This window comes from Martes martes, assembly GCF_963455335.1.
Source record: "Martes martes genome assembly, chromosome: 14".
In the NCBI taxonomy this organism is placed as follows: domain Eukaryota; kingdom Metazoa; phylum Chordata; class Mammalia; order Carnivora; family Mustelidae; genus Martes; species Martes martes.
In genome coordinates this window covers 11,764,486-11,836,574 of record NC_137902.1, presented here as the reverse complement: position 1 = coordinate 11,836,574, position 72,089 = coordinate 11,764,486, and the positions used below count along the sequence as shown (strand labels likewise).

At 43.5% G+C, this 72,089-nt stretch overlaps 2 protein-coding genes across 2 annotated transcripts; one reads left to right on the top strand and one right to left on the bottom strand.

Annotated features, from left to right (window-relative positions):
* Positions 1 to 13,010: 13,010 nt before the first annotated feature.
* On the top strand, positions 13,011 to 15,686 carry NANOS1 (nanos C2HC-type zinc finger 1; the record flags this gene model as incomplete). The annotated part of the gene is made up of 1 exon (XM_080823044.1): positions 13,011 to 15,686. The coding sequence occupies one exon, from the start codon at positions 13,011 to 13,013 to the stop codon at positions 13,890 to 13,892; it is 882 nt and encodes a 293-aa protein (XP_080679170.1). The 3' UTR covers positions 13,893 to 15,686.
* Positions 15,687 to 17,962: 2,276 nt separating this feature from the next.
* Positions 17,963 to 56,218, bottom strand: EIF3A (eukaryotic translation initiation factor 3 subunit A). Its single transcript, XM_080823240.1, has 22 exons — positions 56,029 to 56,218; positions 47,924 to 48,114; positions 47,603 to 47,739; positions 47,049 to 47,212; positions 45,134 to 45,333; positions 42,335 to 42,543; positions 40,535 to 40,706; positions 38,303 to 38,407; positions 37,827 to 37,925; positions 36,351 to 36,467; positions 35,698 to 35,883; positions 34,820 to 35,167; positions 34,295 to 34,399; positions 34,093 to 34,206; positions 32,534 to 32,656; positions 31,705 to 31,858; positions 30,559 to 30,743; positions 25,747 to 25,835; positions 24,437 to 25,098; positions 21,318 to 21,543; positions 20,455 to 20,636; positions 17,963 to 19,189 (listed from the first exon to the last, which is right to left on the bottom strand). The coding sequence occupies exons 1-22, from the start codon at positions 56,075 to 56,077 to the stop codon at positions 18,960 to 18,962; spliced, it is 4,047 nt and encodes a 1,348-aa protein (XP_080679366.1). The 5' UTR covers positions 56,078 to 56,218; the 3' UTR covers positions 17,963 to 18,959.
* Between the last annotated feature and the right edge of the window lie 15,871 nt (positions 56,219 to 72,089).

The window sequence follows — 72,089 nt, the reverse complement described above, 5'->3', positions numbered from 1 at the left end:
AAGAAGAAAAAAAAAAGTGAGCTACAGATCTATACCACGTGGGAAGACCTTGCTAGGCACGTGCCACTCTATTAATCTTTTATATATACCATCTAGTCTGACAGCCACAGCTACACTCATACCATCTAGTCTGACACTCACGGCTACACTAAGAGATGAGAACAGCTATTGTAAAGACCATTCCTCAACAAGGGGCAATTTTGCCCATAAGGGACATGTGGCAAAGTTTGGAGACGTATGTGGTTCTCACATTGTGGGGAGGAGGACGGTTGCTATGGTATCTAATGGATAGAGCCCACGGAGGCTGCTAGACATCTTATTGTGTGCAGGACAGCCCTTACAATGAAGACTTATCTGTCCCAATACGTCGATAGGACTGAGGTTAAGAAACACCACTGGGAGAAGAAAAAAAAAAAAAAAAAGAAACCCCACTGGAGACAAAACTGAGGTTCAAGAGAATAACTTGCTCAGGGTCACACAGCTGGTGTGGCAGGCAGAATAATGGCCACCCAGACTCGTGAGTGCGTTACCCTACATCGCAGAGGCTAATGAACGCTGTCGATGAAATCAAGGTTGTTAATCAGCTGACCTTAACAGAAGGAGATTAGCCTTGATTTCCCAGGTGGGCCCCATGTAAACCCAAGAGTCCTTGTCTAGGAAAGGTGGAGGCAGGAACCTCAGTATCGGAGAGACTTGAATTAAGAGACTCAACTGGCCATTGCTGGCTTTGACAGTGGAAGGTCTGTATGACTCCAAAGCCCAGCTCTTAAGACGACCCTATGTATATGGACCTTAAAAATTGTGACCCTGCATTTTCATATGACAAATATGTTCTGGAAAATACGTGCCATACTCTTTTGTTTGGGGGAAATATTTGCCATGAATAGTTGTTTGTTGTTGCCATTTAGCATTTGTTGTTGTTACTTTTTTACACATTTTCATGTTGTCTGATCTGGTGCTTTTGCCTTTGGCATCCATCATCTAAGTTTTTAGAAAGACCCTTCCAGGTCAGAGATGGGGAAATGTTTACATGCATTTCATTCTCAGTTGTCTGTGTGTGTCATTTCATTTCTTAAATTTAACTCTTTGATTTATAACTTCATTATGATCAAGAGTTGCTGACCATGAGAGCAAAGTTCCCTGCAACTTTTTAAAGCCGTAAACAGAGCCAAATAGCTACCCAGGAGACATTCAAGTTGGGCCAAAAGCAATCCCAAATGCGGCACACCTAAATTACAAGCATTCTTGCTGTGCCCAGCAGGGCTCCTCACACAAGCAGACCCAGGTTCAAATTTCCTCATCTTCCTGTTTTTATCATCAGAGTAGACGCTGGTGTTTTCCTGGACCACCTCATTCCACCACACCACCTTCAACTTCACTAAGGACCAAGGGTCCGACGCTGGGGCTCCCGCCACTTCCTTTCCCTATCCATCATCTGCCGCCACCAGAAGGAAGACTGGAAACTCCTCGAAGCCGCCTGAAGTCCTAACTGGTGTCTGCCTTGGTGGAGAAGCCCAGTCATCAGAGTGACACATCAGGGCATGTATGCGTACACCACCAGACTGGCAGGATCAGATATTCCGTTACTGTTAAAGGTTGACCAGAATGTGGTGGAACTAGAACTGGCGGGCACCTGGCTGGCTCAGTGAGGTAGAGCGTGCCACTCTTGATCTCAGGATTGTAGGTTCGAGCCCCACATGGGGCACAGAGATTACTTTAAAATAAAACCTCTTTGGGGCGCCCGGGTGGCTCAGTGGGTTAAAGCCTCTGCCTTCAGCTCAGGTCATGATCCCAGGGTCCTGGGATCGAGCCCCGCATCGGGCTCTCTGCTCAGCAGGGAGCCTGCTTCCCTTCCTCTCTCTCTCTCTCTCTCTCTCTGCCTACTTGTGATCTCTGTCAAATAAATAAATAAATAAATCTTTAAAATAAAATAAAATAAAATAAAATAAAACCTCTTTAAAAAACAATGTGGCAGGGGCAGATGGCTCAGTGGTTTGAGCCTCTGCCTTCGGTTCTGGTCATGATCTCAGGGTCCTGGGATCGAGCCCTGCATCGGGCTCTCCGCTTGGCGGAGAGCCTGCTTCCCCCCTCTCTCTCTGCCTGCCTCTCCGCCTACTTGTGATATCTCTCTCTGTCAAATAAATAAATAAAATCTTAAAAAAAAAAAAACCAATGTGGCAGAATTGGAACTCTTGTGCATGGCCACAGGGGGTGAAATCGGTACAATCTATTCAGAAAATAATTTGGCAATATCTAGTGAAGTTGAAGCCACACATAACCTTGGACTGAGCAGTCAGTACAAACTTCCCACATTATAATCTTATTTATTCTCTTATTTATTGGCCATTCAAATTTCCTCTGCTATCAGGAACTTTTCATCAGTTTTTCTTTTGGGTTGTATGAATCATATCAACTTTTTAGGTGTTCTTTTACATATTCTGGGTGCAAAGTCCCTTCCTTATCAATCGTATGTATTGCAAATAGCTCCTCTCTGTGACTTGTCTTTTTACTTACTATATGGTGCTTTCTGTGGGACAGGAGTGCTTAATTTTAATTAGGTACCATTTATTAATGTTACAGTTAGTGGAGTTTGTGTGTGTCTTGTTTAAGAAATCCTTTCCTGCCCTAAAGACATAAGGATATTTTTCTACATTGTCTTTTAAAAGCTAGAGTTTTGGGGCGCCTGGGTGGCTCATTCAGTTAAGTGTCTGCCTTCAGCTCAGGTCCTGGTCTCGGGGTCCTGGGGTCCAGCCCAGAGGTTGAGTCCGACTCCCTGCTCAGCGGGGAGTGTGCTTCTCCTTCCCCCGGCCCCTCCCCACTGCTCATTCTCTTGCTCACTGGTATTTTGTTTCAGATTCTCGTAGGTCCACAACAGAGCGTGGCTTTTCATTTTCCCTTCTTATACTTGTTTTATATCAGGTTGCACTAGCCTTGTAAAATGAATTAGAAAATGATTTTTTTTCTCTAAACTCTAGAATGGTTTGTGTAGAACTGAAATTATTTATTCTTTGAAAAATAGAACTTATCTCTGAAGTCAACTGAAGAAAAAAAAATTAAATCAACTGGATCTGGTGTTTTGTGAAAAGATTTTTAAACTCTGACTCAATTTATATAAATGTTGCAGAACATCGAGGTTTTTCAATTCTTGGGGCACTCAGGTGGCTTGGTCAGGTAAGCATCCTACTCTTGATTTTGTTTTATTTTTTTTTAAGATTTTTAAAATTTTATTTATTTGACAGACAGTGAGATCACAAGTAGGCAGAGAGGCAGGGAGAGAGAGAGGGGGAAGCAGGCTCCCTGCTGAGCAGGGAGCCCGAAGCGGGGCTCGATCCCAGGACCCTGAGATCATGACCTGAGCCAAAGGCAGAGGCTTAACCCACTGAGCCACCCAGGTGCCCCCTGCTCTTGATTTGGCTCAGGTCATGATCTCAGGGTCGTGAGATCAAGCCCCGCATCAGGCTCCGTGTTCAGCGGGGTCTGCTCGAGATTCTCTCTCTCTCTGCCCTTCCCCTCCTCAAATAAATAAATCCATCCATTCACACATGCTTCTTGAGTGAGTTCTTGTTTTCCAGCAATTTTTCCATTTCCTATACATTTTCAGATTTATGAAGCATCAAGTCACAGAAACTGTTCATTTGCATTGTGTCTTTTAGTCTTGATAAACCCTGCCAAATTAATTGTATTCGTCTTTTATAAGAAGCCACTGTTTAGCTCTGTCAGCCATCTATCATATCTTTGTTCCCCATTTCATCAATTCCTTCACTTACCTGTATTATGTTCTTTTCTAGTTATCAGGTGCTGTTGATTTCTAACGAAATGGAATTGTGGCCAGAAAATCCGATGTGACACCAATCCTATCAAATTTGTTAATACTAGCTGATGGTACAGAATCCGGTCAACTTTTATAAATGCGCTGAGTGCTGGAAAAGAATGTAAATTCTGCAATTTTTTTAAAGATTTTATTTATTTACTTGAAGGAGGGAGAGAGAGAGAGAGAGAGAGAGAGAGAGAGCATGAGTGGGCAGGAGAGGGAGAACCAGACTCCCCAATGAGCGGGAAGCCCGATGTGGGACTCGATCCCAGAACCTGGGATCACGACCTGAACTGAAGGCAGATGCTTAACTGACTGAGCCACCCAGGCGCCCCAAATTCTGCAATTCTCAAAGCAGTGTTTACATACGATTTTATATAATGACATGTATATGTGTATGCAGGTACATATAAATACATAAAGTCAAGCTTGTTAATTGTCATTCAAATCTCCTATATCCTTATTGATATTTCATCAGGTTTTCATTCATATGCTTTGAAGCTAAATTGTTAGATATAAGCTAGTTTAGAATTGTTATATCTTCCTGGTAAATCGAACCCTTTGCATGACATAGCCACCCTTTGATCCCTAGTAAAGCTTTTTGCCATAAAGCCTATTAGCCTGCTGTCGGCACAGCTCTGTCAGCCTCCTTTTCAGCGTCTACTGGCACGTCTTCTCTCATCCTTTTAACTTTAACCTCTCTGCATCCTTACATTTTATATGCATTTCTGACAGAGGATATATAGCTGTATTTTTTTTTAAAGTAGGCTCCATGCCCAGTGTGGAGCCCAGTGCAGGACTTGAACTCATGACCCTGAGATCAAGACCTGAACTGAGATCAAGAGTTGGACACTTCACCAACTGAGCCACTCAGATACCCCTATATAGCTGGGTTTATTTTTTTGTTTGTTTCAAGATTTTATTTATTTATTTGACAGAGAGAGAGGCAGCAGAGGGAGAGGGAGAAGCAGGCTCCCCACTGAGCAGGGCACCAGATGTGGGGCTCCTCGATTCCAGGACTCTAGGATCATGACGCAAGCCACAAGCAGACACTTAACCCACTGAGCCACCCAGGTGCCCTTATAGTTGTTTTCTAAATCCAGTCTGAAATTCTGTATTTGAACAAAACCATTTTGTCCACTTACATTTACTACAAGGAATTTTATGTTTGCATTTATTTCCACCATCTTATTGTATACTCCCAATTCGTTCTCCCATTTCCGTGATGATTTTCCTTCTGTCATGCTCTCTCCTGAATTGATTATTTTTCCTCATTCCATTTCCTTACATCTGCTATTATACCCTCTATCTTTTTGGTTTCCTATATATTTATATATATAGACCTAATTTATCAAAATCTAAATTTAATGAACACTGAGGTTCAGAATTTTCTTCAAAATGATCAATGGCGGGGCGCCTGGGTGGCTCAGTGGGTTAAAGACGCTGCCTTCGGCTCAGGTCACGATCCCAGCGTCCTGGGATTGAGCCCCGCATCGGGCTCTCTGCTCAGCAGGGAGCCTGCTTCCTCCCTTCTCTCTGCCTGCCTCTCTGCCTACTTGTGATCTGTCCATCAAATAAATAAATAAAATCTTTAAAAAAAAATGATCCATGGCATGGGAGATGGAGTGAAAAATCAGTGTGGAGATCAGATTCATCATATATCAAGGATGAATTGGGTTAGAGTTCTTTATACCATGACCTTTACTTTTGTAATGCTTGAAATTTTCCGTAAGTTAAAGAATATTACAGCTGTCAGGATCTTCACCCTCCTCCTGAGGAACGCAAGGACTGTAGAGCATTTATTCCAGCTGGGGTTTTTTTGTTGTTGTACCTGGCTGTTTGTTTTGCCTGGTTTAATCACAAATTAAGTGACATCATCATCATAACTGTTATTTTAAGTTTGTTTAGAGGACCTGACACACACACTAACTACTTCCTTTGCTCTCCATTCCTTCCTGCAACTCGGACCTTTCCACCTGCCTGAGAGCCACACACACACACACACTCATGCACACTGCGCGGGGCCTCCTCACCCCACAGCTTCCCCTGCACCCTCCATGTCAGGTCTTTTTTTTTTTTTTTAATATTTTATTTATTTATTTGACAGAGATCACAAGTAGGCAGAGAGGCAGGCAGAGAGAGAGGAAGGGAAGCAGGCTCCCCGCCAAGCAGAGAGCCCGATTCGGGACTCGATCCCAGGACCCCGAGATCATGACCTGAGCCAAAGGCAGAGGCTTAACCCACTGAGCCACCCAGGCGCCCCTCCATGTCAGGGCTTGACAGGCAAAGGAAACCTACATTTCCCAGCCCAGTTGACCTCTGGATATGATAAGGTCTTGGGACTCATGACACTCCTTTGATAAGGGGTCCCCCCATCCTCTGGGAGGAGGCAGGATAATGGCCCCAAAAGATGTCCCCATCCTAATTCCCCGTCCCTGAGAATGTTACCTTAGATGGCAAAGGGGAGTTAAGGTTCTGGGTGGGACTAAGGTTGCTAATGAGATGGCATGAACCTGGGGAGATGAGCCTGGATTATCGGGGCAGGTCTGCTGAAATCACACAGCGAAAGAGGGAGGCAGCAGAAACAAGAGAGGTGGCAGGAGAGAGGGACTTAACCTGCTGTTGCTGATTTTGAAAAAGGAAGGAGGCCAGGAGCCCAAGGAATGCAGGCAGCTTCCCCTGAGAGCCTCCAGACCTGCAGACACCTCGACTGTAGCCCAGTGAGACCCATGTCAGACTTTGGACCTCCAGGACGGTAGGAAAGGAAGTTCTTTGTTGTTTCAAGCCGCTAGGCTGGGGGTAATGGGCTACGGTGGCAGCAGGAAGCTAATATGCCTCCCACCGAAACCTCATCACCTGTTTGCTCCATGAGGTCAGAAGGACGTCGTCTGTCTCAACCACCACTCGGTCTGGGACTCGGTCCCAGGCCTTGATGGTGAACACCTAAATTTTGGAACTAGAGAGGACCAAGAACCCACTCAGCCCAGCCAATCATTGTAAGTGAGTGAAAACTGAAGTGCAGAGAAAGGAAATGACTTGCCCAAGGCTATTCAGTTTATACTGTACTTTCTGCTTCCTAAGCCAGAGACGCCCCAGGACAGACTCCGCTGCCCACTCATCCTCATAGCCAGGCACCGTGAGGGCACCAGAAATCCCTGGGGAACTCACGACAGCTGGGAAAATACAAGTGTAAGCCAGGTAGGACCAGGAGAAGACGTCTAAAATGACAGAAAAAATTCACCCAGAACTATGAGAGCAGACCTGGGCCAGACCCCCACCTGGTCTGCTCAGTTAGTGAGATGTTTCCACCTGAAGCTTTAAAAAGGCCCCATGGGCACCTAGCAAATGGCACATGTGAGGTCTGCTTTCAAGAAGCTTAGCATTTCGTGCCTTTGCACAAAGCTTTGGGCTTTGGCCCAATTAAAAAAAGGTACTTCTTCCACACGACATCCTTATCCATCTGCCGGAAAAAAAACTGTCATATTATATGAGTCCATTAGAAAAAAGATACTTTACTCCACATCTGCCAGAAAACTATTTGAGATTCACTCATACACACAACCCCATGTGTGAAGTAAACAGTACCCCCTTGCGTGGAAAGCCCTTGTGCAGTGCACAACTTGCAGAAGCATACCCAGCAGCCCCTCTTGGCTCTCTGGTCTCATCCCTTTCACTGACCTTTTCTCCCCCCTGCCCCCACTCCAGCCCTCAGGCCCACTGGAGAACAACCTTGACCTTATCATTCACCATTTTATGCATCACTGGAGAACAATCTTGACCTTATAGTTTATCATTTTATGTGTGATTCCTCCCCTCCTGCAGACAGAGGGTGTTGAAGAGGAGCAAGAGAAGGCCGGTGGTCCCACTTAGGGAAACACCTGAGACGGGAGGCAGGATTTGTGAATTCTAACTGAACGAATGTCCACGGGCCAGGAGACCGTCCAGGCCCACAGCACAGGCCATGGAGAAATCCCACCCACTAACTAGCTGGGTGAAGCTGAGTAGTACGCTCTTTCCGCTTCCCCAAACCTCATTTTCCTTTCTGTGAAATGGGTATCACCTCAGGACTGCTGGGAAGGTCTAAGGAAGGACAGGAGTTCACGCTCAGTGCCTTGAAAAGGCTCCATACCTGTGAGCTACTGTTATGATTACTCCGGGCATCATCGACTCCAGGATATCTGCCTTGCAGGCCGTCAGCCTTCCGGGCAGTATATGCTTTAAACAAAACTGGGACAACCCAGGTTTCTAAGAGGAGGCGATGTGGCTGGGAGGAGTGGGGCGAGTGTCGCGAAAAGAAAGCCTTACTCACTGGACCAACGTACTCGCCACTGGATAAACAAAAAAATCTAACCTCTTTCAACCAGAATTGGCTTTGTTGGGGGACAATCTCTGACTCGTGGTGGAATGAGCCCAATTTGGCCTCCCGGCTGGCCTCCTCCACCTCTCGGGCCCCAGAAGTCCCGTGGCCAGCGTATGACCAGGTACTTCCAAGGAGGGACAAGCCCAGCTTTGGAGTGAGAGGAACACTGGTTGGGAGCCATGCCCCTCTCCGTTTCCACCAGGAGGACAGTCACAGAACCTGCCTCTCGGGGCAGCCGGGTAGCAGGTGGGGGGTCCGTAAGGTGACGCTGTAAAGCCCCTGGTCTGAAGGGGTATGTTATTACTCTCAGCTGGGAGACTTTGGCTCAAGACAGGGCTGTGACGGAGGAGACACTACGAAGCCCCTGCTCCCACTCCCCTTTGTTTCTTCCCACCCCTGTCCATAAGCCCACAGTTCTGACATGGCTGTCCCCTCCATTGGGCCAGACTGCTGAATCCTACCTCTCTGACAGAATTACCAAACGCATTTTTCTTTCAGATCACTACGAGTTTCAATTAGTACGAATTCAGCTGTAAGTAAAATCCCTTCCTGACAGTGGCTGAAACGATAAAGTTGTTTAATGGTCTTTTGCAACAAGTCACCAGGTCATCCACAAAAATGTCCCCGAGGCTTTTTTTTTTTTTTTTTTAATAACTTCTCTGGGGTCGCCTGGGTGGCTCAGTCGATTAAGTGTCTGACTCTTGATCTCGGCTTAGGTCTTGATCTCACAGTGGTGAGTTCAAGCCCCACGTTGGGGCTACACATGGCGCCTTCTTAAAAAAGAAGCCATCCCCAGTGTGCCAGCTTCTGGCCCCTGAGACTTATCACCTCAGGGCGGCCTCGGCTCCGTAACCTGCCAGTGGCTGGAAGAAAGGGAAGCTCCTGGTCTTTGTTTCTTTTCTTTTTACACAAGGGAGCAAATGCCTTCCCGGAGTGCTCCTAACAGACCTCCCCTGACATTTCAGGGACCAGAACTGGGTCATCAGCCCCTCCTAAACCAATCATGCCCAGGGGAAATGAGATCTGTCTGGCTGGATTACACCTGTCACAGTTCAACCCCAGAGGCCAAGAGAGAGACTCGTCTGGAACCGGAATAAGTCAGCGAGAAGGCTGAAGTGCCTGCCATTTGTCATGATGAGCCCCTCGAGGATCAGAGGAAGTTGCTGAAGCCCAGAGTGGTTAAGGGCCTCAGCAAAGGCCACACGGGACTCTGTAAAGCGCCAGGATGAAAACACAGCCACGGCTCGAGGAGCAACCCTCACTTCACCACAGCGCTTCTCAGCTAACTCTAGCTCACTCTAAGTCCCCGAAGGGAAGAAACCCCATCCCTGGAACTCCCTGAGCTTGGCCAAAGGCATGATATGGAGAGTCAACACTCAGACAACACAGAGTCAACCCTGCGACAGAAGAGAACCCCCAAGGTACCGAAATATGCCCGTCCCACCTAGAAAGAGCTTGGCAGGCAGGAGCCCAGAGCCTGACAAACAGCATCTCTAGAGCCTCCTGGACACCTGCCAAGCTGCCTCACTCCCCAGGGCTGACCTCATATTTCTGAAGATCCTCGAGATGCCTGAGGCCTGTGTGTTGCCTCTCGGTCTGGGGGCTGGGAGCCATGCGGAGAGGTGGGAAGGCAGAATCCCAGCAGCCCAACCAGCCACCCACCCCTGTCCTGCCAGAGCCTCCTGCCTGTGCTGGGCAGGCCCCATTCCAGAAGAAACTGAGCCACACCCTCCATCCTCCGAGAGGAGGCCTGTCCCAACGGGTCTCCTGCCTCCACCTATCCAAGGGGATCCCTTGAAGAAATTCTCATGTCCTGGCCATTGCTGTCTGTTTTGGTTCCAGACCTCTGGAAGGGGGATGAAAAGCCGGCAGACCTCACCGAGGTACTAATATCTCTAAAGCGAGTCCTACCGCCTCAAAGAGAGCTGGAGAGCTCACGGCCCGGCTAAGGCCTGTGTTTTGTGACAGAAGGAATCGTTTACTAAAGCCAGAACCAGATCAGGCACCGGCTTGGGCCTTTCTATCGTAACAGCAAAGGCTCCCCGGTCCACTGAGGCCACACATGCTGGGGGGCATGGGGGGGTGGGTGTGGGGGGAAGCCTCATGCCCTCTGCCTCCACTTCCAGACAGTCTTCCCAGATCAAACAACTTACTGTGGGCAAGGCCCATAGCAGTTAAGGTGAGCAGCCTGGGGGAAGGGCAGGTAGCAAGCCCCCCAGGACACATGAGCTCCTTTCCACCTCTTTCCAGGGCATCTTTCCGCTGTCACCACAACCCACCCACTCAGCCCTCAGCCCCATAGTACGGCATTTGTTCTCACCCAGGTTCACTGAAAAGTTTTCACTCCCCTGGTAAACAAAACAAACCAAAAAAACCCACAAGGGCTAAAAATCATGTGATGTGGGAGAGGAAAAGTCTCACTTACTTGCCACACTCCCTCTGGCCCGACCCAGAAACTGGCAGTTTTAAACTTTCCTTTCCTTCCACAAGTTTTTCTCAGAACAGTGGCTCCCACTCCTCAGAGCTGAAAAGTCCGCATACCTTGAAAGTATGCGAGCTGCAGGGCTGTGCGAACACAGTGGAATTTTCCATTTATAGAATAATAATCTTCATACCACTCTAGGGGCCGGTGTTCTTGTGGTCAGAGCTTGGAGCTCAGTGTCAGCAAACCTGCCACGCTTCTGCAGGCTCTTTTATTTATTTTTGGTGGGAGAGGGGGAGGAAAAAAAAAAAAGGAATGACTTTTTAACTTGAATGCCAACACAAACTTGAAAAAGGAACTGGGTTGGCAAGTGCAGACCATTACTGCCTGGTTTCATGACTTAAATCAACCGTTAGGGAGTAGGAGGTGAAGAGGCTGAGAAACATATCTTCAACCCTTCGTGCAGACAGGTGGCTAGAAAAAGCATCAAGTTACTGCCCCAGGTCCTTCCCTGTGGTCGCCACCTGGCTTCCAGCCCGCTCCCTGAGGGTAGGGGTCCAAGCAAAAGGCACACGGCCCCATCTCATTTCTCTTCTTTGTTTCCCCTGTGTTCCACTTTCAATTTCTGCTGACGCATACACAGACATATAGTCTGAAATACCTTCGGGGTCCATGGGTAACGGGACGGCCAGCAAGCCGTTCGTGAAGGGCCCTGAGTTCTAGTTCTGGCTGTGACATATTCACCATGTGACCTTGAAGAAATCCTTCTCTTCTCTGGGTCTCATTTTCTTCATCTGTAAAGTAAGGTTGGATTGAATGATCCCAAAGGTCCCTTCCATAGCTGACAGTCTGATTCCCTCATTCATTCTCAAGTAAACCAGTGCCAGCGTGGTTCTGAGCAGCCCCTCCTGGGCCATTCTAAACCTGCTGGACACAGTCAGAGCCAGAAGCATAGCCTCCTCCCTAGTGAGGCTGTCAGCACCAGCTGCCTCCTGCCCCTGTTTCTACAGCCAGAGCACAGCACCATAAAGGGAAAGGAAAGTCCTGACCTGCCCACCTGCCTGCCAGCCCAGTCACCAGAGGCAGCATTTTCCCAGTCCCACAGAACCCTAAAGAATCCTTCCCAGTACCTAAGGCCTTTCCTACTTTCCATTTTTAAAAAGGTGTGTGTCTTCTCCTAGGAAGGGCATGACCAGCTCGCCCCGCCCTAAGCATAAATCTTCCAATTTGTTTTCCACCGTTTTTACAAAAATATCTCACTCGTTTTAAATTACTAAATTGTGACGCTGAATATGGTTTATTTTTCAAGCCGCACATACAGCCCATTTTTTGATGCAGCCTCCCCTTCACACACACACCAACCACTGTCAGAGGATGGAAGATTTTTTGGCCCAGCCCCCATCCCTACCTAAGTCACCAACTAATGGCCACCCAGTCTCTGAACACCTGTTGGGAGTCTGCTGCATGATGAAGTCCTGATGCCTCCACTACTTACTACGGCAAGAACCATAACCTGTCTCAACCTCCGAGGTTCGTGCGAAGATTTCAGCTGAAAGCTGTCCAAAGCACTGTGCAAACGGAAGTTACTCGATTGCTGGGCAGCTCTGCCTTGATGACTGCATCCTCAGAGCGCGCCAAACCCTGCCTCCCCACAGCCTTCCCTACTGATGCCGGTGAGCGGGGAGAAGGGCTGACCTGGGGCATTCAGGGCTGGGAGGATGGTGCGCAAACCTTGGGGCATTCCCCCATCCCCGCGCCTACCGGTGTCCTCGGGGAGTCTCGCCACCCGGCCGGGGAGACTCGGGCCTGGTCACCTGCTCCAAACTCAAAGCACAGCGCTCAGGAGAAGGCGGGCCCCAGCAGCAGCCCCTCCCCTCCCTTCCCCTCGTCTCCCCCTACTTCGCCCTCCCCTCCCAGCAGCGCAGGCAGGGCACGCCCCCTCCCCCAGATTCACCAATCGGCGTCCCGAGCGGCGCCGGTGGCGCAGGGGGCTCTGGTCAGTAACCAATTAGCGCCGGGGCCCGAGGCGGCGCTTCGCCCGCCCCCTCGCAGAATGAAAGTCGTCCGCAGCTGGCTCGCCTGGCGCAGCGCGCGGGGCGCGGGAGCTGCGCGGGCCGGAGCGGAGCGCGCGCACTGCCCGCCCGCCCCCGGCGCGCCCGCCTCCGCTCCGCCTCCGTCCGAGGCGCGGACGAGGAGGCCGGGGCGGGGTAGCGCAGGGGGCAGGGCGGTGGCAGCGGGGCCGAGGGGGGGGGTGTGTGTGGTGGGGTGGGGGGGGGTGGACGGGGAGGAGCGGGGCCCGATAAAAGGCTGCGAGGCGGCCCCACCCCGCGGCAGGTCGGCGGGCAGGCTCGGCGCTCCCCTTCCGTCCGGCCCGCGCGGGTCGCGGGGAGGCGGTGCGCGCGGCCCGCAGCCCGCCCATGGAGGCTTTCCCTTGGGCGCCCCGCTCGCCCAGCCGCGGCCGCGCCCCCCCGCCCATGGCGCTCGTGCCCAGCGCCCGCTACGTGAGCGCCCAGGACCCGGCGCACCCTCAGCCCTTCAGCTCGTGGAACGACTACCTGGGGCTCGCCACGCTCATCACCAAGGCGGTGGACGGCGAGCCGCGCTTTGGCTGCGCCCGCGGCGGGGACGGCGGCGGCGGCGGCACCTCCCCGCCCTCCTCCTCCTCCTCGTCCTGCTGCTCCCCCCACGCGGGGACCGGGCTCGGGGCGCTGGTGCCGGCGCTGGGGCCGCCCGATTACGAGGACGACGACGACGACAGCGACGAGCCTGGGTCCCGGGGCCACTACCTGGGCGGCGCGCTGGAGCTGCGCGCCCTGGAGCTGTGCGCCGCGGGCCCCGCCGAGGCCGGGCTGCTGGAGGAGCGCTTCGCCGAGCTGAGCCCGTTCGCGGGTCGCGCCGCCGCCGTGCTGCTGGGCTGCGCGCCCGCCGCTGCAGCCACGACCGCCGCCGAGGTGGCGCCGCGCGAGGAGCGGGCCCCGGCGTGGGCGGCCGAGCCCCGGCTGCACGCCGCCTCCGGGGCGGCGGCCGCCCGACTGCTCAAGCCCGAGCTGCAGGTGTGCGTGTTCTGCCGGAACAACAAGGAGGCGGTGGCGCTCTACACCACCCACATTCTGAAGGGACCCGACGGGCGAGTGCTGTGCCCGGTGCTGCGCCGCTACACGTGTCCCCTGTGCGGCGCCAGCGGCGACAACGCGCACACGATCAAGTACTGCCCGCTCTCCAAAGTGCCGCCGCCGCCCGCCGCCCGCCCGCCGCCGCGCAGCGCCAGGGACTGCCAGCCCGGGAAGAAGCCGCGCTGACGGCCTGGGCTCCGGTCTGCTGCCACCTGACGCCACCAGGGTCCCCGCCTGCCCGCTCTCATTTTCGGTCTGCGCACCAGCTTCCCCTCGCTGCTGGAGAGGCGTGGAGCTCGGCAGTTGGCTCCACTGGGGAGGTCTTGTTTTTGTTTTTGTTTTTGAAAGCAAGCCGGCCGTTCGGAGAGTACTTTCCTGTCGAAGAGCGATTGAGACTAGACGCTACAATTTTGATTTGTTTATCTCTGGTTTCTAGTTTGTGCACATCCAGACGGTGAAGGCTGGGTGTGTTTCCCACTACCTGAAATCTGGCAACTTAATGGCGCTGTTTATTTACTGTATACGTCGATCTATTTTAAATGCGCATCAGTATGAATTGTCTCAATCTAATCTCGGATGTTTAATTTTATGGAGGCACTTTACTAGGTCTAGAATATTTTTTTAAAAGCCTCATAACTGAATTGAAAACTGGCGATTTTATGGAATGTCGGCAAAATGACTATTTTATTGTTTGGAAACAATATTTCTTAGTTGTCCTTAATCAGTTACTCTAATTCCAGGTGAAGCAAGCCCCTGGCAGCATCACCCTTTTGAGAAGTGAAGGTTTAGTAAACTTCCCAGTATTAATTTGTGTGGGTATTCCCTCCTTGTGGCTTGTTTCAGACTCAGCTGGAGGTATAAAAATGCACAATCTGTAGCAGGTAGAATACAGCTCCTTATCTTTTATGTACCAGATCTTTTTATTACTAAACTAGCAACTAGCATTTCCACCTTGGAAATTTGTGCCAAGTTATAATCCTGTTGTGTATACACTTGGAAATTGGTGCTGTTTAAAAACTTGACTTGTGTATTTATACAGTAACAGTATATGAATTCATTTATCTTGCCTATAACTTTGCTACTTGGCCTTTTGTCCATGCACCCACCTCCCCATTTCCAGTTCTTTAAAAACATTTGTGACATTAAGATCAAAAGGGAACAGTATTAATTCACCCTGCTCCATTTCAGAGTTCCCAAATAGCAGAAAGCTCCTTGCAGCTGTAGCCTCTCAAACTGAATGGAAGATGCTATCCTGAGCTCTGGAAGGCTAATGTAACAACCTGTGTTCAAGAAGGTTCCACTATGGGCTTTGTCTGGCTTTAGGGAGCAAGCCGTCCTCAAACCAGAATAAGCGCTGAAGGAATTAAATTGTGGAGTGGGGATTGAAGACAAACACAGCTTCCCCTGTGCTCCCTTTTTCCCTAGAAGACCCTAGTCTGTTTCTGGAATCCCACCACTTACCACAAAGGAGATTAGGCCCTATCCTTAGACACAACGTTCCTAACCCTAACTTTAGCTCCCACCCTCATTTATAGCCATGCCAGATGCCACACCATGGCTTGTAGCTACCATCAGGACAGATACAGGAGGCAAAAATGGAAATGAATTAGGATGAATGCATATGAAATGTACAAAATACATCACTATCTGAAAATGCCAGCAAGAGACTTAGTCATATGAATACAGATTCAAGTTGCAGAGCTCAGCTCCTTTAGACTGCTTTTGTATCAAACAGCTAACTTCCTCCACAGCAAATTGGCTTGAACACTCCTTTGAGGATACAAAGAGAGTCAGAGGTAAATAATACTGGAAGACTGAGCCTTTTTGGTCAAAGGGAGGGATGACAGAACAAACGGGAGAGGGGCAGGTAGACAGTACATTGGCCAAGAGAAAATCCATGCCTGCTAGTCCAGCCCCAGAACACAGAACTCCGGATGTGACCAGTCTTAAACTCAAGGAGCTTAATAAAACCATGTGATTATTCTCTTTTGTTGTGCTAGAAATATACCGGTTTAATTTTGGTCTTGGGGACTTGTCAGGTCATAGAATTCCTGTTACCTCTCCTACTTCCTTTTCGAAGAGCACTACAATGTATTCCCCAGCTTAGAAGGACTAAGCAGGCAACTACTTTGTATTTTCAAAGAGCCAAACTGTTACACTGTGTTTCTGGGTGTCAGGCACATGGCTTTGACATGTTCAATATGAGAATCCCTCAGTGATGAGAAGTGCCTAATAGAGTTTGATACTGATACCACCACAGTTTTACCAGCAACCATCACGTTTCATTCATCTGAAACACACTAATATCAGCCCCCCTCAAATTCGCCTGTTTTCCACCTAACGTTAAAACACTGGGGGTTAGAGCATGCACAGAGTATTACTACAGTTAATCTTCTAGAGATCTCTTAGGGAAAGTATACTAACCACACTCTAACGTACTTAAGAGGAGCAAGCCTAGAACTCTCAATCTAAAACTTTAAGTACTTGCAAAAAATTAAATTTAGGGTGCGGGGCACCTGGCTGGTTCCATGATAAAGCATGTCACTCTTGCACTGGGGAGTTGTAAATCTGAGCCCCACGTTGGCAAGTTGACTTTACTTAATTAAAAAAAAAAAATTCGAGTAAGAGAGAACCCCAAGTTTTAAAAGTAAAAAAAAAAAAAAAAATAGTGTGACAAAGTTACCTTGTTTTTATAAGAATATATTTGGCTAAAAACAAAACATAAGGAAGCCTCGAAAGCACTTCACCAGCTGTGCAGGTAGACTAGCTTACCTTGCCTATCCTTTTCTATAGACACATTTGCAGTGAGTGGCTTTTTATTTCTTTGGAAATTAATTTTCCTACGCAGTCCTTTTTGGAAAGTGCAGAATTAACTTTGATTACAACTTTTGGCCTAAACTGTAAGCCAAAATTGGCTAATTTAAAATTATACTACAAATAGGTCTACCTCAAAGGAAAAGACAGGGAAGTTTCAGTGTTAGTCCTCACTTTCTAGTCTGTGCTTAGCCACATGAGAAACATTCCTGCATTCCTTCCTGTGTCCAGTATCTATGTTAATTAGACTTGTAAGATTAGAAATTAATCTAGTCAAAATGTCTTTGGTTAAAAAAAAACAACACAGGTCAAGCACATAAAAGCATCCCCACACATAGCCACATTACCACCTCTTTCTGGAAGCCAGTAAGGACAACTAGGGGGATGTAGAGTCTTTTCTGGGCCACTGTCTCCACCCTCAGATCCACATGTATTAACTGCAATGGCGTTCCTGTTTAAAAATGCAGAAGCCGCTGGGAACATGACATTCTACACACAGTGAGTAGGCTGGATTGAACATCCGAAGTTTCCTTTGACACATGTGAATACTGGGGGACGGAGGGGAAGGCTGTGAGGCCTTCAATAGAAACTTCAAGAGCTGGACCACAAAGCAGCAGCAGACTCTTCTGCCCCCATCCTGTGCTTGGGATTCCAACTCCTAGGACAAAGAACTTGGGGGCATAATATTTACCTGGGAAAGGGTCCTGGCAGGAAGGGTACGTTTGCAGACTAACCTAACCATCAGACATACATCCATAACTCACCTAAAAAATCAGCTTAAATGAACGGTCCCCTGGGGCCCTCAGTGCTGTCCTATTTCTAATGAAAGGGGAGACTCAGCAGGTTACTGCCCCAAGTTTTGTCATTTATTAAAAAGAGCAGGCCCTCCCCTCAAAGACCTTTTAAGATTTCCACTCATTTGAAATACTAGTTATTAAGAAACTGAATGTTGAAAAAAGGGGGTTTCTGTCACTGGTAATATCAAACAGAAAAGGCTGCATCTAATAATTTAAGTAAAAAAAGTATCAATACTCCCTCTTCTGGCCTTACTATAGCTGTACCAACAAGTGTTCTCACCACCACCCGATACTGGAAATAATTTGCGTACCTGCAGCCACTATTAATTTGCTACTAACATTCTCTGAAATTATATTTTTTCTAATTTCAGGGGAATACCCAAAATAGTAAAACACCCACCTACCCACACCCTATGTATACAAGCTCACAGAGAGGACAGCATTACAAGGAAACTAAGGGATTCCTTAATTAAGGAAGGAAACATCCTAGTCATGTTTTTCTATTTGAGTTATTTTCTTTGATTCTAAATGCTGAGACATTTAATGGCAACAAAAAAAATTTTTCAAAACAAACTCAACTGGAAATGCAAACTCACCACAGTAAGTACAACACTTTGACTGTAACTACAAATCAACACTAAAACAAATTCTGTAAGTATTTTATTTATCATTGAAGAAAAAACACAGCAGCAAGTTCTGTGTTGGCTTCAATAAAACCAAATAGTTAATCTTTGACATAGCTACGACACTCCAAAATTGAAGTCAACACAGTCATTACTACAAATTACTTGTTGAAAGACTCTATCCTGAAGAGAAAGGAAATTAGGAAAAAGAATTTAAACAATTCCTCCAAACCACACATTTATAAATATTGTCATATTTAAAATGCTTGAAAGGCATGAATTCTCCATTAATGGAAAAGCAGTTTGCTACTGGCAACAGAAAAAACTCAGCAATAGTTTTACCAAATGCTTTAAAATTTAAAAGCTGTAACTGTTTTGGATTCACACTTGAGTAGTATTCTTGTCATTACAACAATGACTGCAAATTGCTTTATACTCACCTCTCAAATCTACAGAAAATCCCACTGTATCCAATGTTTGTAATGTTTACTGCACTTATAGTGAGCCTAAAAACTTTCTAAATGTAGTTAATATAGTAAATACCTCAAAATACCTAGAGGTATGTCTCCACCGCTAATGATGTGGGAGTCATTTCAGCCCCTGCTTTTGAAGACTCTTCAAATACATTTTCTATAACAGAACCATACCTCATTCCAAATCAATAAAGTATTTCAAAAACAAAAGAGAAAGATCAGTTCTATACCAAGATACAGGTGTTACTCCATACCTGACGGGTTCACATTTTAAATTTATTTTTTAGTTTTTCTTTTTTGTAAACAAATGATTGATGAAATAATGCAACACCTTAAATTCCAGAAAATGGCCTGGCTGTCCAACCTCCTGTGGACACAGTGCACGATCAATCTATTATAGAGGATTAATATAAGTTCATGCTTTTTGTGTTATGGTGAGACAACATTAAAGAATCCAATTTAGACTGGTTGAAGCACAAGTATAATAATCCTTGAATGTGATCAAACCTATGTGAGACATGAGTTTGAATCCATTATCTTTGAGATTTAACGTCGTACCGTGGTCCATCCATCTTCATCAGTCTCGTTTTTAGTACGACGAAGAGATTCTCTATCTTTCTCAGCTCTCCATGAGGCCTTCTCTTTTTCACCTTCTCTTTCCCTGTCCCGGTCTCTTTCTCGGTCTCTTGAAAGAGCGGGGGGAGGAACACGACGAGGGGCTTCCCGCTCTTCTGCCCGCTCATCTTTCCTGTCATCAGCACGCCTCCAAGAACTTGCTAAAAAGTTTAATTAAAAGAAAAAGAGAGTAAAGTTTGTACCATATTGTACTGGCTCAGACTAAACAGAACTTCAGCAAAAGGAATGCCTCCAATTACTAAGAAATCCTGTACTGTAGAAGTAATGATACAGAATCCCCATTTAAAAAAAAACAATAAAACCTAAATATATGTTAATCATTTTGATACAATTTTTGGCAAATCCTTCAAAATAACAGACTTAAGAGATATAATTCAGGGGCGCCTGGGTGGCTCAGTGGGTTAAAGCCTCTGCCTTTGGCTTAGGTCATGATCTCAGGGTTCTGGGATCGAGCTGCGCGTCGGGCTCTCTGCTTGGCGGGGAGCTTGCTTCCCCAACCCCTCCCACCTGCTTGTGATCTCTGTCAAATAAATAAAATCTTAAAAAAAAAAGAGAGAGAGAGAGAGATAACTCAAATTTGCCAACAAGAACAAACCACTGGCCTGGGAGGTGTTCTAATTGTCACAATAATTTAAGACAAGGTAACAAAAAATCTGAATGAAAATTTTAAAATAAAAAAAACCTTTTGGCTCTTGTTAAAGAAATCATAATACCAAAATGGCCATTAGCATATTTTTCTTTACAGGTATAAGAAAAACCCTTGTAATCCCCCTGTACAAATGAAAAAAGTTTGTGAGGTCACTACTTAGTTAAGTGCAACGGCCATTTTCAACTTTAAAAGTTTTTTTTTTTTTTTAACTCAAGTTTCAACTATCACAATTTCAGAGTAAGAATTTTTTACACTTTATGCTTATCTACCAAGATCTTACTTTTAAACAACTGACAAACTGTTTCCTAGTTACATAAACTTCTAAAGCAATATATACTGCTTACCCTCCAATTAGCCTAGTACTATACTTTCAATTTAGGTATGAGCTACTTTACAGAGGGACTACGAAATTTATGAGAACAGTGAATTTTTTTTTTAATTTATTTATTATTTGAGAGGGAGAGAGGAAGCGAGCTGGGGTGAGGGGGAAATGGGTGGGAGGGAATCTCAAGCAGACTCATGGCTGGGCGTGGAGTCCCCATGTGAGGCTCCAACTCACAACCTCAAAATCATGACCTGAGCCAAAATCAAGAGTGAGACACTTAACTGACGAGCCACATCCAGAGAACTGTGAAATCTAAACTGAATGTTCACTATCTTATTTTTGATGTTTGTAAGAACAGATGAGGTAGTAAAACCACCAATTTCCTGAGATCATGGTTTCCCAATAGTCAGTGACGTGCCCAACATCCATACCTTCTTCACGCTCGGATCGGAGAGGAGGTCCTCTTCTGTCTCGATCATCTCGCCTTTCCCTTAGATCACGGCGATCATCTCTCTCCCGACGACGGTCATCCCGATCCCTATCTTCACGGCGATTTGAATCTCTCCAGCTCGAAGACTCTTCCGCTGGTCCTCTTCTCCAGCCTCCTTCATCCCTGGAGCCATTCAAAATGACATGTTAAGTTCTGTCGTCAGACTCCAGACAGCACATCCAAGCTGGTGCTCAGAGAGTTTACAAATGGAACCGGGATGACCTTTAAATTTCTAACTTGATCTCAATCTGGTGCCTCAGGTGTAGAGGCTGAGCAAGAACACCTGGACCTGTGCTGAACAGCATGGCAACCACTACTTGTATGCAGCCACTTAAATACAATTAACTGAATCAGAATCAAGACGTTCTGTCAGTAGCACTAACCACACTCCAAATGTGCTTGCTGGCTACCACACTGGGACCTGCAGAGTGTGCTTTCATCCTCACAGAAAACGGCACTGAACAGTGCTGGTCCAGAGCCATCAGCACAAAGCAACTCAGGTCAGAAGGAGCAAGTCAGAACTGTTACCGCTAATAAAAGTCAAGGAGCTTTTAATAATTGAAGGGCTCTAAAACTGAGTAACTAAACCACAGGGGAAAGGCAATGGACTCGCAAAGATACCTGTAGAACTAGAGTCCTACCCACCTGCAGACAGCCACCCAGTGTCAGCCTCACCTTCTCAACTTTGTTAAGAGAGGAACGTTCAATTGAGGCACGAGGCACACCATTTCTCGAGACTACATGGTTTCCCAGAGAATTTAAGAGACTCCTAACTGTAATTCCACAAAGAGTTCCAAAGCAAACCTAGGTCGTCTGAAGCGATCCTCTCGATCCCCATCTCGCTCTCTGTCCCGTTCTCGCTCTCTCTCTCGGTCCCTTTCTTTCTCTGGGTCCTTGTCATTTTCATCACGATCCTGGTTTTCTCTCTCTCTCTCTTTTTCCCTATCCCATTCACGTTCTTCTGATGGTCTCGATTCTCGAGGTGGACCCCAACTCTCTTCTCTGGCTTTTTCTTTTTCTCTCCATCCACCTGTTTTTATTTTAGAAAAAAAAGAAAAACATTTTTATACTCAAGGAACTCAGATTAGTAACAATGAATAGATATATGAATGCTGACATTAATATCACCACTGCAGGTGCTAATTTAAGACACTACAAACCTCATTTAAAAGAAAACTAAAGGGACACCTGGGTGGCTCAGTGGGTTAAAGCCAGTGCCTTTGGCTCAGGTCATGATCCCAGAGTCCTGGGATCAAGCCCCACATCGGGCTCTCTGCTCAGCGGGGCGCGCCTGCTTCTCCCCCTGCCTGCTCTGCCTGTTCTGCCTGCAGCTCTGTGCTTCTATTCTCTGAGAAATAAGTAAACTCTTAAAAAAGAGAGAGAAAAAAAACTAAAGCTATTTACCTTACTTTACAGAATCACCAGCTCCTATTTATGACTACCTACCACTGTTTCTCGAACATAAAGGGAGGACCATGTAAGACAGGGGACATTTACATAGTCTGGGTTGAGTGTTACATGTGCTGAGATTTCAGATGTTAAGAATCTGTTCTGATAGTAAACAGACAACTCATTTTAAACAAAAAACCTAAAGAGTCAGGGGTAAGAGCCAGATCTCTGAGAGAGCACCCCAATTTTAAGTTCATTCACATCCTACATTTTCAAAATTACGTATTATCAAAATTACATATTAACAATAACTTTCTTTTCTATTCTTGCTCTCCATCACTTACCACCCATGCAATCATGGGACAAAGATAAATCCTTTGACCACTTTCTCTCACTTAGACATGGGATGCCCAAATCAAGGAACTTCATACATATGCACCAAAAGGCCAAAGGGAGCAGATATAAATGAAAATCTGTTGCAAAGTTAATTACTGTCGCGCTATAATTGTATAACCATGTGCCACAGCACTACTCTAAACCTTCTGTGTGTATGAACTCATTTAACCCTAGCCACAGTTTTGAGCTACACAGATCCCATACCTGCTAATTTACCTACTTGCTGAAACGTGTCTGCAAATCATCCACAGACACCTGGGAACTCTGCCACCCCCACATTCGTGCAGAGCCATCAGGTACTTGAGCCGCCCGCAGAGCACGTTCACAGTAGAGGCTGAACAAGGTAACGCTCTGCTGCATGCTGCAGTTCTCATACTTTAAAGCAAGTACCCTTCTGGTGGTCTGTTTAGTGACAGGTTTTCACATTTTCTTGCATTGTTGGGGATTTCACTGTTCCAAAGGGCCCTCAGGCACTGTGCTCAAGTGCTGCTTGTCTAGTGTCCCAAGCACAAGAAGGCAGTGGATGTGCCGTACAGGAAAAATACTCATGTTAGAGAAGCTCCATTCAGAAGCTACAGCGCCACTGGCCATGAGTTCAATGTCAATGAACCGACAACGTGTATTAAATGAGGTTATCTTTAAAACAGAAACGCACAAAGGTCACGTTCATTGGTTGACAGGAATTTTGTGACCAGAGACCTTATGAGAACAGTAATGGTTCAGTTATTCATAGCAACTTCACATAAAACATTTATCGTGACTTAGTAAGAATCTATGACACTGTTCTTCCCACTTCAACAAGAACAGGAAAGTCACACAGCCAGACAGTGGGATCAACTGAGACCAGGAGAGACAGAAATATAAGACAGAAACACAAAAGGCAAGGGAAGGAGGCTACTCGTTGAAATCTTCGTGCGGAATGGATTACTCTGGCTACTGCACCAAGATGAGACCTGGGAGTGGGGAGCCTGTGGAGACCAGTAGCAGCAAGAGTTCAAGGAAGGAATGATGGCGGCTCAGACCCAAGTACGTGCAAGGGGAAAAGAGAAGTGGGCAGATCTGAAGAACATTAAAAAGGTAGAACTGAACTAAATGAAACATTTAACACAAAAGGATGTAAGAGGGCAAAGGGGTCCCAGACCCCTTAACTTATACAATCAGATGGACAGTGGTAGCCCTTAAGAGACGGGTGTGGGTGAGAATTGTTTCAAAAGGTTGAATGTGACGTGTCACAGACACTTCTACATAGGAATGTCCTATGTGCAACATGCAGCTGGAAACATGGGTCTGAAGGTAAGCAAAGAAGGCACCTGGAGAAGACGGTACTACAAATCAGTAAAAATATGAAAAGATGAGCAGGCCCAAGACTGAGAAAGAAAGAAACTGAGCTCTTCCCATAAGAATAACCCAGGGTGGGCGCCTGGGTGGCTCAGTTTGTTAAGCAACTGCCTTTGGCTCAGGTCATGATGCTGGTGTCCCGGGATCGAGTCCCACCATCAGGCTCCCAGCTCCAAGGGGAGTCTGCTTCTCCCTCTGACTTTCTCCCCTCTCATGCGCTCTCTCAAATAAATAAATAAAATCTTAAAAAAAAAAAGAACCCCATGGTTGACAGGAGTGCAAGACAAATATTCAGTAAGTAATTATTTCATTATTTATGTGAGAATGCTGGTCTAGGACAGAACCAGAGGAACACCAATACTTGAGCGATAGGCATGGGAACAAGAGCCCTCATAGGAGTCAACAGGCAGAAAGAAAACAAAGTGCGTATCACTAAAGGAGAAAAAGGAGTAAAATTCTTTAACTTCTCTTGGTGTGTGGGACATGGAAGTCAAACTCTGAACATAAAAATCACTGCACAGATAACCAAGGAAAGATAAAAGACCCATCTATCTGGAAACGAATAATAATACAGCCTGACTGCTGTCAGACATAATTAAAATTTCACATTTTTAGCTGAAAAGTAACTATTTATTTAGATATCTAAATGTAACCAGTCATCTGAGAGGACCCCTATTTGAAATAACCTGGTATCAACTACAGAACAGTGATTAGCTCATGTAAGATTTCACTCTCTATTTGTAAAACACATCAGATTCTATGGAGCATCTAAGCAAGTTTACTGAATACCAAAATTTTACCTGGCTTGACAAATGGTCTCCAGGGACCAGGTCTTGAGTCATCACCCCTTCTGGGAATCCGATCGTCATCCGTGTTTCTCCAAGGCCCCCGGTCATCATCTGCACCACGCCTAGAAATTCTGTCATCATCAGCACTCCTCCAAGGTCCTCGGTCATCATCCAGCCCACGCCTGGGACCCCGGTCATCATCCATGCCCCGCCTGGGACCCCGGTCGTCATCAGCATTACGCCAGGAAGACCGCTCATCATCTGCACCTCCTCGCCGTGGCCCCCGGTCCTCATCCATCCCACGTCTTGGTCCTCTGTCCTCATCAGCTGTTCGCCAACTTCCTCTGTCCTCATCCAGTCCCCGTCTAGGTGGTCTATCATCATCTGCGTGACGCCAGCTCCCCCGATCTTCATCACCCATTCGTCTGGGAGGCCTGTCGTCATCTGCATTACGCCAGGAAGGCCGGTCGTCATCTGCCCCACGGCGAGAGAACCGGTCTTCATCAAGACCACGTCTAGGACCTCTGTCATCATCCATGCCACGCCGGGGAACGCGATCATCATCTGGTCTAACAGAAGACTCTCTCTCTTCCTCATCTCCCAAACGCCTTGGTCGATCTTCCTCTCTTCTATGAGGCCTTTCCTCATCCCGCCCCTCTCCACGTCTCCACTCCCTACAGAGCAACAAGGCAAACATCTTTAAGAGTCCATTTTCTTAAAAGCACATGATTTGGGGGGGATTATTTCTCTCCCTTTTAAAAACCACTCTTCAGCCTAAACTCATTATTCCTACTCCTCAAAGAGTATGTGTTCCTGATAAAAAAAAATAACACAATATAAAATCTTACACATCAAGAAATCAGGCAGACAACTGCCTTAAAAAGTTATCTAACTGTACTTTGTAAGAAGCATCCCATTTCTAAATCTATTACTATGGCCTTTCAAAATTTAATTTCTGTGTAAGACTTATGACCAGCAATCTTGTTTATCATGAGCAGTCACTTTTAAAGGATGGTTCAATCTACTTAAGAAATTTAAAGAAAAAGGAAAATACGCTCTAGAACTGTCCATTCTTACTGTAATCTCTACAGCACTCAGGGAACAAAAAAATCTGAAGCATATATTTGTCAAAATATTTAGAAGTCGGTAATTACAGCATTGTTGAAGTAAACTATGAAAAATATTTCAGTAACAGACATGCACACAGTTCTTCATGATTCTCCTTTCCCCAACTCCACAAAATAAACCAAACTTAAAAACTGTGATAAGGTATTATATAGGACCTATGACTAATTAATACTATTTTCCTCGATTCTACTTACTTCTCTGGTGGGCCTCTTCTCCACTCGGAATCTACTTCAGGTCCTTTCCTCCATGTGCCTTCTGAATCTCTATCTCCCCAACGAGAGTCCTACATTCACCAAAGTTAACGTGAGGCACTACAATGGCAACACTTATTACAACTACTGGTATTACCACTTACATCAATCTTAAGCCCTTAAATATAAACAAGTTTTAAAGTTGTTTCTTTTTTAATCTTAAGTCAGAGTGACAGTACAGTGAAACTGGCATTCTCACTTATTCTGAGTGACTTTATAAATGAATAAAATACCACCTGAAAGTAATCTGACCCCCACCCGCCCTCTGGAATTACTAAAATATCTACAGATCTCCTCTGACCTCAAATTTTCCTTTTGAGATTATGTGAAAAAAGCTCAGTGCCCTAAACGTACATCGCAGTTCCTACTAAACAGAGGTTGAACAAATGAAACGTCAAATGGGGAAGTGGTTCAATTAACAGTTATCTCCCTCTTCGAAATACTATGCTGTCATTAAAGATTATGGAAAGGGGAGATAAACACCCTTCAAGTAGAAATGTAAATGTGGTACAGTCTTTGTAGAGACCAACTGCACACAATGTTAATCACCAACACCTCTGACACAGCTTGATTGCTCCAACAAACATAACTTGAGACCACAACCAGCAATTAAGAACACTCTGGAAAATATGAAACAAGACCCAGGGCAGGGGTGGGAAGAGAAAGATAAAAATCTGACAAACTTAACAATCCCAAGCAGATGATTAAGAGATCTTCATTTAAATTTTGAAGTGTTCTGGAAACAAAACCCTCAATAACAACCAGTATAAGCTGCAGTGAAGGAAAAGAGCCAAATGGTAAGTCATCTGCCATCATAAGTGACTCTCAACTCTTGTGGTGGACGTTGTTCTAAGAGACTTTCCTGAATGGACACCGCGGGATAAAAAACACAAATGCCAATGGAACTTAGTCACCACAATGGAGGGACTGTACGTATTCAGAAGACCAAGTTTCTCCCACCCTTCACACTCTACAAATCACACTCAACAAAGAATTCAAGTTATTAGAGGTTTTCCTACAAACTAGCCCCTCAAGAGATTTTTAGGGATGGCTATGATAGCCATTAAACAAAGAAAAAGAATTCTAAAAAGTAACATGATTTAAAAAAAAAAAAAAGTAACATGATTGCCAAAAATTTTTAACTCAGTTGATAGATCAAACAGAACAGGCCCTGCTAATAAACATATAAGCTGAACAAGAATGTCAGAGAACCAGTTACAAAAGGACAAAGAGATGAAAAAAATGAAACATTAGAACAGGAAGAATAGAACTTTGAAAGGCAAATATAGACAACTTCCATCAGCTAAGGAAATTTAATCTTCTCTAAGAAAAATAAATTACATCCTCTGACTAAAAAGGCACAAGTGCCCAAAAAAGGATTAATAATATAGACTACATATACACTTAGGTGACTAGACAGAGTCTCAGCAGAATCTCTACACTCCCCTTTACCCCAAGGATAGAGAAAATTCTGAAAGTTCCCAAGGAATAAAACAGACTATCTACAGAGGTAACAAGACCAAGACTTTTATCAGCTCTCCTCCCATCCCCTGTGTACTAGGACAGTAAGCACTGTCTTGAAACTTTTGAGGGAGGATTTTGAAGGGACCAAATCACCGCACAATTTTTCAAATGGGCCGGGGTGGGGGGGGGGGGCTTTTGAGACATATACAAAGACAGCCTGGAAAAAAAACCTGAAAGGATATACAAAACCAACAAAATGTATCTGCAAAGGAGAAGAGGTGATACAGTATAAACATATATGAAACTAAAGTGTTTGCCAAGACAGCTGTACGAGTGCACTTACTGCAATGAAACCAAAGTAAAGACAAGCTCAGAAGTTTTTGTTCAGAGAAGAGGGTCTTCAAATCAATATACAGTCTGTTAAGTTTAGAAAAATTTTAGGGAACAAAAAAGTGGATGGTAATATCACTAAAAGAACACAAAAAACAAAAGTGAACTGAGAAAAGTCCTTAAAATTTGGCTTAAAGGAAGAGGTAGCAAGAACATGGAAGTAAATAAAAAGCTCCAAACTAAATGTTAAGAATAAAACCAAATACAGTCACTACCATGCTAAATATGAACGGATAAATCTAAAGATTCTCCAACTGAAAGGGAAAGGAGGGAGAGGGAGGCACAAAACAGAAATAAAATGCCAAAAATGAACAAAAGAATGGATATGCAAGAACTAAATAAAAAGAGAAACACAGAAACCCATAATCACAGCAAGTTTGCTACCTCTTTTTTTTTTTTTAACATTTTATTTGAGAGAGAGGAAGAGCAGAGCGGGAAAGGGGGAGAGAGAAGCAGACTCCCAGCTGTGCAGAGTCTGATGAAGGGCTTGATCCCAGTACCCTGAGATCATGACCTGAGCCAAAGGCAGACACTTAATCAACCACCCAGGCTCCTCAAGTTACCTCCCTTTCTTCAGAAGATGAAGTACCCATAAATTAACAGAATGTAGCAAATTAAAATAACACAACACTTCTAATTCCATAAATACCCACAGAAATTTGTGCCCAACAGAAAAAAAATACGCGTAACAACATGTTTTAGGACACAAGGGGGAAATCTATTGAATTCCAAAAAATTTGAAATTGTTCGGACCAGGGATGCTTGGGTGGCTCAGTCGGTTAAGCATCTATGCTTGGTTTCAACTCAGGTTATGATCCCAGGGTTAAATCAAGCCACATGGGACTCAGCAGGGAGTCTGCCTGTCCCTCTCCCTTCCCTTCTACCCCTTCCACCACAGGTGAACATGCACACCCTCTCTCTCAAATAAATATATATGTATTTTTAAAAGATTTTATTTATTTGTCAGAGAGAGATAGAGAGCATAAGCAGGCAGAGTGGAAGGCAGAGGCAGAGAGAGAAGCAGGCTACCCACTGACCAAGGAGCCCAATGTGGGACTCAATCCCAGGACTCCGGGATCATAATCTGAGCCGAACGCAGCTGCTTAACCGACTGAGCCACCCAGGCATCCCTAAATACATTTTTTTAAGACAATCACAGAGGACATATTCACTAATAACGAAGACGTAAAAATAAAAATTAGCAATAGGAGTAACAAAACCAAAAATCTACCCATAAACATCTTTTTTTTTTTTAACCCATAAACATCTTGAAAAGAAATCAAAGAATAGCAGGTCCTCCAATAGAATCAACAATGGTGTGACAGAGATAAAGGAATGGAGAAAGGCAGGCAAGAAATCTCCCAGCTACTCACCTCTTAACTTAGAAAGTATCTTCTCTAAGGGGGAACATGGGCACATCCATGGGAAAACAAAGAACATGCAGATAATGTCACAGAAACATGGTAAGGAAAAGACAGAGCATAGGAAGCACAGGAAGAGACAGTGACTACGAGGAAAATGGTGGCAGGTGAAGCTAATGGAAAGCAGCAAACTAGAAAGGCCTGGACTGCTAAGGCAGGTCCTCTGGCTAGAAGTACTGAGTACCAATCAAAACAGAGATGTGAAACCCAAAAGCAGGTATAATGATCAAATATGCATTATGGAAAAAAAAAAAAAATCAAGCAGGCCACAATGTAGAGGAAGGTCTGAAGCTGGGAAATGATCATAATCACGGAGAATAGTAAGGAGACCAGTAAATAATACAGGCAAAAGGAAATTCTGAATTAAGGCAGTAATGCACGAAGAGAGAGGAGAGGGAGTGTTAGATTAAAAACTCCACCATTAAGTGGGTAACGGAGTCACCAATCAGGAGGAGTCAGAGACACAAGACAGAGGGGGAACACAGGTCAGTTTTGGACATGCGTGCATATTAAGAATAAATATTCAGAGCAGCCTTTGAATCACTTGGGAATACTGGGGGTTTTTTTGAAGATTTTGTTTATTTGACGGAGATCACAAGTAGGCAGAGAGGCAGGCAGAGAGAGGGAGGAGGGGAAGCAGGCTCCCTGCTGAGCAGAGAGCCCGATGCAGGGCTCCATCCCAGGACCCTGAGACCATGACCTGAGCCTAAGGCAGAGGCTTAACCCACTGACCCATCCAGGCGCCCCCACTTGGGAATATTGTTAAAATGCAGGTTCTAATTCAGGTTTGGCACTGGGCCTGAGATTCTGCATTTTTTTTTTTTTTTAAGATTTTATTTATTCATTTGACAGACAGAAATCACAAGTAGGCAGAGAGGCAGGAAGAGAGAGAGGAGAAAGCAGGCTCTCCACGGAGCAGAGAGCCCGATGCGGGGCTCCATCCCAGGACCCTGGGATCATGACCTGAGCCGAAGGCAGAGGCTTTAACCCACTGAGCCACCCAGGCGCCCCAAGATTCTGCATTTCTAACAAGCTGCCAGGAGATGGTGAATATGCAATGCTGCAATATGCAATGGTCCACCAGACCATCTTTGAGCACCAAGAAGTTAGAGAACTCACATCATCTCTGAATTCACAGCAACCCCCTTTAAGGAAAGTAGAACAGTCCTTCCATAAACTAAAGAGTTCTTTCATCAAATAATGAAGTCTTAGAAGACTTCATTCTTACTGAGACTTCATTCTTACAGAGAAGATTCCTAAACTGAAGCCTAAAATCCCAGCTTTGCTCTAAGTCAAGTCTTATTTTCCCCCCTTAAGAACCTATTGTTGGGAAGACAAAGTAATACCAGACTTTAAGAGAGATGAATGCAATCAATTTAACACACCAAGCCCAGACACTGACATGCGCAGAGGTATATGGATCATGCCAGAGAGCCGGATGACAAACGCATCACACAGAAACAGTAACCCCTACACTCACCTTTCTAGAAAGTGGATCATCACCAAGTCTTCTCTCTTCCTCTCTGCGTCGTTCCCTTTCTTCAATTTCCAGCTCTCTTTGGCGTTTCTTCCTTTCTACTTCTTCTAATTTCTTGACCCGCTCCTGATACTCTCGGAGTTCTTCCTCGCGTCTGGCCCGTTCAGCACGCTCTCTCTCCTCACGCTCTACATAACGTAGTAGGTAGCATTATAAAGTGTGCCTCTACCTGCATCTTTCCCCTATTTGCTAGGTCTACTTTGTTGGTATTCAGCAGGCAGCATAAAGTAGAAGGAAAATTCTTTTTAGGATTTTTAAGTAGTTTATAATCAGCTAAGGGGCAAAAGATATTCAAGTAAAACAAATATTAATGCCACTCAACAAGAATAGTTTTGTAATGACAATGGAAATCCCTCCCCAACTCCTGAGCATCTGGATTTCCAGATAAAGAATCATTCGACAGATTTCATCCGCCACATGTTCCTCAATAAATGTTACAACTACATAAAATACAGAGATAAAATTAAAAAGTGATACTGTATTTTTTTTTAAGAAACACCAAAAATGTGGAAATAAGTTGGCAGAGGAAATAACATCCTCGCCTATTACAAACTTCAGGCAACTAAAGTTAGCTTCTAGTTAGTTGCAGTTAAGAAGCCAATGATCCAGGACTCCTGGGTGGCTCAGTCAGTTAAGCATCTGCTTCAGCTCAGGTTATCATCTCAGGGTCCTGGGATCCAGTCCTGCATCGGGCTCCCTGCTCAGCGGGGAGCCTGCTTCCCATTCTGCATGCTGTTCCCCCTGCTTGTGCATGCTCTCTCTCACTCTCACAAATAAATAAAATTTTTAAAAAAAGAAGCCAGTGGTCCTGGTTCCTTGTTCCTATGTTTCTGAATGTGACTACTATATTTAAATTTCTTTTTAAAGGTGCTATTTATTTGAGAGAGACAGAGTGGGCACAACCAAGGGGAGAGGCAGAGATAGAGGGAGAAGTCGACTCCCTGCTGAGCAGGGAGCCGAACGTGGAACTTGATCCTAGGGCCCTCTGATTATGACCTGAGCCAAAGTGAGATGCTTAACCTACTGAGCCACTATAAACTGAGTATTCAACCTTGCCTTATACGACCTCCAGTCATGGTCTAGAGATACCTTTTAGCATTTGTTCTTCTGCCCTCCTCTGTTCCTCCTCTTCTTTTTCTCTATGGTAGGTTATTCTGCGTTCTTCCTTACGTTGCCTTTTACGTTCTTCCAAGCGATTATGCCTTTCTTCTGCTAATCGCTCCTCAAACTGTTTAAGTTTCTCCTATTAACAGAACAGACACAAGAAAAACAAAACAAAAATCAAAAATTTTGAAGACCTACAAACTAGTTAAATTTGAAGTTTACTAAAGCACTACAAACTTCCTGAAACTTTCAAGCACAAAAACTTCCAAACGGGGGTGCCTGGTGGCTCATTCCACTTCATATTTGACTCCTGGTCGAGAAACTAAGCCCCACACTCTGCGCTGGGTATGGAGCCTGCCTGGGATTCTCTCTGCCCCCACCTCCATAAGTAAGTAAGATTTTTAAAAACTTCCAAATGACTGTGGAGCTTTTTCATGTCAAATTTTTTGAAATTTAAATTGTTGACAGCTATTTTCTACACCTACTGGGTTTGCTTATATATAAAACAAACCAAAGGATTAAATTAGGATTTAAGCGCAGAACACTTTGATCTGCCTTCTTCCTTTCTAATTCAAATAGTAAACAAGCTTGTATCAAAAGCAAATTTTATGCAGTCCACTTTCATCTTCAGAAAAATTTATTAATAGTGATGGCTGACTAATAGCCTGATTTTCAAGAACCTTTCTACTAAAATATTATTTGAATGATCACTACGAAAGGTCAAAACAGAATACACCACTGTGTTAAAGAAGAACCTTAAGGCAAAACTAAAAAGCTCATGAATAAATGTTCCCCAGAAATCAGTTAACTTCACCTCATAAACTGACTGTCGTGCCGCCTTGAGTCGCATTACAAATAAATCTCTGTCTTCAAGCATTCGTGACATTCGGTTTTTATGTTCAAGAGCCTTTTCACGTTCTAGCTGCATGGTAGTAATCTGCAAGTACATAATAAAAAGTTAAATTTCAAAGCAATCATTATCTGATTAAGTTACTCTTAATTCTTCACGGATATTCTTGAAGAATGACAAGCAGCTCCTCTGCTCCACCCATCTTGCCATAAATACGGAAATGTTACTACATCTATGCCCAATGTCCCTAGGAAGGCAATCAGGGACAGAGGATGGATGGTGGAGTCCTGGGAGCATCTGTAAGAAACTGTTTTTATTCAGGCCCAAAAGTACTGCAAATTTTTATGAAAGAAAAACTGTAACATATACCGTAAAATACTTCAGAGATAACAAGCACTACGGTTTAATGATAAAAGATATTTTCTCCCTTAAAGAAAACTGGAGGTTAAGGCAGGGTGATTGAAGGACGCCTTTCCCTTTGCACTCCAAGGGGGAAAAGGAAGGCTTCAGGGCAAAGACTACAGCAGATCATCTCAAGTACTTTATTTGGTCTGCATTCTTATTTCCCTAATTTTACATATTACCACAAAAATTCTAACTTGTGGGGCGCCTCAGTGGCTCAGTTGTTAAGCGTCTGCCTTTGGCTCAGGTCGTGATCCCAGGGTACTGGGATAGAGCCCCACACTGGGAATCCCTGCTCATCAGGGAGCCTGCTTCGCCCTCTCCCACTCCCCCTGCTTGTGTTTCCTCTCTCACTGGGTCTCTGTCAAACAAATACAATCTTTAAAAAAAAAAAAATTCTAGCTTGTGAAGAAATGCGAGGCACTGGCAAACAAAGCCCAGAATGCAAACACTCCAATGCAACCAAGAGGCTGCATCCCCCACACCAGTCCCCACAGATGTGCTGTCTATAGTTACTTTTTATTTTTAACCAGAATGGGGCCGCTACAAGCATTCGCAAAGCTTGCTTTTGAATCATTAGGGTAAATGTAACATATACTAACAAAACTACAGAAGGAACTGCCTAGTCACAAAGAAGGAACTGCCATACATTATGCAGCTCTATTTATATAAAAAGTCTAAAAAATAGGCAAATATAGAGACAGAAAGGGGACTGCTGACTACAAGAGGCCAGGTGGTGGTGGAGGAAATGGGGAATGCCTGCCGAAGTGTATGGAGCTTCTTTTGGGGTATGTTTTAAAATTAAATGGCTGTGCAATACTAAAAACCACGCACTGTACAGTTTAAATGGGAGAACTGTATGGCATGTGAATTATATGCCCATAAAGCTGCTTTTTTAGTGAACTTTTCAGCTGTCTTTTGTATTGTACAAGTTTCATTCTTTAAACTCTGTTGTGAAAATTTCCATCTGCCGACCAATCTGTTAGTACGCAGCCATTAAAGCACCATCCCTGGCTAAAGAACACAAAATAATCATGGTTTTGAAACCATGGCCCCGTTACTGGCAGAGGACTTAATTACGGTTTATGGCCTATGAATGTCACAGTAACCAAGACCCTTACTCGTTCTTCTTCCTGTTGTTCCCACAGATCCATGTCTTTTATCCTCTGCTCCTCGTAAGCGCTCTTGATCAACGGGATCTCCTCCAGGCGTTTAGCTCTTTCAAAATAGTCAATCTGAATGACATGAAAACAAATGTAGTTTAAAGGAAATTTTTGTTAATCTGGCACGTTAAGTTTATCAACAGCCAGTTCTTCCACCTACCTTCTTCTCTTGATTTTTCAGGCGCTCCTGAAGCTCCTTCTTTTCTTTCTCCAGCTGTTCAACCTGTTTCGCCATGATGAAATCCGGATCCAACTCTTCAAGATCCTGAAAGGATTACAAATGCACAATCGCTAAGAAGAATACAAGAGAAATGTGTATGGAAAATGTGGTTTTTCTAAAATCAAAAACCTAAATTATTTTCTATACAATGAGGAAATGCTCACAACGTGTAAACTTAAGCAATGTAAGAATGCTTTACAATAGCCTTATTTCCACTTCAATGTAGGGAAAACAAGGTGATCTTAACATCTATTTCTCATTACTCTAAACTGCACACACCCAACTCCACTTTAACAAGGGTTAAAAACTGCAGAGCCCTTAAAAACAAATGTTTACTTCACAGATTAATGAATCAGCTGTACCAAAGGGAGTGAAACCAACCAGACAACCCAACCTAATCAATAAACAGTAAAGGACTATGCTTCTGAGATGTGGATTCAAGTTAAGAAGTAATGTGTTACATACTTCGATATCAATATCTTTGAAAGCTTTGGCACCCAGTTCTGTTTTCTTGATCTGCTCCAAACGCTCACGGACAGTTTTCTTTTTAATTTGTTCATGTTCCTGTAAGATGCGCTCCTTCTCTCTCTCCTTCGCTTCCTGTCGCAGCCTCTCTTCTTCAGCCTTACGTACTTTCTGGAGCTCAGCTTCCCTCTGCTCCAGTTCCTCTTTCTCACGCTGAATATTCAGACTCTCAAGGCGCTCTTTCCTTTCCTCGATTGTCTGACGGCGGGCCAGAATACGCTGATGCTCTTTTCGTGAATTTTTAAGGTATGCAGTAACAGCCAACTGATGCTGTTCTTCTTTCTCTTGCTTTAAAGACAAATGCATTTTTAAAAAATTCTTGTGTGACACACACCATGACATTAGACATCAAATGATTATCAAATAACCCCGGCGCATTATCCTCACATGTCTGCATTTAAGAACAGGAGATGATTTTATTCAAGCTACTAGTTCCCAGCACCAAATACGATGACCTATACAGTCTTTTATCAATACGAGTGATGCAGCTAAAGAACCTTTATTTGCTAGGTCAAGTTTTCTCTGCACCAAATCTACATTAAAAAGTGTGCAAGCCACGGGGACATGCTCACAGACCCCACAAACAAGACAAGAACTTAAGCCGAGAGGAAAAGCCCAAGCACAGTACTCCCTATGGGTGTCGGGGAGGGAGGGCAGTCATGTGTGTAGAGGTAGATAACCAAAATTAGCCAATACGACTGAAGAGGAAATACAGAATAAGCCCATTTTCTCAGACTCCTCTCAAACCTTTGTATGTAAGACATAGCATAAGGGCCCCTCAAAAATTCTCTAGGTCATTTTCCCCCAAAGATACATACCAGTATATGAGCTGGCTTAATGACTTCAAGTGCCTTTGCAAGTACTGAGGACATCGCTGTCAGCTGATTTCTTATCTGTTCTGAAGGCATGCTTTGCAAATGAGGACCAATTGGAGCATCTTCCCGAGTAGCATAATTCAAATCAGATCCAAAACTAAGTGTCCGAGAAGTGTGGTCAATACGAACCTTTGGAGAATTAAGTAACATCATCAACAGTTACATCTATAAATAAGTATGAATCATTCTAGAAATAAATGACTTTTTTTTAAAAGATTTTATTTATTTATTTGACAGACAGAGATCACAAGTAGGCAGAGAGGCAGGCAGAGACAGAGAGGAGGAAGCAGGCTCCCAGCTGAGCAGAGAGCCCAATGTGGAGCTCGATCCCAGGACCCTGGGATCATGACCTGAGCCGAAGGCAGAGGCTTTAACCCACTGAGCCACCCAGGCGCCCTGAAATAAATGACTTTTGACAAAAAATTTCAACTGATCATAAGGGGAAAAAAAATAAGAATGTTAATTAAATACAAAAGCCAGAAGATTCACTCAGTACAACTTTAAAATGGTGTCAGTGAACCAAAAACTGAGAAACAAAGGATATGTGTTTTTCAGTCCTTAAAAGCCTCCCATCTCCGTGTGCCTTGGGCACATACCTGCAGGTCACAGTGCCTCGCTGCATCTACTATAGCCCGTTCCAGTTGGAAAGCATCAACAAAAGGAACCAGAGAGGTCAAACGAGAAAACTCAATGCTCTGATAAATTTGTGCCACCTGCATAAGAAACACAAGGTTAGTAACAACACCTATCATTTATTCAGCATTTTTTAAAAAAGATTTTATTTATTTGACAGAGAGATAGAAAGAGCGCAAGTAGGCAGAGCGGCAGGCAGAGGGAGAGGGAGAAGCAGGCTCTCCACTGAGCAGGGAGCCCGATTTACGGCTCGATCCCAGGACCCCGGGACCATGACCTGAGCCCAAGGCAGACAGTTAACTGACTGAGCCACCCACGTGCCCCTATTCAGTATTTTTTTTGTGCAGTCTTACACAAGCCTGAGAGTAGAAATTATGCCCATTTCTCAGAGAAAAGAAACTGAAGCTTAGACTAAGTGTTAACACTACATTGCTGGAGCTGGAATTCCAATTCAAGGCTATAAACCCCAAATGCTATGCTTTGAGCCACCACATTGTACCATTCCTCAGAAGCCCGATCCTTTCAAATTCTAGTTTTATAAAACAGAAAGCCCTAAATCGCCTTATATTTGTAGATAAAGACCTGCTACTTACCTAATTCACCTAAACACTTTCAATAAATTTGTCTGAAGGAGACTGGCAGCATTACAATTTAGTTATACTGCCAATTAACCTTCAACTAATTGTGTAGCACATAAGAAATAACACTGCTCACCTATACAAGAGAAGCAGGCCAATGGAATGTGCACAAATACTGCAAGCCAACGTATCATAAAAGCCCCTCCCCATGAAACAAATAAAGACAAAATAGGAACACTGAAGCCATATTATAAACCATAATCTTTAAACTTATTTAAGTCAGACTAAAATATGACAAAAGACTAACAATAACTAGTGTGAGAAACAGAAAAGACTTTCCCAATCACTGCTGGTAGGAGGGTTCATTAACAGAATCTTGAAGAGCTGCTAAAGCTTAAATGTGTAAGCCCTGTGACTAATTCCACTTCCTGGATGATAGAAAGCCACAGAAGTATGCAAAGATGTATATATGGAAATGTTCACTGCTGCAACATTTTCTAATAGCAAAAAAACCCTAGAAATACAGACTTCCATCAAAAGGGTCTGAATAAATAAATCACAGTAGTACCCTTTAGATAATGTAAAACCATGAAGGCATTAAAAGGAGTAAAAAAAATTTACACTGATAATGAGGAGAAATGTACAAAGATGGTGTTCAACAATAAACAAGAAAAGAGCAATTACAAATTACATAAAATAACTGCTTTTCAAATCAAACAGAAAGACTAGTTTTGGCAAGGCTGGAGTCTGGTGAAGGGTTAACTTCCTAGTGGTTCCTACATTTTTTACTGTTGTGATGAAAAAAACAACCGAGGGGAAAAATTCCAGTTCTAAATAGAACACTCGTTTACAACTGTTTACCTGCTGCAGAAGACGGAGTATGGTGTTGTTTTGCAGCTGTGGAACATACTGCTGCAACTCTGGCTCTTTTTCAGGTTGTTCCCGAACCCAATTTAGAACCTGTACAATCCAGTACATTCAAAAAGAATTATACTTTCTAAGTAACACTCAAACATTTGTGAAACTTTTCTGTTTTTTTAAACATAAAAACATCGCACAGTGCAGGGAAATACACACATAATACGAAGCTATACTGAGGCTTGTCTGAAGGTGACTGACAGCAATGGCTAAATCAGTCATGCTGCTAATTTACCTCCAAAGGTTTATTTAGCACATCAGAAATATCTTTTTTCCTGATGTAAAGAAAAAAAGACAATGAAATGTGCACTGAATTCAAATGTATAGGACAATACTTGTCTCTCAATATAAACAGAATCTATAATAGCACAAGGGCCAGCTATATGGTAGTATAACCAAACTAAAATACAAAGTCTTACCTTTGTGACTCTCTCACAGAGTTTTAGTGGGTTAAATTCTACTTCCAGCCAATTGTAAAGGTCTTTCACTTCAGGGACAACATACTGTAGTACGTTGAATCTGACCTATAATAAACAAAAGGTTTAATTTGCTGAAGGAAATTTTCCAACTAGATTTCCAACTGAACTGAGTATAAGTAAGAAAAATAGGGGATTGGAAATCTGGGAAACATCTGAAAAATTGGCCCCAACTCTCTTTAAATTCACCAGAAGAATTCAAAGGAAAACTATGTTTGAGTCTCTAACCCCAAATTATGCATCTATCTACAGTTAAATGTATGTCCCCCAAGAGTTTAGTAAGGATGTAAAAACTCTTAAATCAACATGATCAATAAAATATTTAGGAAGACAACTCATGTGTACAAGCTAATTTATTACCACTAGTAAGTAAAATACCACAGTTTACAAGTAACTGTATCACACAAAAATTACCTTAGCAACACTACCCATAATAGTCCCAAACTAGGGGGAAAAAAAAAGTGCATATAAGATTTTTTTTTTAAAGATTATTATTTGAGAGAGAGAGAGAGAGCATGAGCAGGGGGAGGGGCAGAGGGAGAAGCAGGTTCCCCACTGAGCAGGGAGCCAGAATCTGGGCTTGATCCCAGGTCCCTGAGATCATGACCTGAGCCAAAAGCAGACGCTGAGTCACCCAGGCGCCCCACTAAGATGTTCTTATACAAAAATGATCAAAGAAAAAACAGCTACATTCAACATGTGAATAAGTCTCACAAATGTAATGCTAAGAAAATGAATTTAACATACTGAATTTAAAAAAATGAATTTAACATATTAACACATATACAGAACTCAAATCTCATACAAAGTACACAGGCAAACTAGTATGTGGTGTTACAAATCAGGGTAGGCTACTGGGGGAGGGTGGGAAGCAGTGACTACAAACCACCTTAAGAGAATTTATCCAATTACATTTAGGATTTATATTCTTACATGGCACTAAAACTCAGCTAAGGATGCCACTGCATAACATTTCTTAAAAGGAGACAAAAAAGTGGCCTAATTTCATAAACCTCAAAACTGCTATAATTACATCTTACCTTACACCTAAGCTATAACCTAGAATGCATAATGCATGTGGATCTTTATCCTTCATATATTGGAACTGCTAACCAGCGACAGACTAACTGCAGGGACATACCAAGACCTGCAAGCACAGGAGTGTGTTCCCATACAGACCTACTTACTAGTCACAAGACTGAGGCAAACAGGGGTGCCATGGTGGCTCAGTGGGTTAAAGCCTCTGCCTTCGGCTCAGGTCATGATCCCAGGGTTCTGGGATCAAGCCCCGCGTCGGACTGTCTGCTCAGCAGGGAGCCTGCTAACCCCTCCTCTCTCTGCCTGCCTCTCTACCTACTTGTGATCTCTGTCAAATAAATAAAATAAAAATCCTTAAAAAAAAAAAAAAAAGACTGAGGCAAACAATGGCAGATCCTATCCCCACACATGAACACTCTAGTCTCTCTCCAATATAAAATGCATTCATGACTAATGGTCCACATTTCTTGAATACTTCTCTTTATAAATGCCCTTATTACTGAAATCAGCCGTGATCTAAGAATTCAAATAAAATTCTCCCAGCTCTAATTTTATTCCGATCAAGAAATTATTCTAGGGGCGCCTGGGTGGCTCCCGGGATCGAGCCCTGCATCAGGCCCTCTGCTCAGCGGGAAGCCCCCTTTTCCCTCTCCCACTCCCCCTGCTTTTAGTCCCTCTCTCGCTCTCTGTCAAATAAATAAACTCTTGGGGCGCCTAGGTGGCTCAGTGGGTTAAAGCCTCTGCCTTCGGCTCAGGTCATGATCCCAGGGTTCTGGGATCGAGCCCCACATCGGGCTCCCTGCTCAGCGGGGAGCCTGCTTCCTCCCCTCTCTCTCTGCCTGCCTCTCTGCCTACTTGGGATCTCTGTCTAATTAATTAATTAATTAAACTCTCTTAAAAAATTATTCTAGATTCGCCATTTAGCATCCCTTCCCCAAAGAGGAAATATGCTAAGATAGGCTCAGTCAGCTATTGTCCTGACATCGACCGGTACCCTTCCTATAAACTTCTGCACCTATCTCTGGGTACAATGAGGACTCAAACTAGACCATCCATCAGAACCATCTGCCATCAATTATAAAACATGACCATAAAATTTTCATTCTGAGCTGTAAGAATGCTCAAACTTATACCAACCATATCATTAATAAGGCCAATTCGTGTTGGTGGGGCTTGAAGACCTAGCAGTGTTGCAAGGCGACGTTGTTTTTCGACTATAATGCCATCCATATCCAGAAGTCGAGCAATATCAGTACGCTCAGGAGTAATAGGGATAGAAAGAGTGGCCAAAAGGACTCTGGTAGACATTCTGGAGAACAAAATTACAAATCTGTTAAATTTATGTTAACTAATTAAAAAAAAAAAAAACAACACTTCTTAACTGTCTGGCGAGACATGCGAGTGACAGGACACGTATACCATATTGGTGGACCATATTCACCTATGATATTCATCAAAATATGAGATGAAGAGAAACAGACTGTGCTAAAATGAATACCTGGGAGAAGCAGACCTTCACCCACCCACTTACTACTGTCAATATTTGCCAGCTACAGAAAAAGACTCTGGGGGCACCTGGGTGGCTCAGTCATTAACCACCTGCCTTTAGTTCAGGTCATGATCCCAGCTTCCTGGGATCAAGCCCCACACTGGGCTCCCTGCTCAGCAGGAAGCCTGCTTCTCCCTCTCCCACTTCCCCTGCTTGTATTCCTTCTCTTGTTGTCTCTGTCAAATAAATAAATAAAATCTTAAAAAAAAAAAAAAAAAGACTGGGTTTAAAATGTAAGTGAACATGACTGGGGGTTGGGGGATCGAGCAAGGACTCGTGGTGGGGCTAAATCTTAGCTTCCTTAGAGCACAAGAGGGAAGTCAGGTTAAATTCAGACCACTATAGGACATTAAGGATAGTGGGCTCTGGAGCCCAAGGGTCAAGGGTTAGAGTACCAGCCTCACCAGTTCCAAGACTGGAACCTAAGGCAAGATACTTAATTTTCTGAGTCAGGAGGCTATTGCAAAGATTAAGCAAAATAATCTATATAGAGTTAAATAGCCTAATGTTTATTATAATACTATTATGATAGCACTTTCTAAAGGGATTCTGTACAGAGGTACCTTAAGGAACCCAAGTTTGTTTTTTTAATCTCGGACATAGATTACATAAGGGACAGTGAATGATGTAATGACCACTGTCCTTAAGAGTTTCAAAGAAAACATTTTAGCAAAATTCATTTTGTTGGCTGCACGTATTGGTGTAAAGCCTAAAGAAAAACAATTTGGTGTACAAAATTCTACCAGAGGCCAAAATAACATGGTCTACCAATATGAAGAAAAAGTGTGGGTGTGAGCTCCCTGAGTCCAACTGAAATATAATAAACAAACAAACATGACTAAAAGAAAATAGGCCGCATGTATTGTTGAAAAAAATAAAGTGGTCTTTAGACTGCTAGGTTATAGATCCCTTTTCTATATTCGAACACACAATCAGTTTTATTTTATAATTGGAGAAAAAGTGACCTCATGGCAGCATTCATTTTAATTTTTTATTTTATCCTAAGACTAGACTTTAAATACCCTATATGGATAGAAAGCTCATATCTTAACACTGTCTTTCCTAATATTCGATTTTCTCAATCAGGTTTTTGGCAGAGTTGGTTATCAGACAAAAGACAGTTACCTGAAGACCAAGAATTCTACCAGAGAACAACCATGCCTGGAGACACTTCTGATCTCGAGCAGTGTACGAATTATACCGACAACCAGTGGGTATACTAGGGATGCTGCCAAGCAACATCCTAAGGGCAGTCCCCACGACAATAAAATTATCCAGCCCCAAATGTCAATGGTGCAGAGGCTGAGAAACCCTAACCTGGAACCATGCCATTTAGTAGAAGGTACTTATTTCATAATTCCAGTATTATTTGACTGTAACATTCTTACCTTTGCATCTCTTCTTGTGTAAGATTCTTTCTCATTTCTCTGGATAGATGGTAAAGACGATGGAGAGTAGATGCATGAAAAAGAGCATTTCCAGATTTCCAAAACACAGTTGAGACTTTATTATAATAATTTGCCATCAACTGAGGTTTAGGTGGTTTTTTAGACAAGGTGAACAGTCCATGAATATCTTCCACAGCTTTGAATGCTTCCTAAAATTAGTAGTATAAATTAGCCACTGCATTCTAAACAAATCCAATTCAAATCTCCTTACTCTTTATGAAATCTAGAACACAAAATACTGAATTACAAAAAGTAGGAAGTAAAATCCGTTTATGTTCCTTTTATTCACCTGTAATTTAGTATCTGATATATTTCAGAAAACTGCCTTGATCACAGAAATACTAAATCCTTAAACTTCTTCAAATTAGACAGAACAGACTTGGGAAAAAAAGGGGGGGGGGGCATTGCCCTTTCAGCCACAACATGACACTCCACTCAGCCCAGTTCAAGATGCTAATGAACTTCAGCGCTGGTGCTCATAACCTTTTAAAAAAATTTTTTTTAAGACTCTATTCATTTGCCAGAGAGAGAGAGAGAGAGAGAGAGAGAACACACAAGCAGGCAGAGAGGCAGGCAGAGCCTGCGAGAGAAGCAAGGCTCCCCGCCGAGCAAGGAGCCCGATGCGGGACTCTGGGATCATGACCCGAGCCGAAGGCAGCGGTTCAACCAACCGAGCCACCCAGGCGTCCCTGCTCATAACCTTTTAAAGGAGATAAGGTATATCTTAACATGTGCCAACTAATATAAACAGAACACAGGCTGTTGCTTTCTTTGTCCCTTTCTTGGTAGCAAGGGTGAATTTTAAGAAGATGCCAAATATCTGTAAGGATATACATCTGCCCCACAGAGAATTTTGTAAAATTCAATTTTATTAGTCTTTCTACCAACCAGCCCCAGCCTGAAGCCTGACTTAACTAGATTAGCTAACAACTATCTTGACAACTTTGTCAACTGTGCTTTAATTTACAAAAGTTATTTGTAAATCCTATTGACTATCCTGAAAATGTTTCAAAATATACTTTAAAAAATGTTATTATATGCTTACAAATTTTTCCATAACAGATCATTTTATTGATTAAATGTCATCCTTCTGAGAGAAAACAGATCAATGGATTCTTTTTTTTTTTTTAAGATTTTATTTGTTTATTTGACAGAGATCATAAGTCGGCAGAGAGGCAGGCAGAGAGAGAGGGGGAAGCAGGCTCCCTGCCGAGCAGAGAGCCCGATGCGGGCTTGATCCCAGGACCCTGAGATCATGACCTGAGCCAGAAGGCAGAGGCTTAATCCACTGAGCCCCCAGGCACCCCAGATCAATGGATTCTTAAGGATAAGGGTGGAGTCAGTTGCAAAGAGCAACAAGGGAGTTTTGAGGAAATGTTTTACATCCTGATTACAGTGGTGACTACATTTTTCCATTTTCAGGGTGTTTTGTGGAATGTCAATTACACTTTAATAAATGTGACAAAAGATTTAAGTGCATCACTATCACACTACTTGGAAAAATGTGTAAGAAAAAATCTGGAAGGACACAAAACACAATACAGAGGTTATTTCTGAGTAATAAGATAAGGGGTGAATAGTTTCTTCTTTCTACTTATCCACTTGTTCTAATAACAAGCATGTTTGTCTTCTATAGAACCTCTTTTTCGTTATTTCATCAGGCAGTGTTTTAAGGGTGACCCTACAGAAAGGAAAATATTTTGGAGAGCAGGAGATCACAGTTTCAATTGGCTGAAAAACTACCAATCTTCTTCCTCTGTAATTTCAATTAGATTTTTTTCTTTGGTCAAATATTTAAAAGCTTCAAACTGGACTACAAAATTATGTGAAAGTATCTTTGTGGAATTCTTTTTTTTTAAAAAGATTTATTTATTTATTTATTAGACAGAGATCACAAGTAGGCAGAGAGGTAGGCAAAGAGAGAGGGGGGAAGCAGGCACCCTGCTGAGCAGAGAGGCTGACTTGGGGCTCGATCCCGTACTCTGGAATCATGACCTGAGCCGAAGGCAGAGGCTTTAACCCAGTGAGCCACCCAGGCGCCCCTCTTTGTGGAATTCTTAACATAAAAAGCCCAAGTAGTTGAGAAGTCTCCCAACACCGCCGAGATTTCCGATGTAGGCTCTCCCCACAGGTGTACTAGGCCGAAGCAACACTAAGAAATCTAGGAGACAATCTACTATAGTGTTTCTCCAACATCCACAGTAAAGGGACAAATTGTTTTTTTAAAGTTTCCAACCTACTACTGCCAATATTTTTATAAATACAGCAAGATTATTACAAAAATAAATTGAAAAGACAAGCTTAGCTTTCCTAAACAGAGTAAACACACATGAAATTACTATGAAACTGCTACCAAAAACAAAACAAAAAACCCCACCCTTAATAAATGTATATTCCCCTCTGTAATTATTTCATCCTGGAGCAGTACACAGTTCACAGACAGGCAGTGAACCACACTTTGAGCAGCAATGAGAATAAATTGTTTTATATGGAAAGCCACCCGGTCCAAAAGAGATTACCGGATTTGGCCCTGTTTTCACAGCAGTCAACTAGAACCCATATCCTGAGACTGCCTGTCCAGAACTCTTGGTTATCCACTAAACAATCTTAAATTTCTCAATTATCTACTGAAATTAACCAGTAAGTATCAAGATGAAGATACTCATTTACTCACAAGGGAAAAAAATAGTAGTATGGGTTATTATGACTACAAAAGAGAGCAAATAGTTCAAAACATACCTGCCATAATTCCATACTGATAGCACTGTCCAACTGAACAAGCCTGGTTTCCAAATGCATGGACTGGCTCTCTGGATTATTAAGATTGATTGCTGTACTCTGGTTATGGTGACGCTGAATCTGTGACAAGTGCATTCTCAAATTGTCACACAGCTTACGGAATTCCGCCTTACGGGTGTATTGGAGGCAGAATTTGAAAGCTACAAGCATAATTGTAAGATATGTCAGGTACTTTCCACCATCACCAAGTATCTGAATTAGTTTTATTTCAAATATTAAGATCAGTTATTTTAACAAGATTTTATCAAACTTATAATCCGTCTTCAGAAATCATTAGTAAATGGTCACTTCATCACATGTCTTGACCATCTTTTGGACATAGTCCTGGCCTAGAACTAGAACTTGGTTCTGGAGTTCTATAAGAGTTTACAAACGGGAAGCTATTGAAATTAAAGTGTAGAAGGGACTCACCTTTCAAAGATCTACCACTTCAAATCCTAAAGGAACAAAAAATTCTAGCCTGAAATAGAGAGTCTTGCTACCAACAACTGCGGGATTATGGTAACCTGATTCAACTGTGTACATAGATGTGTACCTTAACTACTTGCTGTACTAAAATAATTTTCTACCATCATATATGCAATAACAACTGTTTCAGAATTCCTCTGCTCTTAAAAAAAAAGAGATTTCTATTTCAATAGGCCCAAAACAAAGGGATGCAGCTTAACTTCAAGTTAACATTTATATTAAGTTATCAAAAACCCCAAATGTTCTTATGTTAAATGAAAATACGCATATGCTAGTCATGTAAGCAATACAGAACACAGGTTCTAATACTCACAGTAAAATATTCTTAAAGTTACTTACAACTTGAATAAACAAATGCCAATCGTCCCCAAATTGCAAAGAATGGCAATACAAGGTTGTACTAAGGGCAAAGTAAGAAAAAGCCAAAGCCACTCTCAAGTCACATAATATTCCATTCATATACAGTTAAAAAGCTGCATTAACAGCAAGTGACAATAAGGAAAAGATACAAGATTGAGAAAACAGACTTCATATAGCTCAGGATTCAAAATACAGTTAATCCTTAAACAAGGGTTTGAACTATATAGGTACACAAACATGTAGATTTTTTTGGTACAGTACTGTAAATTTATTTTGTCTTCCTTATGATTTTAACACTTTCTTTTCCCTACCTTCCTGTTTTAAAAATCCAGTATATAACACATATAACCTAAAAAATATGTGTTTATCAACTGTTTATGTTACCGATGAGGCTTCTGATTAGTAAGCCAGTGGTAGTAAGGTTTTGGGTAGTCAAGTCACAGGTGGATTTTCAATTGTGCAGGAGTGGGGGCAAAGGGGTGTGTCTGTCAGCACCTCTAACAACCCACCCCTCTAGCTGTTCAAGCGCTGTTTGTGTATGCAGAGTAACAACTGGATACTTTCTATGACTATCCCGACTCATTAAAATCCCTTAGTTCTATATTCAGTGATACTGTTTAAGAAAATAAAACTATGCATTTTTCAAGGAATCCTAGAAGTCCAAAGCTTAAGAAGACCTTAGAAATCCACAGCATGGTTGAGAATATGCAACAGTGAAATCAAAAGAAGAACTCAAGTTTATCAGAAAGCAATCAAAGAAGTTCCAGTTATGGTTTTAGTCACCTGTAAAGTCCCAAAATGACTTTGTCTTTCAAATATTCATGAAGTGGATTTCATACAGAATTACCCTAACAAGTAAAACAAATTTCTTATAGTCACTTATTTAATACTTAAATGAATGCCAATCATCTTTCAATAAGAATAAAAACTATAAAATAAGTACTGTGGAGACAATCAGGTTAACTCTGTCCATCTTTTGCAAAATATTTTCCTAAAAGTCAACTTTTCAAATCAGTTTTCATCTTACCTTGTTGGGCAATATCATGGTAGAGACGCTCTACTCTAGAATTGTTTCGAAGAAGGTCCAAACACTGTCTATAGGATTCCCAAAGGAACTTAACCCATGGAGTTAAGAGCAGTCTGTCAGTACGATCCTGAGTGTCTTCACCACTTACAGCACTTAAGAGAACACTTTAAAAAAAAAAAAAAATCCGCATTTAAAAAGTTGAAAGCATTTTCGACGTGATCTCCTACTTTGTTCTATGATTAAAAAACCAAAACCAACAACGGTCAATATAAAAAAGTGCAAATTCTTCCTGCAACTTTGGATGCACTGTAAAGCTGTCATGCATCCAAATATCTGAATCCCCAACACGTATTACAACCACTGAAATCAGTATTTGCCTCTATCTGAAGATTTTCTGGTCTTACAAATTTTGAATAGTATGGTTTTGTTACTATACACTTAGAATTCCGAAGATAAGCATTCTTTCTAATGAAAATCTACACCTCAAATGAGGATGATGGAGACACATGTGAAGAAAAACTGAGGAAAACAAAGCAGCAATTTAACCTCCATACCTCTCAGGGGTTTGAATATTGTCCAGATCTTCGATGTCCAGGACCATCTGCTGAGATTCTTCTTTAGCGGCTTCAGTTTTCTCCTCTGCCAATTTCAAATAAGCCCTAACAACATCCTCTAGAGATTTGATGTTCACCTAACCAAAGAGAAAGAGAGAAAAAAAGAGAGCAAGGAGCCTTAAAACACTTTCTCAACAAACCATGAAATATTTTAAGAGCAAATTTTAGGATATAAAACATACAATAACTCTGGAAAGTAAAGGCCTCCGAAAGTTACTAAAAGCACTTACTAAAAAATATAAAACCCAGCTCATTTCGTACCTGTTGACAAATGTTCTTATACTGGTACAATCCCTCTTTAGCCAAATGGCTCTTGCGAAGATCCACACAAAGTTCCAAGTATTTCAACATAATCGGCTCGTGTATCTTTTGCCATGTTCTGTGTTTCTTACTTTTCATAACATCATAAAGAACATCCAAAGCAGGCTGCTTTTTGCCAACCTCAAGAAATTCTGGAAAAATAATTCAGGAAAATCAAAGTTCATTATGCATACTATATAGAAGTCTAAATCTTGCTTAAATTGGCTATTTTAATTTCTGAAGTCACTACCATCTCTTTTTAGATCACATTTATTTTCAACATCTAGAGCCATGCCAAAATTATCTGAGTTAAAACAATGAAAAACTGGTACTATCTCAAAATATGGTCTACAGATAAAACTGGATTTCACTGAATTACATTGTACCAAATGTGTTCTAAGTTCCAGAAATTGAAGTCATGAGGGGAAAAAAATCTCTCCCCAGCAAACACCATAAACTCAAGTGTATCTTCAGTCACAGTGATCTGGCTGAGGAAATTTTTACTAGTTCATGCTAAGACTCCACAGGCAGAAAAATCATTAGATTAGCAATTTGACAGTCAATCAGATTGACTCTGTTCCCTTTAAGATCAACTGACTGTTTATGTGGGCCTGCTTTTGGGTTCTCTATTCTGATCACTCTCTATTCCAATGTTTTTAGTCTTTTGCTAATACCTCACCATCTTGATTACTATAGTCTTCAAACCAAGTAGTGTGAGTACTCCAACTTTGTTCTTCAGTATTATTGGGCTTACTAAGTCTTTTACCTTTCCATATAGACTCAGAATTAGTTTGTTAATATCTATAAATTAGCTCACTGGAATTTTCATTCAAATTTTTTGATTCTGAATCTACATATCAAATTTGGGAGAATTGACAATTTAACAATATTTAGTCTTCCAAACTACGGAATAGCTCTTCACTTATTTTTCCAGAGTAAACATGAAAAAAAAATATTAAGACAAACCCCAAATTAGGGGGACATTCCACAAAATACTTGACCAGTACTCCTCAAAACTTATCAAGGTTATCAACAAGGAAAATCTAAGGAACTGTCATAACAAGGGGAGGTGTCTACGGAGATTTGACAATTAAATGTAATATGGTATCCTAGAAGTGATCCTGGAATTCAAAAAAGGACACAAGGAAAAGCTAGAGAAATGTGAACAAAGTATAGACTTTCGTTAACAATGTATCAGTACTGGTTCATTACTTGTAACAAATATAACAAAATGATATACAATATCAACAGGTTTGGTTTATATGGAAACACTCCGTACTATCTTCGTAATAATTCCGTTAAGTCTTGAACTTCTAAAATTAAGTTTATTTAAAAAAATAGGGGTGCCTGGGTGGCTCACTTAGTTGGGTGCTGGCCTTTGGTTCAGGTCATGATCCCAGGGTCCTGGGATGGAGCCCCTTATCAGGCTCTCTGCTCAGCCAGGAGCCTGCTTCTCTCTCTCTGAAATAAGTAAATAAAATCTTTTTTAAAAGTTTATAAAAAAATAAAGTTTAGGGGCGCCTGGGTGGTTCAGTGGGTTAAGCCTCTGCCTTCGGCTTGGGTCATGATCTCGGGGTACTGGGATCGAGCCCCGCATCGGGCTCTCTGCTCAGCAGGGAGCCTGCTTCCTCCTCTCTCTCTGCCTGCCTCTCTGCGTACTCTCTCTGTCAAATAAATAAAATCTTTAAAAAAAAAAAGCTTTAAAAAAATAAAATAAAATAAAATAAATAAAGTTTAGGGGCGCCTGGGTGGCTCAGTGGGTTAAAGCCTCTGCCTTCGGCTCAGGTCATGATCCCAGGGTCCTGGGATCGAGCCCCGCAATCGGGCTCTCTGCTCAGCAGGGAGCCTGCTTCCCTTCCTCTCTCTCTGCCTGCCTCTCTGCCTACTTGTGATCTCTGTCTGTCAAATAAATAAATAAAATCTTAAAAAAAAATAAAGTTTATTTTTAAAGACAAACAATTTTAGAATGCATAGCAAAGAAAATTATATACTTATGAATTTAGCACCAACTAAACCTGAAGGCATCCTGCATATGGCAGTATTTCAAAATCCAGTTCCAATCTCAGGTTTTATGTATACTGCTCATTTTGAAATTCAGTCAAAGCAAAGACTCCTCCATCACATTCTTTTTTTTTTTTTAAAGATTTTATTTATTTGACAGAGAGACAGAGAGCACAAGTAAGCAGAGCAGCAGGCAGAAGGAAAGGGAGAAGCAGGCTCTCCCCCAAGAAGGGAGCTTGATTCTCCCCCAAGCAGGGAGCTTGATGTGGAACTCGATCCCAGGACCCTGGGGTCACTCCTGAGCCAAAGGCAGCCATTTAACTGACTGAGCCACCCAGGCACCCTCCAACACGTTATTTCTGACAAAGGTTAAAATTTAACCTATTTTTTCTCATCTTTTATTTTCCTATGCACAAAACTCAGTAAATGGATAGCAGGGACAGGGAAGCAATCTAACCTAAGTCATCTCCTTATGTCCAACTTAAAAATCAGTAACTGCCAAATTGCACACAAAAAAATCTTTCCACCAAACATTTGGAAAGTAATTTGGGGAACCAAAACACTAGTTTACGCCATTTTTTAAAAAGGTCCTAAACACTACATTTCCACTGTCAAAAAAATCATTGTTTTGGGGGCACCTGGGTGGCTCAGTTTGTTAAGCGACTGCCTTCAGCTCAGGTCATGATCCCAGGGTCCTGGGATCTAGCCCCCCACACTGGGCTCCCTGCTCAGTGGGAAGCCTGTTTCTCCCTCTGCCATTCCCCGTTCTGTGCTCTCCTGCTCTGTCAAATAAATAAAATCTAAAAAAAATAAATAAATAAAATAAGGGGGGGTCTGTGGGGCTCAGTGGGTTAAGCCTCTGCTTTCGGCTCAGGTCATGATCTCAGGGTCCTTGGATCAAGCCCCACATCGGGCTCTCTGCCTGCCTCTCTTGTGATCTGTCAAGTAAATTTTTTTAAAAAGGGCGGGGGGCACCTGGGTGGCTCAGTGGGTTAAAGCCTCTGCCTTTGGCTCAGGTGATGATCCCAGGGTCCTGGGATGGAGCCCCGCATCGGGCTCTCTGCTCAGCGGGGAGCCTGCTTCCTCCTCTCTCTGCCTGCCTTTCTGCCTACTTGTGATCTTTCTCTTTCTGTCAAATGAATAAATAAAATCTTAAAAAAAAAAAAAACTTTAAAAAAAGAGAATCATTCTTTTCCTTGTAAGGAAAAAATCTTTAACAAAGAATTATTTTCAAGAGTTAACACCATACAACATTATAAACCATGTAACTGTGCTAGGAAGACAACAGGCAGAAATGTCCCTTAACTGGGAGTTTTACTAGATCTACAGATTTAGTAATTCTCTATTATTTCTTCTCCCAACTATCACATCTTTCAGGAATGTTGCTTCTGAACATTCCTTCCAGCAGGAAAACTACAAACAAAACTCCAACTCTGGTATATTAACAAGTTTGCAATGAGATAAATCACAAAATACACAGAAATAAGTATCTTTACACAGTAATGTATGTCACTCCATATTATACCAAATCATATATTTTTTTAAGATTTCATTTACTTATTTGACAGAGAGAGAGAGATCACAAGTAGGCACAGCGGCAGGCAGAGAGGGGGAAGTAGGCTCCCTGCTGAGCAGAGAGCCTGATGCAGGCCTCAATTCCAGGACTCTGAGATCATGACCCAAGGTGAAGGCAGAGGCTTAACCCACTGAGCCACCCAGGCGCCCCTCAAATCATAATCTTCACATGCAAATGAAAACAAACCCTTCTACAATAATTCAAGTCAATGTCAACGTTAATCCTGGCAATATGGTGAAAAGTCCATTTTCATTTGAGTCCATTTTATTACCAAAAACAAAAAAAAAAAAAAAAAACTCTCTAAGAGGAAAACAAAAATGTAATACAACTAGATACTTTGTTAGAATAATAAGCCTTTCCTGGTCTAAGGGGAGGACCTACCTATCTTCTTCCTGAAGCATACCTATGCAAGGTTATTTTGTAAAATCCAACAGTACCTCAGGTGTTTTTAACAACTATTTAACAGAAAAGGTTTCTATCAGCCAAAAATTTGGAAGTAAATGTTTTTTGTTAAATTTATCATTCACATTATAAATACCACAGCAGCAGCACCAAAACAATCTATTATATCCAATTCCCAGTCTTACACTGAGGATTTAGATCTTTTAGTATTCTATATAAACACTTGTCAAAATGCTTGTAACACAGAACAGGCACAAAGAGTTAAAGTTGAGAGCTGGCCACAGCACGGTGATGACAAAATAATAAACCATCTAAAAATAATTTACCTACCCAATCTCTTATTTTTAAATAGGGGAGTGTGATTTTTTAATGTCACTCTAAAAAATTGGAAATCTTGTTTAGGGGTAGAAGCAAAACTAATTTTTGTTTGTTTGTTTGTTTTTAAAGATTTTATTTATTTATTTGACAGACAGAGATCACAAGTAGGCAGGCAGGCAGGCAGGCAGGGTGGGGGGGGGGGAAGCAGGCTCCCTGCTGAGCAGAGAGCCCGATCCGGGACTCGATCCCAGGACCCTGAGATCATGACCTGAGCCGAAGGCAGAGGCTTAGCCCACTGAGCCACCCAGGCGCCAACTAATTTTTTTTTTTTAAGATTTTATTTATTTATTTGTCAGAGAAAGAGTGAGCATGAGCACGAGCATGAGCACAAGCAGAGGGAATGGCAGACAGAGGGAGAAGTAGGCTCCCCTCCAAGCAAGGAGCCAGATGCAAGACTGGATCCCAGGACCCCAGGATCATAACCCAAGCAGAAGGCAAAGGCTTAACCAACTGAGCCACCCAGGCATCCCTAAAAGTAATCTTCACTTCCTAAACAGCCAATCAAAATTTATGATTCCAAGTTCCACTTTCAAACTCTGAAACAACAAGTTTAAAGAAATCAAAGCACATGCACTAAAAAATATTTTCTAGGACAACTCCACCAACACCAAGAAAAAAAGCAAACATGGATACCAAGCAAGGATGTTTTTAAAGGAAAAAAATCGAATGGGAACAGATTATCATGATAATCCACGAGGGTGAGTTCCAGTCTTTACCCTAATTTACATACTGGGAGAATTTAGTTCCTCTTAATTATCTAATAAGGAAAAAGAAAGTTTTTGAGGCTAGAAAGAAATACCACACATTAAAGGCTCTATTGCAGTGTTTTTAAAAATGTTCACTTCCCTCATATTCTTGAAATAAAGATTAAAATCTGGAATTAAGAACTAATACTCAGAGGATAGGCATTCTGAGCTTACCTTTCAGACACAAGGACAAACTATCTATCCTAAAAGATAAAGTTTAGGTCAGCCCTTCAATATTAGTAGTTGATTTGCGCTACAGACCACGTGGATAAGCTACAACGTTACACAATTTGTGGGTTCAATGACAACTTTATAAATCACTGGTAGAATCTAAACTAAAAGGCTGTTACAAGATCAGAAGCAATTAATTCCATACTACTGACAACATAATCTGGAAAAGGGGCTTTCTCCAAATGATTTCGCTGCATGAATTTCTTGCCTGTAACTGCTAGGCCAAGTTCTCATCTTCCCAAATGATTACTATGATCATTTCCAAAAATACTGTTCTGAATTACAAACTCAGAGTGACCTGAACTATTCCAAACTTATTCACATTTTATTAAAATAAAACGGATTAGTTCTGAATGTGTTTGAGGCCACAAATGTTACAGATAAAACACATACATAAAATGAGATTTTCTCCACCAAATGAAATGTGGTTTTATAATCCTACTTTTAAGTTTTGTAAGCAGTGCCATGTGCCATCCACATTCTGCTCACTTTAACACTTTCAGACAGCAGCTCTCATTCACAAGATCAAAGGTACAGAAGGTACTACTTGAAAGCTAAGTCCTCTACTACAGAAACATCCAACCTACCTGTTAAAAGGACTGCAGCAAGGAGACAGTACAGCCTTATAAAAACCCACACAAAATTAAAGTCCCCCCACCAAGTGTCCCTTGCTCATCTCGCCCACTTTAATTTCAGATGCTTTCCCCAACTTTCCTTCATGAATCAAATCTATTTCAACTTAGAAAACATGTAAAAGTATTTAAGATTTGCTACACATTGGAGAACCCTTCTAATTAAAAAAAATTACTGAAATACTAAGCTCATGTGAGATTCAGAAGGGAGGAGTAATGAAAGAAACAAGGCCTGAACACAACAAATGTGTGATATTTAGGCCATCAAGACTACAGTGCTTCAGACTACTAGCATAGGAAAAACGCCTGAACCAAATGACTGTGAAACAGATCTACAATAGCAATTAGAACAGTACCTGAATCCCAGTCATTCTGTATACCATAATATAATTCTAAGTTTTTAAACATAGAAAAAAATTCTAACTTTGCTACAGTTCATTTTATAGTGATAAATTTCCATTTCAATCTGTAACATCCTTGGGCGCCTGGGTAGCTCAGTGGTTGGGTGTCTGCCTTCAGCTCAGGTCATGATCCTGGGGTCCTGGCATTCCGACTCCCTGCCCAGCAGGGAGTCTGCTCCTCCCTCTCCCTCTGATCCTCCCCACCCCCCCCTTCCTGCATACTCTTTCTCTTACATAAATAAAATCTTACAAAAGAAAAAAAAAAGAAATTAACAGTTAATTCTTGCCTGTTCTATTAGATCACTGGTTAAAATGAGTAGTCATCAGATCTAAGTTGTAGTTTTAACCGATTTTTAAAACAATTACTGTACTTTATTCCCAAGAATGTGGAATTACATCTCACTGTTACCAACCCCCCAAATTGTTACTTTTAAAATAACAACGATGCGACACACACCTTTAGTCCTGACAAGTTATCAGCAGTATTAATTTTATGTATTGACTGAAATTGAACTTTTCATAAGAGAAATTTTCAAGCAAGCTAACAAAATAAGCTCCATAAACATAAAACTCTAATAGGCGCGGTATATCCACCTACAACATGGATAAGACCCAAAACCTGTTTGGGTAAAGAAAGGGTGAAAATAAGAGCCATGAACGCCCCACACACTTCGAAATTGCTCGGCTTAAAAAACTCTAAACGAGAAAGTTTTTAAAAACCAGAGCAATGCATAAGACATCTGCACCCCCAAAATGCCAACGTAATAAATGCCTCTTGAATACACCACCACACGCACAAGTTCTCCTGAAAGGGCCCGTGGCTTAAGTACATCTAGAAATAAAAATCGCAGGCAATAGCGCTGTGGCGAAAAAACGTCTATCTGAAAGTCTAGAGACCGTGGTTCTAGTCTCCTGGCTCAACAACTAACTCCGAGTGACCTTGGGTAAACATTCTCTCTAGGCCTCAATTTCGTTATCTTTAAGCGAGAACTTGAATTCCCTCTCTTACAGTATTAACTCTGTTCCAACTTCATGTGATCAGGAATGGACTTTGGGGCTGCCAATAATCAATGCCAGAAAAAACAGATAACAGGTTAAATGGGTCAGAGCCCCCGAAACGGAGATATACGTAAGGTAAGTGGACCCTGACCCAGCAAAGGCCGGCGCTGGATTTGGGGGGCGGAGGTGTCTGCAGGAAGGCCGGAGGTGGGACTGCCCGGCTCCCGGCGCCCGCAGGAGGTGGAGTCGAGGTTCTCGCGTGCATTGTCCCCGGGAGGGAGCCATGTTTCTTCCTCCCCGGCACTCCCAGATGGCGGCTGGGGGCGCGGGGCCTAAGCAACCGAAAACCCGGCGACCTGGGGCTCCGGGCGGAGGCGGACAAGGGGGGTAAGGAACTCGGGCCCCGGAAACCCGTCTCCCGGACCGCGGCCCCCGAGACCCAGCAGGAGGGGGCGGGGGGAAGGAAGGGCCCCCCAAAGCGACGGTTCCCAGCTCCGCACCTCCCACCCGCTCCGGGCGGTTGGAGCGAGAAGGGAAACCATGCCCACCCACGGACCGGGACCGCGGCGGGCAGGTCGCATCGACCACCTCTCCGGCCTCAGCCGGGCAGCGGAGCGGCGAGCAGCAGGCCGGGGCTCCTCGACCTCCGAGGCCTCGGGCCGACCCAGCCTGGCGCGCCCCGATCCCCTACCCTACTCACCGTTGGCGCGTTTGAGGGCATTTTCCGGCCTCTGAAAATAGGCCGGCATCTTGGCGGCAGGCTCAGCTCACCCGGCGTCAGCGAACTCCTTAGTGGCCCGGGCCGGGAGAGGAGACGAACGGGAACCAGCGCGAGGTTCCACGCGCCTCGCCAGCAGTCGCCCGCGCCCAGCCGGCCAGAGACGGAAAGGAAGGAGCCACGTGACCCCCGCACGGCGGCGCCGCCACCGCCCAGGCCCCGGATGTAGGGGAGGGGGGGAGCGGTCCTCCGCGCGCAGGCGCGCTGCTCTCGCGCGCGCCGGCTGACGTGGCGGCTGCTGCCATCCTCCTCGCGCGCCGCTTCCCCCTCCCGCCTCGTCGGGGAAAAGCTATGGGAGAAGGTTATCAGGCCCCTTTCTCCTTGAGGGAGAATGGGGGTGAGAAAGGTGATACTTGTGTCAGAGCCTCTGACTGGCGAGAAAGAAGGCGTGTGCACAGATTTTGGGACGCGCTTTGTGCGAAGTCATGCAAAGTTACAGTCAGGTCGGGGCACCTGGGTGGCTCAGTGGGTTGAAGCCTCTGCCTTCGGCTCAGGTCATGATCCCAGCGTCCTGGGATCGAGCCCCACGTCGGGCTCTCTGCTCGGCGGGGAGCCTGCTTCCTCCCCTATCTCTGCCTGCCTCTCTGCTTACTTGTGATCTGTCTGTCAAATAAATAAATAAAATCTTAAAAAAAAAAAAAGTTACAGTCAGGTCCCATTCGCCCAAGGAATGATCTGTCGCCGCTGAATGAAAATGCCGAATATATTCGTTTATCGGACATGCGCTGAGCAACCGTCGCTAGGCCGGCGCTGCTCACCGCTGGTTAATAGCAGTGACCTGCCCCTTGACGGACTAGCAGAGGAAGGAGGGACGCAGTAATTACATTAGCAAGCTTATTTCATATCGGTAAAGTTGAAAAGTTGCTGACACAAAGATTGTCCGGAGGATGGGAGCCCTCAGAGAAGGTGAGTTTTGAGCTGAGACCTGAAAGACGGGCACAGACTGGAGACAGTCATCTGGCAAGAGGACAGAAGTTCTGCATCAGAACAGACTTTGCATAATGTTTGAAGATACATGAGAGTGTTCTAGCCTTGACATTCAGCACACACCGCAAAGAAACATAAGAAAAACCAGTGTTAGCTGCAGGGAATCAATTTCTCAGGCCCCTTGCTACATGCAGTCTTTTATTATTGATCTACAGTTTTAATGCTCGGTCATTAACTAGTACACCTAGAACCTGAAAGCCATTTAAACTGAATCTAGTAACTCAAGCCCTAAGTATGAAATTAAGATGAGTTCAGAAGAAAAATTCAGGGGGCGTCTGGGTGGCTCAGTGGGTTGGTTAAACCTCCGCCTTCAGCCCAGGTCATGATTTCAAGGTCCTGGAATCAAGCCCCGCATTGGGCTCTCTGCTCAGCGGGGAGCCTGCTTCCCCCTCTCTCTCTGCCTGCCTCTCTGCCTACTTGTGATCTCTCTGTCAAATGGGTAAATAAAATTGAAAAAAAAATTCAGAAAGCAGCAGTGGAATAAATTGTTCCAAATTTATTACACATTTTTGTAATAATGCAGGGACTATGCAAATGAATGACAGTACTGTAACAGGGGAACAAGGAATCCACAGCATTTTCCCCTCATTGTTTCTACCTCAGCAAAAAGGTTTTTCTATTTAATTAAATTTATCCCTATAAAGAAAGAAAACTTGGGAAATGCAGAAAAGATCAAAGATACATCACATTCTAAAAAAGGTTATTTAAAAATTAACTTCAGGGGCGCCTGGGTGGCTCAGTGGGTTAAAGCCTCTGCCTTCGGCTGGGTCATGATCCCGGGGTCCTGGGATCGAGCCCCGCATCGGGCTGTCTGCTCAGCAGGGAGCCTGCTTCCTCCTCTCTGCCTGCCTCTCTGCCTACTTGTGATCTCTGTCTGTCAAATAGATAAATAAACATCTTTAAAAAAAATAAAAATCATTTCCAAAAAAAAATAATAAAAAAAATTTAACTTCAGAGAGTTCTTCCTCCAAAATTCTTGGGCCACTCTAAATGTCTAAATTTACTTCCCCCAAATTAAGAGCCAGACAGAGTTGAATAACAAGTACTAAGAAGCTATAGGAACTGTTTTATGGGAAGGATCAAGAGACTCGTTTGTGTATGCAGTAATTAAGTCAAAATTAAAGAGCTAAACATAAGAGCAAATACAGCTTTTAAATGCTTTAGGTAGGAAACTATTTGGTAGGCCATAGAGAAATGTAACAGAATAAAATAAAAGGAAACCTAACCCAAATACCAGAAAAAGCTTTCCAACATTCTTACCTTTTCATTCTCATATCTTGAAGAAGATGGTAAAATAATATCGATTATTACTCATGTGGTAGACCTAAAACAAGACAAATGCTAGAAAATTTGGAGCAAAAAATGAAATTCAATGTTTCTGCATCTTCATTCTTTTCTCTCAAGCTAAAGTAGATAAAGCATTTGGTAATATAATAACCAATGATCATTTAAGTGCATTAAGTACAATTAGTGTCTAGTACTGTATTTGTGAATAGTCTCAACTTCCAGAATAAATTTTTTTAAATTCAGCCAATAGGAGGGGATGCCTGGGTGGCTTGGTTGGTTAAGCGTTTGCCTTCAGCTCACGTCATGACCCCAGGGTCCTGGGATAGAATCCTGCATGCATTGGGCTCCCTGCCCAGCCGGGAGCCTGCTTCTCCCTCTGCCTGCCGCTCCCTCCTGCTTGTGATCTCACTTTCCATCGGACAAATAAATAAATAAAGTCTTTTAAAAAAATTTTTTTAAATTCAACCAGTAGGTATTAAGTACCAGCTAATAGCCTGTTTTCAAGGAGTTGATGTATCACTGGTGAATATGGATGAGTACACAATGAGGAGCGAGATAGGATCTATTCTGAACCAGAAGAAAAGCATAATTACTTGTTGATTAATGCTCACTTTGTAGAAAGCAAGTAACCTGAATATGCTGGAAACCACTTTAGGAAGTAGTAAAGGGAAACGATCAGGTTAGTGAAGGTGTTTCCCTAATCAAGCTACTTTTGTACTACATATAACTGGATAATTTCTCTAATACAATGTTTGGAGGTTTTGAGTAGAGCAAATAAGATTCTCAAAAAAAAAAAAAAAACTTGTTGGGGGCACAAAAGAATACTACATTGTACATATTTGCAACATGATACAGCTTTAAATCAAGTATCATATTTTATAGTTTACAAAATCCTTTCTCATTCGTCATTTTGTTTACAAGAATGCTGGAGTGAAGGTATTTACACTGAAACTAAACAGTTTCAGAGTGTTAGACCATGGTTCACTATTACACATTCCTTCAACAAACCATTATCAAGTACCTACCACATGCCAGGTACCAGAATTAAGTGCCTGATAGACAGGTGCAAGGCAGTGAACAGGACAGACTTGGTTCCTGCCTTCTTGGACTTAGCAGCCTAGAGAGAAGAAAGACTTCAAACAGTTGCCAGAAGCTTCTTGAAGATGGAAACACCACTCCAGTCCAGGTCCCCATTGTCTTTCCATGTCCATCTGTCACCACACTCAATGTCTTTCCGTTTCTTTTTTTTTCTTTTTTTTTTTATTGAAAAGTTTTGTTTTGTTTTAAGATTTTATTTATTTATTTGATAGAGAGAGCAAGAGACACAAGCAGGCAGAGCAGCAGAGGGAGAGGGAGAAGCAGGCTCCCCACTGAGCAGGGAGCCTGATGCGGGGCTCGATCCCAGGACCCTGGGATCATGACCCAAGCTGAAGGCAGTCGCTTAACCAACTGAGCCACCCAGGCACCCCAATGTCTTTCCGTTTCTTTTTTTTTTTTTTTAAAGATTTTATTTATTCATTTGTCAGAGAGAGTGAGCACAGGCAGACAGAGAGGCAGGCAGAGGCAGAGGGAGAAGCAGGCTCCCTGCTGAGCAAGGAGCCCGATGTGGGACTCATCCCAGAACGCTGGGATCATGACCTGAGCCGAAGGCAGCCGCTCAACCAACTGAGCCACCCAGGCGTCCCTGTCTTTCCGTTTCTTAAACTGAAAACCCAAGGAGTGCCATCCCTTCCCTTGGGACATTTATCACCACCACCCATTCCTTGTTCTCAACAACAACCTATTTCTCCACATTACTTGTCACTTCCTCCAGGATTCTTACTGAGCCCCCAGATTAGTTTAGATTCCAAGGCACGGAACACCAATATCATCCCATCTTAGCACTAATCAGACGTCAATGTAATTACTTGCAGACTATAAGCTCGAGAGTGGAAGCTTTTGTGTTCTTCACACTCCATGTCCAATGCCTGGCAGATGAGATACTCTCAAAAAATGCTAGAGAGATGAATGAATGAATCCCCATATAAAGATTTATATAAAAATCTCTGCTATACCTGTGGGGAAGTAACAAGTGCCAAAGTTCAATGTGTGTCTTCTTTTATTTGTAGAATATCTACCTATCTACATGGGGCTCTCAATCTACTTGAGCCCCAGCATGCAAATACCAAAGAAGAAACAATGCTCTTCACTCAAGACTCCTAATTGCCCTGGTATTGAATGTCCAGCTATATTGAAGTTCATTTGTGACTTTCTGAGGTCAGTATTCAAATAGATCATGCTTTCCTACACCTGTATATCCTTTCTCTTCTTCCTATCCCACTCATTATTACCTGATCAACCCCTATGAATACTTTAAGCCTCAGCTCAAAGACTTCCTCTGGGGGCACCTGGGTAGCTGAGTGGGTTAAAGCCTCTGCCTTCAGCTCAGGTCATGATCGCAGGGTCTTGGGATTGAGCCCCGCATCGGGCTCTCTGCCCCGCAGGGAGACTGCTTCCTCCTCTCTCTGCCTGCTTCTCTGCCTGCTTGTGATCTCTGTCTGTCAAATAAATAAATAAAATCTTTTAAAAAAAGAAAAAAAAATACTTCCTCTGCAGAGCCTTTTAGCCAGTGGGAGGCTGCTCAGGCCACCATTGACGTGAGTAACCAGGCCATCTCTGGGCACTCTGCTGCCCCAGCAACTGGTGGCTCTAGTCCTCCCTCAAACCACTGGTGCCTGGAGGTGGATCAGTGACTGACTAGCTCTTCCCTCTAGCTATTTCTAGAGCATTCTCTTTCCTCCCTTGAACTGTGAGTATTGAACTTCATGCCATTAGACTAGACCACACGTGATTCCTCTATGTGACAGTCCTCTATAGGCATCTGCAGATCCCAGGTCACAACCCCTCATTCCTTGACTCTTACTTCTAACTCTCTGTCACCAACACGATTGTCATAGTTATTAGTGGTTTCTATACCCATGTGGATGATCCTGCCAGTATCCTGGCCACCTGGCCTTCACAGTTGTGTCCTCTACCTTACCTCACTCACTCACACACATGGTGATACCCTAGAGTCTAGACTAAGAAACAGGAAACTTGTTCTGTAAAGGACTAGGTGGTAAATATTATAGGTTTTGCAGGCCAGGAGGCCATATCTTCAATTCTTGAAGCAACTGTTCTTGCTGAAAGAGTAATAGTCCTTGGGGCACCTGGGTGGCTCAGTGGGTTAAAGCCTCTGCCTTCAGCTCAGGTCATGATCCCACCGTCCTGGGATCAAGCCCCATATCCGGCTCTCTGCTCAGCAGGGAGCCTGTTTCCTCCTCTCTCTCTCTGCCTGCTTGTGATCTCTGTCTGTCAAATACATAAATAAAATTCTTTTAAAAAAAAAGAAGAAGAAGAATAGTCTTTGAATATATGTGTGTATATTACATTTAAAACTGTAAAAACTAGGGCGTCTGGGTGGCTCAGTCAGTTAAATGTCTACCTTTGGCTCAGGTCATGATCACGGGGTCCTGAGATCAAGTCCTGCATCAGGCTTCTTGCTTGGCAGGGAGTCTGCTTCTCCCTCTCCCTCTGCCCCCCCTGCCAATCCAGCTTGGGGTCTCTCTCTCTCAAATGAGCAAATAAAATATTTTTAAAAACCGTAAAAGCACTGATGAGCACTAAAAAATGCGTAAAAGCATTGATGAGCACTGAGCAATTTATAGAACTGGCGAATCACTCTATTGTATACCTGAAACTAATGTAATAATATATGTTAACTCTACTGAAATTAAAAATTTAAAATTTAAAAAAATTTAAATGTAATGACTAAAAAATAGTGAAGACTGTTCTTATTCTTTAAAAAAAAAAAAAAAAGATTTTATGTATTTGACAGAGACACAGCCAGAGAAGGCAGTGGGAGAAGAAGAAGCAAGCTTCCCGCAGAACAAGGAGCCAATGTGGGGCTCAATCCCAGGACCCCAGAATCATGACCTGAGCTGAAGGCAGATGCTTCACAATGGAGCCACCCAGGCACCCCATAAGGACTGTCCTTAGCTCAAGGCTGTGTAAACACAGGCAGTGGGCCCACTTAAGTCCCTAGGCCCTGTTTGCTGACCCCTACACTACCCCTTGTCACACCGCTCTCTCAGTTTCCAGATCTTGATTTCAAGCATCTCACATTCTCGTTCATTCCAGTCACCACAACCCCCAACAATCCTGCTGCCTGACGAACCTGCAATCCGGTCATCAATCCTACTGCCTTTTCTCACCACTGCTCCCCATCCCTCGTGTCCTCGGTTAACCCCGCACCCAACTCGGATTCCATCATTTAGTTCTTTCCTTGCTCTGCTTTCCCTTTCTTTGGCCCCAAACCCTAGCCAACCCCAGCATCCTTCTGCTCCTTGCCCACAGCCTAGTATGACTGGGGAAAAATATACAACCACATCGACAAGTCCCACTTTAAACTCATGACCACAAGCTGCAGCAGGCCCCGTGCTGCTCTTCAGCCATCCTACGACTCTGCTTCTCGAGGCTATGTCCCCATCCTCCCTGGTGACTGTGCCATACTTTTTCCTCTCTCCAGTCCTCTCCCCTCAGCTGATGGCCTCATTTTCTGTATCATGGCAAACAGTGGAGCAGTTAGAAGAGAACATGCCTCTGCACTCTGCCATCAGAGTGCACCCCTGCTCCTGTACTTGACACTGCCTCTCTCTTGTTACCCTCCAGTCTGTGCTCCTGTCTAAAGCCAGCCTTTTGTACTAGGGCCCTGGATTCCATCTCCTCTCACACCGCAGGCCGTTCACTCCAGCCTCCCTGAAACGCTGTCTTCACTTGGCTTCCAAGATCCCTTTTTCCTGATTTTCCTCCTACCCCTCTGACTCCTCCTCTCTCTCTTTGACCTGCCATCTCCTCATCTCTCTGACCTTTAAGGTTGGAAAGCCCCAGGGCTCAGCCCCTGGACGTCTGCCCTCCTCTAACTGCATCCATCCCTTGGTTCTAGCTCGTGGCTTTAGATACCATCCCTGTGCTTAGAAGTTACAAAATCACATCACCAGTGCTCGACGTCTCTCCTGAAAGCCAGGCTCACACCCCAGTGACTAAATGATACATCCATTAAGTGTTTGACATAGAACATATACCCAACCTGCCCCAAACCAGACTCCTGGTCTCTCTGGCCTCCTACCAGCTCCTCCCATTATCTTCCCCATGTAAATAATGGCAACCCCCTTTTTCCAGTTGTTCAAACCAAAAATATTGGAGACATCATCCTTAACTCTACCCGTTCTGCCACAGGCCCACATCCAATCAATCCATCAGCCAACCCCATTTCCACCACCTCCACAGCTATCACTCTGTCTCACCCAGACTATGTAATAACCTGTTCACTTGTCTTTCTGTTTCTCTTTGGCCCCCTTCTTGTTACTCTCCACCATAGCAAGCAGGGGGATCTTTTAAAACAAAAGGTAGGTGATTATGTCAGTCCCCTAATCAAGGTCCCCTTGTGGCTGCCCATCTCGGGCAGGCAAAGGCAAAGTCCTCACAGTGGCCCACAAGATCCTACAGAACTCCTTCTCCTCCCCCTTCCTGCCATGCCCGGCCAGTGTTACCTTTCCAGGGCTGTCTTTCCTTACCTCTTAAAGTAATCACAACCTCCCTCCCTTCCATACCTCCAAGCACCCTTTTCTTGATGTTCCTCCACAGCACTTATTTCGTTATCTCCATCTCATTGATATGTTTCATATCAATGTAAGATTGTAAGATTGTAAGATGTAAGATTGGTGAAGGCAGGGATTGACGTCTGTTTTGTTCAACTGCTGTATGTCTAGCATCTGTAACTGCCTGGCACAGAGTAAGCACTCAACAAATATTTGGATTTTTTTAAAAGATTTTATTCATTTTTTTGAAAGAGAGAGAGAGAGAGAGAGAGAATGTGAGTGAGAGAGCACAAGCAGCGGGAGCAGCAGAGGGAAGGGAGACGCAGACTCCCCGCTGAGTAGAGAGCCCAGTATGGGGCTTGATCCCATGAACCTAAGATCATGACCTGAGCCGAAGGCAGTCATTTAAGCAAATGAGCCACCCAGGCGCCCCTCAATAATATTTGCTAAAAAATTAACTTCGTTGGTTAAAGCAAGCTTCCTGTATTATAATTGCCCATCTGCACGTTAGTCCCCTCCATGACACTGGAAGTCCCTTGAAGGTACTGACTGGGACATTTCATCTTTGTGTGTAGACAGAGCCTGGCACATGGTCAATAGCCAGGAAGTATTTGCTCAGTGTATATTTCAGAACACCTTGATGGTTCCAACTGCCTGGTGATAAAGTCCAAAACCTTACACTCTTGCATTCTTAACCATGAAAGTGCCCAATGAGGGTTGGAAATCTTTTCAACAGTAGTGTTCCAAGAGCAGATATGGGGTGCACAGTGCCTGGGTCAGGCAGTTCTTACTGAATATTTAGGTTTTGCAAATTTTTTTTCAAGATTTTATTTATTTATTAGAGAGAGGGAGAGAGGAAGAGTCCACAAGCAGTGGGGAGTAGCAGAGGGAGAGGGAGAAGCAGACTCCCTGCCGAGCAAGGAGCCCGAGCAAGGGGCTCAGTCCCAGGACCCTGAGATCATGACCTGAGCCAAAGGCAGACGCTTAACCAACTGAGCCACCCAGTCACCCCTAGGTTGTGCAAATTTAAAGCAGGAAATTGGAATGCAGATTCAGTGGAGTATATTCTTAGCAGGAACGTGTCCGGGCAGCATTTGTTATTTATTGGGAGAAAGGCATCTTACATTCGGGAGTGTTCACCCATTAATATTCTGCTAGACTCCAGGATAAGTCTGAGGGGAAGAAGAGAAGCATGTTTGTGGGAATTGGCATACGTAGTCACACATGCCATTGTCATGCCACACAGCCTAGCTCCTGCTTGGGAATTTAGGAGACTCTGCTCAAAGCCACACAACCCATCTAGGGCCAAGAGCAGAATGAGTAAGACACCGCGCAGAGTGGCTTAGGGTGTGGTTTGAAAATGGGCTTCCCTGTTAAATGTGTGAACTATGATTAGAAGGGACCCTGGAACCGCAGGGTGTGGGCTTTCATCTTGGGCTTGTGGGTACCTGACAATCACACGGACCTTTTCATTGTGTTATATTCTCACGAAGCGACTAAAATGGCACCTCCTCAGAGAGCCCCTTCCTGATCACGGGGTCTAAAGCTTGACACTACTTTAGTTTAATTCTCAGCGGAGTGGTTATCACTCATGGATAGTGTTCATTGTTTCCTCGGTTTCCCCCCCCACCGCACCACACTAAATGGTAAGCTTTAAGCAACCAAGTTCGTCGTGTTCAGCACTGTAGCTCCAACTCCCAGAACTATGCTGGGCATGGGTCAACTCTGTAAATATGTGATGTGTGAATAAATAAAGGAATGGAGACTGTGGTCAGCAGGATTCCAAGGTGTCCACAAGATTTCCACTCCCTGATTGTACACGCCTTGTATGATACCTGAGACCACAAACATGATGGGGTGTTACTTCTCTGATTAGGTTATATTATTTATCTAGTTGACTTTAGGAAGAGATTATCTGGGTGGGTCTAGCCAATTACATAAACCCTATAAATCCTGAGGGAGAGGAAGTAAGAGATTCAAAACAGGAAAAGATAAAGGGAAAGAGCTGCATAGCAAGGAAATGTGGACAACCTCTGGTAGCTGAGGGCAGCCTCCGGGCAAAACCCAGCTAGTGCACAGAAGCCTCAGTCCGCAACTGCAAGGAGCTGAATTCCATCAACAACTTGGATGAATGTAAAGGGAAATTCTTCTGCAGAGCCTTCAGGAAGGAACACACCCTTGCCATCACCCAGACTTCATCCTGGCAACAGCCTGAGCAGAGACCTTGTCATGCCATGCTGGGACTCCTGGTCTACAGAGCTGTGAGCTGATAAATGGGTGTTGTTTTAAGTCACTAAGTTTGTAGTAATTTGTTACACAGCAAAAGGGAACTAATACAGAGACAGGTTTCCCCATATTAATTTCTAGAGAAAGAAGAATGAAATATGAGTGGAGTGAAATTCTAAAGTGACTTTGCTTTGCATGAAATGAATACGAAAGTACAATTCAGTGGAAGGAAAGGGCAAGACTGTGTGAGGTTTAACTACACAAATTAAGCGAAAGTCTTACAGAAGGAATCTGAGACTACAAACACGTGCTATAGTACTCCACACTAGTGTTTTTAGAACTAGGGGGTAAGCTTCATTTCCTAGGGAATTTAGGATTATAAATGCATCTCTGTTCAGCCCATAAGCCTGTCACGTTTGGAGCCAGATGGCTTCAAACCCCAGCTTTGCCATTTATTAGCACTAGAGTATTGGGCAAATAATCTCACCGAGCCTCCATTTTCTCATCTGTGAAATAGGCGTGATCGAGTCCTGTTATCAGACTCCATGCTCAGCGGAGAGTCTGCTTGTCCCCCTGCCCCCCCCCACACTCACGTTCTCTCTCTCTCAAATAAAATGTTCGTTTATTTTTATTTTTTTTAAGATTTTATTTATTTATTTGGCAGAGAGAGCATGAGCACAAGCAAGGGGAACAGCAGACACAGAGAGGGAGAAGCAGGCTCCGTGCTGGGCAGGGAGCCCGACTCAGGGCTCAATCCCAGAACCCTGGGACCATGACCTGAGCGGAAGGCAGACGCTTAATGACTGAGCCACCCAGGCACCCCAAATAAATCTTTTAAAAAAAGAAAAGAAAAGGGGCACCTGGGTGGCTGAGTGGGTTAAAGCCTCTGCTTTCAACTCAGGTCATGATCTTGGGATCCTGGGATCAAGCCCCGCATCCGCATCCGGCTCTCTGCTCAGCAGGGAGCCTGCTTCCTCCTCTCTCTCTGCCTACCTCTCTGCCTACTTGTGATCTCTCTCTCTGTCAAATAAATAAATAAAATCTTAAAAAAAAGAAAAGGGGAAGAGTAGCTTTGTGGGAGAGAAACCTGACAAATACTGCCTCAGCGGGATGACCAAGGTTTATACCTCAATGCAGCCTCGATCTGATGTGAAGACAGCAGCACATCTATGGTCTTCCTCCCCAAAACACATGACCAATCATGAGAAAAAACATCAGACAAATCCTAACTGAAGGAGGGTCTACGAAAGTCCTGGCCAGAACTCCTCAAAACTGTCAAGGTCATCAAAAACGAGGAAAGTCTGAGAAACTGTCACAGCCAAGAGGAGCCAAAGGAAACATTTTGACTAAATATGTTATCCTAAATAGGATCCTGGGACAGAACAAGGACATTAGGTAAAAAACTAAGGAAAAAACATGGACTTTATATACTAATGTATCAATATTGGTTCATTAGTTGTGACAAATGTACCATATTGATGTAAGATGTTACTAAAAGAAGAAACTTATTGAAGGGTATGTGGTAACTCTCTGTTCTATCTTTGCAACTTTTCTGTAAATCTAAAACTACTCTAAAAAGAATTTTGGCATCTGAAAGTTTGAAAAATTAAAAGTGATAAAAGAAAAAGTAAATGTCTATTTATAAAATATGAGGGGAGAGGGATTTTAAGACACTGTAGGTAATGAATTCTATCATCTTTTATATTCTTTGAAAAATCCAAATACAGGTCAGAATTTATCTCAATTACATTTTCTTACTGATCTGTTTCTTTTAATACAACACAGCTTGAAAGCCGGGCTTCTTTGGGCCTGGGATCTACTCAGGTTCCAACATCAGCACCCTGATACTGTGGAGAACACAGGAAGGATGACTTTCCATTGGGAATCTTCTGGAAAGCTCACACAGACAGGAAGCCAGTTAACCATCAGGACAGAGTGTCTAGGCATTTGACTAAAGCCCCTTTCAGAGGGGACTTCTTGGGCCCCACGCAAGCCTGGAATCCCTTAAAAGAGTTGACATCCCAATGCTCTCCTGACTGACGCATGCCTAATATTTGATTAAATACGATTAAGGAAAAATGATGAAAAGAAGAGACAGGGCTCACAGGACTTGGGAATTAGAACATCTGTAAAAGGTGCTGAGGTCTCGTATCCACATGCCCAGACAGTCTGGGCATTTTCCAAATCCGTATCAGTGCCAGTATCTGCTTACTCTTTTCTTGGGAACCAGAGAACAAGCAGGCTGTGTGAACGAGACCGAGCAGGCCTCAACCAGCTATCATTAGAAAAGCCTATTGATAAGGTAGGCCCTTGGCTGTTATTCGTGAACTTGGATTTCAGGAGTACACCCACCATTCTTGGAATTTACTAGAGTGACTATTTAGACTGCTTGCACCGACAACGGTGTTTATGCTGACTACCTGTTTCCTTCGGAGAGACTGGAATTTGTGTATGTGCTAGGCACAAGTTGCCACGCAATGGCCCCTAATAAAAGCCTGTCTTTAAGAGGCTTCCCTCGTCCATGATATTTTGCTTGCGTTGTCACAGCTTGTTGCTGGAGGAATGAAACGTGTCCCGTGTGACTCCACGGAGAGGACTCTTGGAAGCTTGGACCTACTTTCCTTTGGCTATCACTCCATGTGCCTTTTCCCTTTCCTGATAAAGGCTAGCCATGAGCACAGCTATGTGCTGAATCCTGTGGGTCCCCCCAAAGAAATCATTGAATCTGGGACTTCTCTTGGGGACCCCTTTATCTATAATAATATAAAGATTCTTCATGGGGCACCTGGGTGGCTCAGTGGGTTAAAGCCTCTGTCTTCAGCTCAGGTCATGATCCCAGGGTCCTGGGATCGAGCCCCGAGTCAGGCTCTCTGCTCGGCGGGGAGCCTGCTTCCTCCTCTCTCTCTCTCTCTGCCTGCCTCTCTGCCTATCTGTGATCTCTGTCGGTCAAATAAATAAATAAAATTTTTTTAAAAAAAAAAAAGATTCTTCTTGAGGGGCACCTGGCTGGTTCAGTGAGTGGAGCGTGCCACTCATGATTTCAGGGTTGTGAGTTTGAGTCCCATATTGGGTGTAAAGATTACTTTTTTTTTAAATTTTTTAAAAAATTTTTTAGAAGATTACTTTAAAAATATAAAATAAAAAAGATTTTTTTTGATTTAAACTTTCATTGGAAGAGGCACAGAAGAAAGTATGATTAGCTCCATTTGGTCACTGAGGAAATGAGCGCACAGAAGGTGGGCAACATGAATGAGTTTTCACAGCCAAGATGCGCAGAGCTGAGATTTGAACTCAGGCTCATCTGTTTCCACACCCCAGCTCCTTCCATCTAGGACAGTTCAGCTTTATTGCTGAAAGTTAAGAATACGTCCCCTTCTCCACCCTCTCTAGTCCCTTTCCTTTAACTCTGTGCACCTGTCTGGCAGGTCTGACAGCACCAGGAGTGAGATCGAAGGAAGGGAGGTGTCAATTCCTTTCTTCTGTCACCTTCCTGTAGATAACTTCTCCACCCCTGCCTGGCATCTGAGCCTGGCCACAGCCTTCACTGTCCCTCCCTCCCTACACCCACCACCACCTAACTCAAATCCTTTATTTTATTACCTGTATGTCGTCATCTCCAATCTCATTTACCTTCTGCTGTTCTGCCTAAAGACGGCACCTGTGGGCCCTGGCCACGTGGGGCCACTCCCTAACTCACTCACAGAGAAAAGAGGCTTCCTGGCATGTACCAGGGACCTCACGAGACACAGCAGGAGCAACCTGACCCCGAGCAAGGAGAGGCAATACACTGAAGATGCTGTCATGCTCTCTTGCCTTTGAGATTTTCTCCTTTTTTTCTTTCCTCAAGTTTGGATCTCTAGGTCTGGAATCCCAGGAGCAATAGATCTGGTCATGCCTTTCCTCTCCCCTTTTCGGTTTTCTCACCTGATGGTAAGGGGGTCATGGGCAAGAATTTTTTTTTTTTTTAAGATTTTATTTATTTGTCAGAGATAGAGAGAGAGAGCAAGCACAGGCAGGCAGAGTGGCAGGCAGAGGCAGAGGGAGAAGCAGGCTCCCTGCTGAGCAAGGAGCCCGATGGGGGACTAGATCCCAGGGCCAACTGAGCCACCCAGGCATCCCAAACAGGCAAGAACTCTGCTATGGTTATCTTGTGTATCCATCTCCCCAGCATCCGGCCCATGGCACAAGGTCCACTTTGCAAATGTTTACGCTCTGTGTAAGGGAAGTCCAGTTTTCCTGATCCTATATTCCTGCCAATTTAATGGAAAATCATTCCCCAAGCCCCAATACCACAGAAAATTATGTATTTTGAGCTAAATATGTCTCTGTAAGATTCAGCAAACGACCCTGGTAAAGTGGAAAGTTCAGGAAATCTGGAGCCTATGGATTTTGATGAGGGAACAGAAGGCTGACTGAGGACAAAACAAAAGCTGACACCCTGCGACCTTCCCCCACCGCCACTCCTGGGTGGGACATATGTGACATTCTTTAGGAACCTCCCACCTATCTTAATGTTAATACCTTGCTGGAGGGAAAAACCTTGACAATGACAGGACGTCTTGTAGGTCCTCTTTAGCATATGAAAGTTCTTTTGAAACCTCCCTTTTTTCCTTACCTCCCCCAACCCCATCGTATATAACCTGCCACCTCTCACAACCCCACGGCAGCCCCTCTTTCTGCCCACCGGTACTGTCCCCGTGCTTTAATAAACCGCCACTTTGCACCAAAGATGTCTCAAGAATTCTTTCGTGGTCATCGGCTCCAGACTCCACCCCACTGAACTTCATCTATTGTTATGCCCCAATAATGGGTCCGTGATTAAAGGAGCGAGACTGATATAAAGCAAAGGTCAAGCAAAGCTTTATTTCACGCCAAGCATCAAGAATCAGACCGAGCGTTCGGGGACGCACCTCTTACAAGAGAGGGCGACCCTTCTCTGTTTCACAGTCTAGCTTTTAAGGGCAGAGGCCATGCGGTTGGGCCTGGCTACGCACAGGTGACCGATGAGATTGTAACATACACAGGAAACTCCACAGTGATGCTAGGTGACCAACTGAATTACAATTTACCCTAGCAGACATTTGAACCAGCCTCTTACACCTTGATTAGGATTGGCGCCAAAAAGGTTCCCAAAGGGCGGGAGCCCATACTCCTTGGTAGCTAGGGAGACAGTATGCAACCCCCCACTGATCGATGTCTCCACCTGGCCTGACCCACCGTTGTATCTGGGCTTTGTTACCTGGAGCTGGTTTCCGGGACTTGTTTTTTAAGTGAATCCCCTGGAGGAAGGGGAGCAGGAACAGTTTAAGGGTTAAACAACAAGATTTTTGTTTAACCTCAATGAAAGCCTCTTGCTAAAATATAAAAATATAAAATAGGTCCTTACACTATATTCTAAAAATTCATCAGATTTAACATGTTTTCTCATTTTTTTCTGTTTACTGTTGTTCATAAAATCTAGAAATGCTGTCAGTGACTAGCTTGTCATTTTATATACTATTAAAAAAGGGAAAAAACCTACTTTCAGTCATAATTGTGGGATGCATCCTATTTTCAGAGATTTTTTAAATTTGAACTACTGCAAGCAATAAATACAGTATTTTTCAAATTGTAAAGTGGAAGTAAAAGGAGGAGGAAAAATACCTGGTCTTATCCACCTAAAGAAAACCATTGTTATTAGCACCAGAATATTTCTCAGTATTGTTCTATGATATTTTTACAGTTACGGACCTTATACTAGTACATTTAATACACTTATGCATTACATATATACATTTATACATATTTATAAATATACATTTCCAAATATGCATGTTTGCATTTTTTGTATATTTGCATTTTTAAAAAATATTTTACTTATTTATT

What these genes read in the sequence shown, in the direction of transcription:
- EIF3A (XM_080823240.1), bottom strand. Translation starts at nt 56,077, where the DNA reads ATGCCGGCCTATTTTCAGAGGCCGGAAAATGCCCTCAAACGCGCCAAC. An exon ending in TGCCCTCAAACGCGCCAACG is followed by an intron (nt 48,115 to 56,028) that starts GTGAGTAGGGTA and finishes TTATTTTTCCAG; the next exon opens with AATTTCTTGAGGTTGGCAAA. An exon ending in TTAAGCCAGCTCATATACTG is followed by an intron (nt 35,168 to 35,697) that starts GTATGTATCTTT and finishes TTGTCTTTAAAG; the next exon opens with CAAGAGAAAGAAGAACAGCA.